Source organism: Aethalodelphis obliquidens, unplaced genomic scaffold (genome assembly GCF_003676395.1).
Source record: "Aethalodelphis obliquidens isolate GAN/ISIS:26980383/991018 unplaced genomic scaffold, ASM367639v1 scaffold110, whole genome shotgun sequence".
In the NCBI taxonomy this organism is placed as follows: domain Eukaryota; kingdom Metazoa; phylum Chordata; class Mammalia; order Artiodactyla; family Delphinidae; genus Aethalodelphis; species Aethalodelphis obliquidens.
The window spans coordinates 85006-157094 of NW_020838054.1; the positions used below are offsets into that span (position 1 = coordinate 85006).

The following is a 72089-nucleotide window of genomic DNA, read 5'->3' on the forward strand; positions in this document are numbered from 1 at the left end:
TTGGCTCCCCTGATGCTATCTACCCCTCCCTCCTCCCCCGCTCCACCTTTGGCTTATAGTCTAGCCACAAGGAGCTACTTGTTATTTGCTGATACTCTGCTATGTCACCTTGCTTTTATAAAAGCTGGGATTCTAGACATGGGTTTAGAGTCAAGCCTCAGCTCTTATCCTGAGCTCATGTCCAGACCCCCTGACCCCCAGACATGCCCTTTGCTCTCATCACACCTGACTACACACTGTTCACTGACCAGACCAAGGGTTTCCAAGAGTTCACAACCAAGCAGAGGAAGTCAAGACTTAAACATATAGGTAGATAATCATGAGGACAATGTTTCGTAGAGGTAAGATCCAGTGACTGAGGAATACAGTCGAGGGAGCTGTCAGTTACGTCTGGTGGGTCAGTGGGTCACAGGAAATAGGTGGCACTTGAACTCAGCCTTGAGGATGACAGTGGTTTGTTGAACATTTCTAATGTGCTTAGTGTTACTTGAAACCTGCTTTATTTTTTTTAAGTATTGTAGACATACTGCCTCTAGTTGTGTACTGCTCCTTTGCCCAATCTTTGAAGAAAGAGTTTGCTGAATAATAGGTAACTCCAGATAAACACCTATTAAATTATCATGATGCCGCAATTAGTAGAGATTGACTGAATGAGGCTTTTATACAGTGCAAATGGAATCGAGGAGGCCGAAGGTGATCCAGGGAATGAATAGATGCTCAGAAGGAAACATTGTGACCTGGCCTTCTTTGCTTCTATTTGCCTTGTTTTAGGTCACAGTGACTATAACAGTGCTTTTTTCATTTTCTGTCTAATGGTTTTTAATGTAGTTACTTCTGGTGGATTCATTTTCACTCCTGGCTCTGCCATCCCCTTACTCTGAGGCACTCTCCCTTCTTGGAGGTCAATCCCTTCATCTGCATAGTGAAGAAGACAAACTGGATCTGTAATGTTCCCCCCATGTACTGTGGATGCTGCTATAGGAGGCCCAGACCAGGCCAACCTGCACCTCAGTTTCAGGCAGAGCCTGTCAGCGTTCTCTGCTGTGCCTGCTCATGCTTCCTCGGGAGGTGACTATGGCTTCTCGAGTTTTAAACTTTTATTGTGGTGTAAGCTGTATAAAGTCAAGTCCCCAAATCTTAAGTGCACAGCTCAGCGACTTCTTACAAAATGAACTCACCCCTTGGACTACTACCCAAATCAAGATACAGAACATTTTGATCACCTCTGAGGTCCCCTTGTGCCTCTTCCCAGGCAAGCTCTGATGCCGCTGCCCCCAAGGTCGTCGCTATTCCCACTTAGATTACCATGGCTTTCTTAGGCCTACTTTTAAACTGAATATAAATGGAATCAACAGCATACACTCATTTGTGTCTGATTTATTTTGCTCAACATAACATCTGTGAGATTCATCCAAGTCAATTCCTACCTGGAAGTAGAAGGAGTTCATTCATTTACATTGCTGAGTAGTATTTCAGTATGTTGTTGTATGAATATATTATGGTTTATTTAGTCACTCCACTATTGATGGACATCTGGGTTGTTTAGAGCTTGTGGCTAATTATGCATAAAGCTTCTATGAACATTCTTGTACGTATTTTGGTCCACATATTAACTCATTACTTTTGAGTATCCAGGAGTGATAGAAAAGTTTTGTTTTTATTTTTTATTATTGAACAGTTTCTGGATTTAAAAAATAGTTTGAAAACCTCTGGAATAGATCAGTGATTCCCAAACACAGGACTGTAAAATGGCATCATGATCATCTGAGAAATTTTGTAAAATATGAACTCTTGGGTTCAGTCCTCAGATATTTTGATTCAGTATCTGGGGTGGAGTCTAGGGACTGTGTCTGATTTTATAATTCCTGAGTGATGAGTGATTCTGATAGGGTGCTAGCATTGAGAACTACCAGACTAGAGGACCTCTAAGGGCATTTGCAGATCAAACATGCTATACCTATACACACTACTATATATAAAATAGATAACTAATAAGAACCAACTGTATAGCACAGGGAGCTCTACTCAATACTCTGTAATGACCTTTACGGGAAAAGAATCTAAAAAAAAGAGTGGATATATGTATATGTATAACTGACTCACTTTGCTGTATACCTGAAACTAACACAACATTGTAAGTCAACTACACTCCAACAAAAATTTTTAAAAAAACAAAATAAAACATGCTATACCTCTATGACAAGCTTTTTCTGATCATTAAGTCCTTGGAGCCAATCCCTGTCTGGGGCTGCTCACACTATGTTGAATTCTTCTGTTTGCTTGTCTCTCTCCCTCACTGTCTGTTCACTTTTCCGGAGTAGGGGGCTTGTCTGCCTTGTGTATTTATGTATTGCCTGCATCTAGGACAGGGTAAGCCATGCAGCAGGGGCTCCGTACATGTGAATGAAAGTATAACACAGAGAATTTATTTTTTGGAGATATTTTGAAAGAGGTCTGTCTCTAGATTTCATTGCCTTATTGTTGCTAGACTTTCGGGGTAGGGCTAATACCTGCTAGAACTGAGAAGCCAGTGCTCGCTCGAAATTTCACTTTGCCTTGAGTCCTCAGCAAGACAAGAGGCTTTCAAGCCAAGATTTGGCCAGAGAGATAGACAGATACCCAGGAAGACAAAAACCGAGACCAAAGAACTTTTGTCCGTGAAGGTTGCTACTCTAGATTCATAAGAGGATATGATGTTGAGGAAGTGGAAAACCTGGTGGCATGCTTATCCTGAGCATCCTGGAAGAAAGATGCTGTCAGTCTCTGGGAGGAGCCTCTCTGTATAACATCTGGATGCCATCTTTGAAAAGAGGCTGAACTCTGAAAGACTGGCCATTAACCTGAGCCATCAAGAGAGAGACATAATTACCTAAAGAGACAGTTCAAATTATGAATGGGTATGAGTTTATTGGATTGGATTCAATCTAGTCTCTAATTTCCTCCTCCCCTTTGACCTCATCAAAGGGTTGTGGAAGGGATAGGGACAGAGGAGATCAGAACAGTTTCAGGGAAATGACGAAGCTATATTTTCCTGGCAGACCTGAATTCAGTATGGCTATTTTGGGACCCCACTACAAATGAATGAACTAGATTGCCTCTGGAGGTTTCTGTGTGCATTGTGAGGACACCAGAAAAGTGTTAGCAAAGAGCTTCTACCCTCAGTTTCCACGTGGTCTCATGAAATTATCAGAACTTTCTGCTGTGGTTATAGAGATGCAGGTGTGTGTGTTTGCGTCATTGTGGAGGGGCAAAATGTGCGAAGGAGGGTGGGGACGCTCAGAGCGTTTTGCAATTAGCAGTATGCATCCTGTGTCTGGTTGAGCTTTCCTTACCTCCTAACTCACAGGCTATTCACAGTTAAACTTTTCTGGCTATACTTTAAAGGTTTCTTCATCTTCTTAGACAAGGGGGTAAGTGAGTAGGCAATCCCATGGTAAAGGCAGAGACCTGCCTGTACTCATTTGAAACTTCCAAGTAAAGTGCTTTCACTCAGTTCAGTGCTGGGATGATTGTGAGATTCCAGCCCTTGAAGGTCAGTCTGCTTCCCTCACATGCATTCCCAGAGCTTTACGTGAAGCCCATGATTACCAGGGCAAGGACAGAGATTAGTGTCAGCTGGAAACTCCCTCTAGCCAAGCACGCAAACTTCTGGTATTCTAGTTAACTCAAACTGGCCACAGTTAATCAAACACCCTTCCTTCTCTAGTTATATCCAAATTTTCTTTAAAGGAAAGTTCTTGGAAATTGTTAGAACTGGGATTTGACCCTTACCTAAGGTCAAATTAAAAGCCATTTACTAAGAACCTACTCTAGGCCCTGCACAGTGCAGGATCCAGGGGGTTCTAAGGTGAACCATTTCCTTAAAAAATCACAACCCAGTGGGAAAGACAGACATATGTGCAAATGATTACGATGTAATGTGTCCAGGGCTGTAATGGAGGTCTGCACAACTGCTCGTGTGACACAGAGGGAACATGATAGACTCTGTGTGGGATGGCCAGGGAAAACCACAGAATGGAAGTCAAATTTAAGCTGGACAAGTGGGAGCTCACCAGTTATGCAGAGAGAAGGATATATTTCCCAGGAATTCCTGATGTGTGTGTGTTGGGTGGGGGCCACTATTGTATTGTTTTATGCCTGATTTGTTGAAGTGCTCTCTCTCCACATTTTGGTGTGATATTTGTCACTGGGATTTTAGTTAATCCGGTCGGTTTTGCCCTGAAGCTTTTGTCCCCCCAGTATAAGACTTTAGTTTCAAATGCTTGCTTGTTTTATTCCCCACATGTGGCAGGCTGGCTACCCTGGAAAGCATACTTGAAATCCCCTTTCATTCTCTTTTATGAGTCTCAGCCTGCAGCGTGCTTTAAACAGTCAGCAGCTTACTTTCTTCCTCTTGCCAAGGCCTCTTACCTTTCTCTATACCTGCCTCCCCTCTGAGTCCTTAGAAGCCACAAGGGTCCCTCCTGGAAGAGGTTTAGGTGAGGGAGAGAGGACATTCCCTAGTCCACGTGCACTGGCAGAGAAGAAACCTATATCTTAAGTTTGGACTTGCTTTCCAAAGTTCATGCGTTCTGTGTCCTTATCTCCAAACAAGTAATGAAGTTTATTTATTTTTAACATTTATAGATGGAGAAGCTTATGTCCATACAGATGAAGTAACATATCCAGGACCACACAGGCAGCTGATAGTAGGGCCAGGACCTAAACCCAGGTTGCTTGACTACCAGTTAAGAGTTCTTTCTGTTATACCACTTGCTGGGCTTCTAATACCTGGATCGCTATGCCTCATTAAAAAAAAAAAGTAATACTTCCAAGACTGCCTGTACTAAATTACTGAAATTTAAAAAAACAGAAAATGTGGAGACAGCTTGAGGGTTTCTGGGCTTCTCCCATTTGGCAATCTATTGTGTTTCCTATGGTGTCTTCTGTTGTGTTCTTTGTCACATCAAAAAGATAAGATTATAGGTTTCAGCTATGATACAGATTTTTTTGAAAATGAGTTTGCATTTTATTACTTGTAAGAACAGTCCTTACACTTTGAAGATAATAATACAGTTATTTATGTATGTAAGACACATCATTTATCCACAGAAAATGCTTGGTGTGCATATGGTTTCCCAGACTCCTTGTAATAACTCTGTGGATCCTAAGGGGTGTTCTGTCCACAGGTTATGAATGAGTTTGTGGTACACTAAGCATAGGTCCTATATCAGGAAAGGCTGCATTTGAGCCTCAGGGTTTACTACTCACTAACTTCAGTTCTTAGAGCCAGTGGTAGTTCTGCTTTTCCTCCCCTGGAATCTAGGCAGGCTTGTGAATTCTTCAGCAAATAGAATACTGTGGAAATGATGCTAGTGGTTTCTGAGGCTAGGTCTAAATGGCCATAGAGCAGCTACCTGTCAAGAGTAATGAAATGTTGAGAGGGAGGCAGGGCTTCAGGTATAGCTTGATCAAGTAACACAGTCATGTCACCAAGGTCCTGTTTTGTTTCTGTTTTTCCACTCCACCTTCTGTGATGTCAGTTTCATAGATTTCATTCTAAGTATGACTTCCTTCCTGGTCAAAAAATAGCTGCCAGCAACTTCTGGGGTGACGTGGCTCCTTGGAGAGGAGCGAGACAGAGGGAGACAGAGATGGAGAAAGAGGGAGAGAGAGGTATCTGAGAGAGTAAGAAAGAGAGGAGCTCCAAGGTAGAAAAAGTAGCATATGATACAGATTTTTTAACCTTTATATCCTCATAGCACATGATAGGCCCTCATTAAAATGTTTCAGGAAGGAAGGATAGATAGATGAATATATCCTCTATATTATTGCCAGAATTCACAACTGACTTCTAAAGCTCCCATATATTCCACACTGTTGACTGACCGCGGGCTGCCTTCCCTTTCATTCCTGGAGTGAGACCAGAACAAAATCAGTGCTGGCTTGGTATCTTTACTTCAGAAGAAGCTTATAGGTGAACAGGAGCAGATAGAGGAGGGTGATCATGATGGCAAAGGAGATTTGAAAGACCAGATGAAGAAATGGGGGTTATTTAATCAGGAGAAGAAAAGTTTCATAGGGAATATAGTAGTTGCTTTCAGAGTTGTTATGTAGGAAAAGGGCTAGACTAATAATATGTCCCCAAAGAGCAAAATGAGAACCAATGGGTGGAAGTCAGAAGGGAGTGAGTTTCATCTAGATAAAAGTGATAATCTGCCAACAGTTAGAGGAGGTTCAAAAACAGCTGCCTTGGGGCTTCCCTGGTGGTGCAGTGGTTGAGGGTCCGCCTGCCGGTGCGGGGGATATGGGTTCGTGCCCCGGTCCGGGAAGATCCCACATGCCGCGGAGCGGCTGGGCCCGTGAGCCATGGCCGCTGAGCCTGCGCGTCCAGAGCCTGTGCTCCGCAACGGGAGAGGCCACAACAGTGAGAGGCCCAAGTACAGCAAAAAAAAAAAAAAAAAAAAAAAACAACAGCTGCCTTAAGAAGTAAAGGGCTTATAAAAAGAAACGAAGTTGAGTTATTTGTAGTGAGGTGGATGGACCTAGAGTCTGTCGTACAGAGTGAAGTAAGTCAGAAAGAGAAAAACAAATACCGTATGCTAACACATATATATGGAATCTTAAAAAAAAAAAAAGGTCATGAAGAACCTAGGGGCAAGATGGGAATAAAGACACAGACCTACTAGAGAATGGACTTGAGGATATGGGGAGGGGGAAGGGTGAGCTGTGACAAAGTGAGAGAGTGGCATGGACATATATACACTACCAAATGTAAAATAGCTAGTGGGAAGCAGCCGCATAGCACAGGGAGATCAGCTCGGTGCTTTGTGACCACCTAGAGGGGTGGGATAGGGAGGGTGGGAGGGAGGGAGATGCAGGAGGGAAGAGAGATGGGGATATATGTGTGTGTATAACTGATTCACTTTGTTATAAAGCAGAAACTAACACACCATTGCAAAGCAATTATACTCCAATAAAGATATTTAAAAAAGAAGGTTATTACATAAAGATAAAAGGGTCAATTCCCCAAGAAGACATAACAATCTTTAATGTGTATGTGCCTAGCAACAGAGTATCAAAATATGTTAGGCAACCACTTTTTTTGCTGCAAGGAAAATAGTTTAATCCACTATTATATTTGGAGACTGCTGTTCAGTAATTGACAGATCCACTCTCCTGACAGCCTCAAAGGCCCTTAACTAGGAATTCACTAGATTTGTGAGTGGGGGCGGGCCCACCTGCCCATTAATTGGTTACAAGTGTTGGATTTCTCTCAGCTGATATGGAAAATGCATTTGCAGGGAAGAAATCGAAAGTATTTCCTTACCTGCCTGGACTTCTCATTTGAACCTCTGGTTGGGGTTGAATGGCTTGTTTGGACACGAGTGTTGACTGTCATCATTCTCCCAAACATGGTCAGGGAAATGCTAGGCCTTTTTCATCTTCTTTCCCTTTCTAGGAGTGTAACTGGAAGCGGAGGAGATACTGTTTTTCCTTAGACAACACTTCTTGAGTTCAGAGGTAGTCCGCTGTGGGCTGGCTCCACTGATACGTCAGAAGATGCCAGAAAGGGTATGTAGAGTGGTGTTTCTCTCTGGTCTTTTACTCTCTGTGGATTGCTCAATCATCTGAATCCCCTACCAAGGTTCAAAGGGAAGTGAGAGAGAGAAGGACCAAGTGGCTCCATCTTAGGGGTTAGGTCCGAAGCAAACAGGAGGAGGGACACCCACCCAAGGGCCTGCGCTTGAACAACATTGACCTGGAGAATCCCTATCTCTGAGATCTCAGTGCCTCGGGCATTAACCTCCTGCTTCTGTTTAAGTAAGCATTGTAAGTTAGCTGCTTTTCAAATTACTTTGGAAACAAACTGAAGTCAAAAACCTCATCATAGCTCGGGTCTGGCATCCAGTGCATTCGCTTTGCCATTGCCCTGCTGATTTAATTGGCGCAGTGAGCATGCTTGAGGTGTTTGAGATTGTAATTAAAGTTGTGGTGGCTGGAAAATCCTCCGTCTGTTATTGTAATTTTTTTCTAAAATGAACTAACTTGTGGGGCTAATTAGAGCCTAATTAAAGTTACTTGTTTCTATTTTCAAATCTGCCCACTGAGAGAACCACAGTACAGGAGGGAACATATTTTTAAAGTGACAGTTCTAAAAATGTTTCCCATCCTGCCCACCCCATCGCCCCCGAGCTGCAGTGCTCTGATTCATGCATTGATTTATTTCCAATGAAAATGACGGCCAGTCTCCCAGGGCCCCCTCCCTTTTAGCTGTGGGAAGGGATTTGTTTGAACAAAGCTCCCTTCTTTGTCATTAATCTTCCAGCTGGAGAAGCCAACTGTGCATTCAGAGGGGAAGTCATCTAGAAAAGGGCTCATGACAAAATCTGGAGCAGAGACACCACAAATCAGTACAATACTGAATCACAGAGGAAAGGAGAATGGGATTTGTTGAGGACACTTGTTACCTGCTTTCTAATTTACTGCCCACTACAACCCAAAAGCCTGGATATTGTAGCATAGATTTTATGGATAAGGAAACAGGAAGCAAAGAAGGGCGAAATCAGTTGCCCGAGGCTGCAGAGCTAATAGTGGTGGATCTGGGATCAAAAGCACTGTCTGATTCAAAAGTCAGCTTCTCCAGGACAAACTCTTGCCCCTCTGCCATGATCCCTCCCGAAAAGTAGCATCACTAAGGCAGTAACCCCCTCTCTGCCTCATGCTGCTTCTTCTATAATGTGGAAAAACTAGTACCTAGGTTGCCACCATCTGAGTTGTAATGAACAGATAAGATGATGAATTCAGAAGCTCTTTGTGGAATGTAAAGCAACACTCATAGATGAGTCTTAGGAGAACTGTGAACCCTATACCTTTATATTATTAATCTCTTTAGGGGAAATGCTTTTATACTCTTTATGCCAGAGGCAACTAATAAAATATAGGTATTAAACCATTTCCCTTGGCTCAGACGCCTCTGCTAAAAAGCAGATCTTCCTTCTAAATAGCTGACCTTTTTCACAGGGGAACACTCTGTTATGTATTACTAAAAGATGCTTAAAACAGCAGTGGCCCAACTCAATTTGTAGTCTTTCTCTTCCATAATTATTCCCTAGCCAATCTTCTTTCCTGTGACCTCTGGGTACTAACAACCCAGGCCAGGGTGTTCTCTTGGTGGCTGCTCTGGCTCGTCCCAGGCCAGTGCACGTGGTACACCCACTCCTTCCTACACCCTCCAAAAGGAGGCGGAAGTCAGACAGGGCCGGCTCAGGCTGAGGCAAGTGAAGCATCCAGGGCAGAACATTTAAGGAAGCACCCACTCTCAAGGTCATGCGAGCAGGGGTCTCCAACACCCTCCGCCCTCCCCCGCCGCACAGCAGGAGGTGAGAGCTTCATCTGCCCCATCGCTCGCATTACCTACCGCTTGAACCATCCACCGCCCCACCCCGTCCATGGAAAAACTGTCTTCCACGAAAGGCAGAAATCGGTCCCTGGTGCCAAAAAGGTTGGGGACTGCTGATGCGAGTACAGAGTGGGCACTGGAAAGCGAGCGCCTCCTTAAATTTTGCACCCTAGGTGCCTCACTTGCCTTACCCTAGTCCAGGGCCCAAAGAAGTCATCCATCCTCCAGTCACTGGTGCCACATTCATTTTCGAACCCATTTGTGAACATTTTCTGAAGGTCCAGTCCTCATCCGAGACTCCGGTTGTGGCTTTAATCAAGTTTGGATATTTGTTCCTTGTCTAGACTATGCCAGTTTTCCACAGTGTGCACCACCCCAGTAGAAATTCTAGCTTATAAGCAAAATAAAAATAGTTGCAATTTATTGATTGCCTACTGAAAGCCAGGTCTGTAATTAGCTACTTTGCATACATTATTTCTAATCATCACAACAACCCTTTCCTACTTAAGGGAACTGGTGCTTGGAGAAGTTCAGTTCAGTTCAGCAAACTCCATATTCCTTGCAGATCTAGAAAAGAGAGTTTGGCTGTAGTAGGAGGGAGGTTGGCTAAATTCCCAGCATCCTCTGTGGCCTAGTGCCTTTGGCCATTTGAGTCGTCACTTAGGGATGCTCTAATTAAGGAGGAGGATGAAGGACAGGAAAGTTTCTCTGATCACTTGATGAGAAATGATGCTGAAGTTCTTGGGTAAGTTTACACGTAAGCAGAAGTATGTTACACAGCTATGTTAGGAGTGTGCTGTGAAATGTATGGGTAGAACTGACCGACCCATCTCTCCTAACTAGACTAAATAGTCGCTGTTGAAAGTTGTTTTAAAGAAAAAAAGTTGTTTTGCTTGAGTTACAACACTGTGTAGGCAGCACAAGGGATCAACCTCTGTAATTAATCCATTACTACCTATTATCCCCTTGTAATGACCGGAACCCTAAGAAAATGTGACAAGGTTTTTGATGAGCAAGGGAGATGTTGAGATGTATAATTTTGAGGTGCTACCAAGAAAATGTGTAAGAAGTGTAAGGGGAGGGGCCCTTGACTGAGGTGAGACTCTGACCTTTAACAGCAACTTGCTTGTGTGTGTGTGTTTTTTTGAGTGCTGCAGTGGTCATGCCTAGAGATTTTAGAGGTCCTTAGTGGGCTGTGACCTGCTGGGTTACAGTGTTAACAAGGTGACTGGATGTGGCATTCCAAATAGCATTCCTCAGGAGAGATGGACATATGGATATTTTCTCTGCCATCGTAGGGGCAAACCTAGAAATCATGTAGTACTTGATTGTTTTATTAGGGAAATATTCTCATGACATCATGAAAGATATTTTGGAAAAAAAAGGATTTAAAAATCAGCTATCATCCTACAACCGAATACGATCCTTCTTTTCAGTATTTTGGAGGCTTTGGTCAGAGGCATACTTCTGTTGCTTTCTTGAGGCAAAGATTTTATCCCAGTGAGAGAAATAAAGGGCGATGTTGGGAGCGGAACGCGATCACCAGTGTCCGAGAGGCTTCAGGTTGAGCACAGTGGGTGGAGGACTGACCTTTCTGATTGTTCCAGCGCTGACTTTGGCAGTGATGAAGAGGCTGTTGTTTTCCGAGGGGGCAGCAGTCTGCAGGCAACTTGAGTGGACATTACCCAGCTCAACAAAGCGAGCAAGAGCCATTCATATGTATGTATGACTGTGAAAGTGGGCAGCTCTGGATTGGGGACCCTCTGTGTTTGGTTTCATCCAGTCTCTCAAATCTTGCTGTCACAGCAACCGAGAGCGTCGCTGGCAGGTATGGCTTCTTTTCTCCTCATCTTCTGTGCCAGTCACTTCACAGATTGTACTTAATTACCTATTCCAGTAGACCTCCAGAGCCTGACTGCAAGCCTTGTCATAATGGCGGCATCAGAAAAAAATCTGGATTCACTAAAAATCTCCAAGAACCACTTTGTGATTTGTTGTTGTCCAGCAGGTAACCACCTCACCTCAGTGTAATTGTTAGAAAACATGCTTTTGCTTTTTATTTCAAGTTGCCCATTTAATACTAATAAAATTATGATAGCTACAGAGCCTTTACAGAGATATCAGGGTCACAAAATATAAAAGATACAAGTACTTTTATTTTCCCCATTTTATAGATATGTGTATTCAGGTTTTAGCAGTGTGTATACATTATCTGAGGGGGAGTTAGCTACAGTTGTTATCCTGGGATCAGAAAGGAGAGATTCTCTTTTTCTTCTTATTCTCATTTTCTACAGTATAAATAGAAAAGGAGTATATGTATAACTGAATCACTTAGCTGTACACTGGAAACTAACACAACATTGTAAATCAACTCTACTCCAATAAAAAATAAAAATTAAAACAAAAGAAAAAATAGAAAAGGAGTATGTGAAGTTGGGATAAATATATGTATGTATACATATTATATAAAATGAAATATATGAATATATATTTATACACGCACACAAACGTATACATACACACATTCCCTTGGATGAAGGGGCTAAGTAAGTATAAACTGGACCAGAATTTCTCTAACATTAAGGTACTTATTAGCTCCTTCCTACTCCTTCCTGTTTCTTGACATGGGCCAACAGCCTTAGGCACAGACAAATCATATATTGTTACAACTCAGGGTGCATATTTTTGCCTATTATTAACGTACGCTAAGTGTATTATGGGAAATGGATGATGGTAGAAACACGTGTCAAGATTTAGATTACCAGAAGGAAGAGAGTTGCGCATATCGTGGCATCTGTGGGCACCCTACAGAGCTGCCCGAGACTACACATAGGTACCATCTTTAATGAGGACAAGACCTATTCTAATTAAGTAACAGTGACTAACAACCCATCTAGGGTTTAGGGACTGGAAAGGTAGGAAATCTTCCAGAACATTTGTTAGGATTATTATAACTACTCAAAGGATCTAGCCCTTTGCTTTTCTGGACATCTCCCACAGTGCTTCATTTAACACACATTTACTGAGCACCTGCTGTGTACCAGGCACTGTAAGACGCCAGAGATATGCTGACAAGCGAGACAGAGGCAGTCCCAGCCTTCCCTGAGCTTATGCCTAGTATACTGGACATAGATATTAGTCAAATATTCTCATAGCTAAATGTGTAAACCATGAAAAGGTACTTCTGAGAAAATATACTTGGAACCACCAAAAGTGATATCAGGCAGATAGGATCCAGTTTGGGAGCTCAATGAAGACCTTTCTGAAGCAGTGAGATCTAAAGCATGATTAGGAGAGAAACAGGTTACAAGTGGTATGGAATATGGTTTCTCACAGGGGGTATAACTCAGAAATGGGAGCTTGAAATATTCCAGGAAGCAAAGAAATTCCAGTGTGCCTGCAGTGTTGGGGTGAGTTAGGGTGATAGCTAGGGGCTGCCGCATACAGGGTCTTAGAGGTTTGAAATTTTCCCCTGGGTGTGATAGGAAGCCTTCTAAGAGTTTTGAGCAGGGGAGTGACATCAGATTTCGAAATGAGAAGAATCACTCTGGCTGCTACATGGAAAACCAAGAGAGTGAAAATAGAAGGATAACGGTGGTATAATTGGACAGACTTGAGATGTGCGTTGTGGGATAATCTACAGTATCTGGTGAGCGATTAAAGGTGGTACCCGGAACAGACAGATAAGTCAAGGATGATTCCAAGGCTTCTGGCTTCAGCAGTTGTGTGAGTTAAGGTGATTTTGCCTGAAATCAAAGTAACTTTGAATAAGATTACAAGTTCCATGTCGGAAGTTCATTTTAGGATGTTTATGAGACATCCAGATGGAGCTATCAAGAAGAAAGATGGAGTATGAGATTCAGTGGCAAGGTTTGGTCTTAAAGTTATGAAAATGAAATAAACACTTAGAAAGAGAGTTTAGTTGGAGAAAAGGGCCCAGGACAAAATCACAGAGCATTGAAGTGGTAATGGAGTAATTTAAAAAAAAACAAAACAGTGGTCTGTGAGGCAGAGGAGTAACCAGAAGAGTGCCATGTCACAGAAGCAGAAAAGGAGAATGTCTCACAAAGAAGAAAGTGTGTTAACTTTATTGAATGCTACTGAGAGGCCAAATAAAATGATTAGCCCACAACACAAAGGTCACTGATATCCACAGTGAAAGGAGTTTTGACGGAGTGAAAGGGGCAGAAAACAGTGGAGTATGTTGAGGGAGAAATATGAAGTGAGAAAACAGACATAGCATGAACAGAAATTTTGAGACTAGTTGACTGTGAAGGGAGGCAAAAATATTAGATAGGAGCTGGGGGGAGATATGGGGTCAAGGAAGGGTATTTTGTTTGAATGGAAGGGATAATTAGAGCATGTTTGTATGTTGATGAGGATCTTCCTTTAAAAAAAAGGATGTAGGTTAGGAAAGGTGCATTTGTCTAATAGTTCTTCCCTCGATTTGTGCTCTTTCTCTTGCAGTTTATTCTTAGCAGCAAGTAGAAACTGGGCTGCACCTTCGACATTTTGCTTGGAAATCTTCTTAGCTAACTATGCAAGTCTATCATTTACAAATTCTGCTTTCCACACAACTATTGGACACAATTCAGCTCAGCTTTCTCCCACTATATAACAAGGATCCCCTTTCCTCCGGTTTCCAATAACATCTTCCGCACTTCCTTCTGAGCCCTTACCAGCAGCATCCTTATAGTCCAGATTTCTAACAGTCTGTTCAAGGTGGTTTGGGCTTCCTCCATCATGCTTTCCAATGTTCTTCCAGACTCTTCCCACTGTCCAAAGCTGGATCCAAAGCTGATCCCACATTTTAAGTATTTGTTACAGCAGCACACCACTTCCAGTTACCAAAATCTGTATTAGTTTTCTGTTGATACCCAATAAAATTATCACAAACTTAGCAGTTTCAAAAAACACACATTTATCACCTTACTATTTCTGTAGGTCAGGAAGGAGTCCAGGCATGGGGTTTGCTGGGTCCTCTGCTTCTGGTCTCAACAGGCTAAAATCAAGGTGTTGGCTTGGGGCTATAATCTTATCTTCTTCCAAGCTCCCTCAGGTTCTTGGCAGAATTCAGTTCCTAGTTGTTGTAGGACTGAGGTTCCTTTTTTCTTACTGGCTGTTAATCAAGGTTAACTCTCAGTTCCTAGAGGCCACTCTCCAACCTTAGCCATGTGAACCTTACACAACATGGCAGCTAACTTCTGCAAAGCCAACAGTAGAATTTCTCTCCAGTCTACTAGGAGGGAGTCCTGAATACTGTAAGATAATCATGGGAGTGACTATCCTATCACCATTTGCCATAGTAACAGCTCCCACTCACATTCCAGGGATGGAGATTATATAGGGCATGTAGTCCAGAGAAGCAGGAGTCTTTTTTTTTTTTTTAACATCTTTATTGGAGTATAATTGCTTTACAATGGTGTGTTAGTTTCTGCTTTATAACAAACTGAATCAGTTATACATATACATATATCCCCATATCCCCTCCCTCTTCCGTCTCCCTCCCACCCTCCCTATCCCACCCCTCTAGGTGGTCACAAAGCACCGAGCTGATCTCCCTGTGCTATGCGACTGCTTCCCACTAGCTATCGGTTTTACATTTGGTAGTGTATACATGTCCATGCCACTGTCTCACTTTGTCCCAGCTTACCCTTCCCCCTCCCCACATCCTCAAGTCCATTCTCTAGTAGGTAGAAGCAGGAGTCTTGGGAGCCTTCTTAGAATTCTGCCTATCACAGAAAGAATAAAGTGAAAGTGAAAGTCCTTGAAAAGGAGAAACCAGATGTGAAGAAAGATTGATTTATGATAAAAGTACACATGCTTCTTCCTTTGCAATAGGAGGGAAGGGAGAATATATGGTTATGCCCGCAATGAGGATATTAGGTTAGGGAATGATATTGGGAAGACGTGGGAGTTTTCATCTACGGTTTGTATTTTCTCTATTAAATAAGAGAACTCGTCACCTCTTGGGGAGCAGACCTTGTCTATCTGGGCTGAGTAGATAGGAGCTTCATATTTAGCCAGAGGACCCACAGCCTCTCACGTGGAAACAGGAGTCTTATGATACTTGCTTGGTTGTGACCTTCCCACTTACATGGATACTGAAAATTTGATTTCGGTCTCCCAGTGTGTCAGTTCTCTACCCATTATGGCATTCCCCCAAATGACACCCAGATACCAAATTCTGCCTGCATTTCGTGTTCTGCTTCTAAGGGTCTCCTGTCTATTCTGGCTTTCTTTAAAACAACCCTGGCCCACCAGTGTGGACTTGGGACCTTGCCAATTACTTCTGCTCTGACAACTGGATTCAAAGTACCTGAACCATCTGGCTTAATTCACTCAGCACCTGGGACCTCATGCCATTCACGTCACTGTTTCATTTTCTAAATTCTTTCTTATATCTCCTCCTCAGCCCTCTGGTTTGTCAAGCTATAGTTTTTCTTTCAGCCTGTGACCTCTGTTTTAATTTCAGGCTCTTGATTTGATTCCTGTTGATTCTATGAAGAAATTTCCAGGTAATAGGCCTCCAAGCTTGGCCCAGTCCCTGAGACATCTCAAATACTTCTGCCCTGGTGTTGTGACCATGCCTTAGTACATTTTTATTTTTCCTCTTAATCCAGGGCCTGTAGTTCAGTCTCATTATGTTTCTTCACTGTTAGTCCCAGGAGTTGAATCAGGTCTTTAAACAGTATCTATTCATTCACTTATGAATTCATTAATTCAGCAAATATTTGGTGAGTACCTCCTAAGTTCTAGGTTTTTGAGATACAACAGTGGAAAAAAATCTCTGTCCTCATGGAGCTGATATTCTACTAGGAGGAAATATAATAAATGAACAAGTAAATAAGATATCAGATAGTGATAAGTGCTTTGGAAAAAATGATCCAAAGTGGAGAGAGAGTGTTAGAGCAGTGTTGCTATTTTATATAGGCTAGTCAAGGAAAGCCTCACAGATAAGGGCCGGTTGACCAGAGATCTAAAGTAATGAGGGGTTTGACCCTATAGATATGTGGGGGACTGTTCCAAGAACAAGGAAGAGCAAGTGCAAAGACCATGAGCATGACTATGTTTGGCATGTTTGAGGGGCAGCAGGCGATGAGTATGCGGGGTTCTAGGGCAGATCATGCAGAGCCATGTAGATTGATGTAGGGAACTTGGGTTTTACTCTGAGGGAGAACAGACTATAGGAGGGTGAGGGTTGAAGCAGGGAGACCAGTTACAATAATCTGAGTGAGAGTGATGTTGACTCTAAACACAGTAGTTGTAGAGGAAGTGGTGCTTCTGATGCATTGCCCACCTCAAACTGTCCTAAGCTGGCTTCTCTGAGATCCTTGCTATATTATGCATTATGTGTATATATAAGATGTGTGTATATGCATCAGTGTATATGTATTATTATTGTATGGAGAAAGAATGAGTCAGAACATAAAGGCTTCTACTTAATTGACTCTCAAGATAGCCATCAGCTGCTGACAAAAACATGTGCATCTCCACCCTGAAACCAGGCAATGGATGAAAGCTTTGGGGTGTTCGTCACATGACAGTTGAACATGACATACAAGAGAACAGAGCAAGCTCTCTCCACAGAGCAATTTGGCATGAAAGCTCAGTGGATGAGTAGATATGACTTCAGCCATTGTTGGGCTTTTGGGGAAATTAAAAAATCTAAATGTGGGCTTCTTGTTGGTTAACTCTGTAGATGAATTGGGTTATTGTTTCTCTAGAGAAATACGTTGACCTAAGTAGAATCTTATTTTGAGCCTGGACTCAGGAACCTGGACTTTATGGATAAACTCCATAGACAGTTTATCTAGGTTATTTTGATTCAGTGCTTTTATCTGTTGCCAGCAAAGCTATGGGAAACTTTTTTTTTCCTTCAAAAGTATGAAACCCGTTACTAAAATCCCTCTTTGATGTTTAAATTACTGTATGTCAAAGGTGGAGATCAGACTGTAGCTCTTTCATTTTTTAGGGGGAGAGTAAGAAATGGAGACGCTTTGAGACCTTTCTATTGATCATGAAGTCTATTTAAATACCCTCCACCAAGCTCTGACTTGCCCTCAACTCAAAAAGGCTGTGGGAAGAATTTATGAATCCATAGCAGCTTTTCAGTCTATTTCTTCTTTTCTCCTTTGAGCCAATCTATGTTACGAGGAATCAAAACAATAAAATAAATATCTCTGCAAGAAGTAACTCTGGATAAGAGTAATATAGAAATGCACACGTTTTAGGAAATTAAAAAAAAATCTCTCTCTATATAGATATAGTTCTACAAACAAAAGATATGAGAGTTCAGGATTGCCATGTGTTTACTCGTTTTTTTTGTTTGTTTGTTTTTTGTGGTACGCGGGCCTACTCACTGTTGTGGCCTCTCCCGCTGCGGAGCACAGGCTCCAGACGCGCAGGCTCAGCGGCCATGGCTCACGGGCCCAGCTGCTCCGCGGCACGTGGGATCTTCCCGGACCGGGGCACGAACCCGCGTCCCCTGCGTCGGTAGGCAGACTCCCAACCACTGCGCCACCAGGGAAGCCCTCGTTTTTTAAGAGATGAAAAAGAATGTAATTGGGTTAGTGGTTGTAAATGGGGGTTTAATCCTGGAACATAGCATGTGTCAAACATTTGTGAGTGAATTAATATCTCAACGGGCTAATTCGTTGTTATGGGACCATGCTTATGTCAAAGATAGATTGTCTCTAAGTAGGTCAGCCTCACGTGTCATATGTAGACTGAGCTTTTATTACTGTGGTAGCAAAGTTCATCACAAGCAGAGGATTAAAAACACCTACTTTAACGGGAACTTAATCAGTTCTTACTGTGTACATAGCATTGTGCTAGGCATAATAATAATAATAGGATGCACAAAAGTGGTGAAAATACTTTATAGACCTGACATAATTAACAGCATGAAATTATGCCCAGTAAGTTCTAAATTATGCATAATTACATACAAGTAAGTGCAAATATTAAGTGCTGTGAGCATTCAGGAAAAATAAAAAATCGGCTTTGACTGGAGAGCTTAGGCGTTTTTACCACCATTTAGCAATTTAGTGGTGAGAAATGAGCACATGCTATTGTGGATTCTGCTATCACTAAGACCCTATCCCAGCTCTACAGGGCAACATTGTCTAATAGAAATATAATGCGATGTAAAAGAATGAAATTGGACCCCTATCTTATACAGCTCATAAAAATGAACTCAAAAAGGATTGAGAACTTACACATTAGACCTGAGACCATAAAACTCCTAGAAAAAAACAGCAAAAAAGGTGCTTGACAACAATCTTGACGATGATCTTTTGGATATGACAACAAAAGCACAAGAAACAAAAGCAAAAATCAACAAATGGGACTATAGAGAGCTTCTACACAGCAAGAAACAATCGACAAAAGAAAAGGCAACCTACGAAAGGGAAGAAAATATTTGTAAATCATATGTCTGATAAGGGCTTAATACCCTAAATATATAAGAAACTCATACAAATCAATAGCAAAACACAAATGGTCTAACTGAAAAATGGGCAAAGGACCTGAATTGACTTTTTCTAAAGAAGACATCCAAATCACCAACAGGTACATGAAATAGTGCTCAACATTACCCATAATCAGGTAAAGGCAAATCAAAACCATGGAGAGATATCACCTCACGCCTGTTAGAATGGCTATTGTCAAAAAGACAAGTGATAACAAGCATTGAGGAGGATGTTGAGAAAAGAGAATCCTTGTGCCCTGCTGGTGGGAATGTGAATTGGTGCAGCCACTATGGAAAACAGTATGGAGGTTCCTCAAAAAAATTAAAAATAGAACTACCGGGCTTCCCTGGTGGTGCAGTGGTTGAGAGTCCGCCTGCCAGTGCAGGGGACACGGGTTCGTGCCCCGGTCCGGGAAGATCCCACGTGCCGCGGAGCGGCTGGGCCCGTGAGCCATGGTCGCTGAGCCTGCGCGTCCGGAGCCTGTGCTCCGCAACAGGAGAGGCCACAACAGTGAGAGGCCCGCAAACCGCAAAAAAAAAAAAAAAAAAAAAAAAAAAAAATAGAACTACCATATGATCCAGCAGTCTTACTTTAGGCATATAGCCAAAGAAAACGAAATTGATATCTTAAAGAGATATCTGCACTCGCATGTTTGTTGCCGCGTTATCCACAATAGCCAAGACATGGACAAAATTGAAGTGTCCATAGATGGATGAATGGATAAAGAAAATGTGATGTGTGTGTGTGTGTGTGTAATTCAGCCATAAAAAAGAAGGAAATCCTGCCGTTTGTGACAACATGGATGGACCTTGAGGGCATTATGCTAAATGAATTAAGGCAGAGAAATACAAGTAGTGTATAATCTCATTCATATGTGGAATATGAAACCATTGAACTCATACAAGCAGAGTAGAACGGTGGTTGCCAGGGGCTGAGGGGTATGGAAAATGGAAAGATGTTGGTCAAAGGGTACAAACTTTCAGTTATAAGATAAATAAGTTCTGGGGATGTAATGTATAGCATGGCGACCACAGTTAACAATACTGTACTGTATATTTTAAAGTTACTGTTAGAGTAGAGCTTTAATGTTCTCACCATAACAACAGCAGCAGCAGCAGCAAAATAGTAAATATGTGAGGTGAGGGATGCTACCATCTTACTGAGGAAAACATTTTGCAATATACATATGTATCAAATCATCACATTCTATACCTTAAACTCACACAATGTTCTGTGTCAATTTTATCTCAATAAAGCTGGAAAAAAAGAAATATAGTATGAGTCACGTATGCAATTTAAAATTTTCTAGTAGCTGCATTACAAAAGATAAAAAGTAACAAGGTGGGATTGATTGTAAAAACATTTAACCCAATATATTCAACATATTAACATTTGACTTGTCACAAATAAAAAAATACTTATGTGACATATTGGATAATTTTTTCTTTTATATCTTTGAAATCCATTCTGGATTTTTTTTTTTTTTTTGGGGGGTACGCGGGCCTCTCACTGTTGTGGCCTCTCCCGTTGCGGAGCACATGCTCCGGACGCGCAGGCTCAGCAGCTATGGCTCACGGGCCCAGCCGCTCCGCGGCATGTGGGATCTTCCTGGACCAGGGCACGAACCCGTGTCCCCTGCATCGGCAGGCGGACTCTCAACCACTGCGCCACCAGGGAAGCCCTCCATTCTGGATTTTATACTTACAGCACATCTCCATTTGGACTAGCCACATTTCAAGTGCACAATAGACACTTGGGGCTAGTGCCCACTGTATTGCACTTCATGACTCTAGAGTTTCATAGTCCACTGGAAAATAAAGATACTTCCAGAAACAACACTTGTGTAAGAGCCACTGTGATGTGATTTGTTTTAAAGTCATAAACAATAGGAGAGGGAGAGGTCATTTCTTAGATGGGCCCCTTTTAGTTTATGGATAAATTCTTCAAACCAGTGATGCCTATTTATTGCCTCTGTTTTCTTAGCTCCCATTTATGTCTTTCTTCCTATAAATTTTCTTCTCTTCCTCCATCAATCCACTGAAACTTACCCAAAGATGGCCTACCTCTGTAATTGCTATATAGTGAGTCTTGTCAAATTTGAATCCACATACCAATCACCTGGAGGTCACGTTAAAATGCAGATTCTAATTCAGTAGGTCTGGGGTGGGGCTTGAGATTCTGAGTTTCTAACAAGCTCCCAGGTGATGCTGCTGGCCCAGCATGCACACTCTGAGTGCAAGGGTTTCCATCAATCAGGATTTGGTCAGAAATATAGAAACCACTCCAGGTTTTTTAGCAGGAGGATGTAATCTGAGGAACATCCTGCTTACATAACTCTTGGAATGGGGCAGAGATCGGGAGGGTTGGGGAAATCAGGAAGTATAGGAATAGTAAGTAGCCATTGGCAGCAGCCGGCAGCACCAAAGGGAGTTTGCTCAGAAGCCACAGAAAATTTAACATCTTCCATCTGCTCGTGCTTCTCCTTGTATTTTGCCTTCCAAATCTCATAAAACCCAAATGGCAAGGCAATCTGGGAAATATAGTTTCCAATCCTCCAGCCCCTGAGATTCAGTCCTCAACTTATTCCCTCTCTCTCTCTGGTCTCCTAGGTATCTCAGTGATAACAGTTGGAATCCTTTGTGACTTCCATCTTTTCAACAACTTCCAGGTAGTCACTAAATCCTCTCAAGTCTTCAACCTTCCCTCCCACATTGTCCCTCCTTCCCATTCATGTCGTCATTCTTCCGGCTTTTATTGCCTTCCATTTGGATAATCAGAGAAGGCTTTTGAACTGCTAGCCTTTATTAGCTGGCCTTTGGGCTGCCACCACCCACCCCTCTTCCCCCCTTTTTTCCCCTTGTACTGCTACCAGGACTAAAAAGAGATAGCAATATCTGAATCAATTGATTCTACCAATGAGATTAGCAAATTTACATATTTTTATTATAAAGAATATTGTTTAAAATGAGTGCTCAGAATGAGAGCCCTTAAAGATCCTCTGATGGACTTTTACCCTGAAATGCAGGAATATGCTATAGGATCAATAAGAGCGTGGAGGACAGAAAACTTGAGTTCTTATTCTGCCTTTACTCTAACTCACTGTGTGACTTTGGACAAATCATTTCCCCTCCCTGAGCCTCATTTACTCCTGATGTAAAATGAGGGGGTGGGGCGTGGGATTTCCCTGGTGGTCCAGTGGGTAAGACTCCACACTCCCAATGCAGGGGACCCGGGTTCGATCCCTGGTCGGGGAACTAGATCCCGTATGCATGCCGCAACTAAGAGTCCTCATGCTGCAACTAAAAGAGATTTCTTAAATTATTTTAACTTGTCTGAATTACTGATTGATAAATAGATATTTGAAAATCTTGTACTCTGTATTTAACAATTTGTTTTTTAAAAAAGACTTTTAGAGCAATTTTAGGTTTACAACAAAGATTTGTCATATGCCCCCTGTCCCCTCACATTTATAGCCTCCCCCACTATCAATATCACTCACCACAGTGGTCCTTTTTTTTTAACCAAGGATGAACCTACATTGACACATCACAATCACCCCAAATCTATAGTTTACCTTAGGGTTCATTCTTGGTGTTGTACATTCTGTGAGTTAGAACCAAAGTATGATGGCATATATCCATCATTGTAATATACAGGGTATTTTCACTGCCCTAAAAATACTCTGTCCTCTGATTCATCTCTCTCCTCCCACCTACCCCCGGAAACCACTGATTTTTAATTTTCTCCATAGTTTTGCCTTTTACAGAATAGTATGCAACTGGAATCATATAGTATGTAGGCTTTTCAAGATTGGCTTCTTTCACTTAGTACTATGCATTTAAGGCTCCTTTATGTCTTTTCATGGCTTGATAGCTCATTTCTTTTTAGTGTTGAATAATATCCCATTCCTGCATGTACCACAGTTTATTTATCTATTTACCTACTGGAGGACATCTTGGTTACTTCCAAGTTTTGGCAATTATGAATAAAGCTGCTGTATATATCCATGTGCGGGTTTTTCTGTGGACATAATTTTCAACTCTTTTGGATAAATACCAAGGAGTATGTTGGCTGAATCATATAGTAAAAGTATGTTTAGTTTTGTAAGAAATCACCAAACTGTCTTCCAAAGTGGCTGTACCATTTTGCATTCCCACCAGCAGTGAAGGTGAGAGTTCCCACTGTTCCACATCCTCACAGCATTTGGGGTTGTCAGTGTTTTGGATGTTGTCCATTCTAATAAGTGTGTAGTGGTATCTCATTGATGTTTTAATTTGCATTTCCCTGATGACATATATGATATGGATTATTTTTTCATATGCTTATTTGCCACCTGTATATCTTTTGTTGGTGAGGTGTCTGTCAAGGTCTTTGGCCAATTTGTAAATTAGGTTGTTTGTTTCCTTATTATTGAGTTTTAAGAGTTCTTTGTATATTTTTGATATATTCAAATATATCAGATGTGTCTTTTGCAAATATTTTCTCACAGGCTATGATTTGCTTTCTCATTTTCTTGACAGTATTTTTTTTACAGAGCAGAAGTTTTTAATTTAATTAAGCCCAACTTACCAATCATTTCTTTCATGGATTGTGTCTTTGTTGTTATATCTAAAAAGCCATCACCATACCCAAAATCATCTAGGTTTTCTCCTATGTTATCTTCTAGGAGTTTTATAGTTTCTTATTTATATTTAGTTCTATGATCCATTTTGAGTTAGTTTTTGTGAAGGTTGTAAAGTCTGAGTGTAGATTCTTTTTTTTCTTTTTGCATGTGGGTGCCCAGTTGTTCCAGCACCACTTGTTGAAGAGACTATCTTGATTTCATTGTACTGCCTTTGTTCCCTTGTCAAAGATCAGTTGACTATATTTATGTGGGTCTATTTCTGAACTCTCTATTCTATTCCATTGATCTATTTGTCTATTCTTTCTCCAACACCACATTTTCTTGATCACTGTAGCTTTTTAAGTAAGTCTTGAAGTCAGGTAGCATGAGTCCTCCAACTTTGTTCTTCTCCTTCAATAGTGTGTTAGGTATTCCGGTATTTATTTTTGCAATATGTATCAGTTGCTAAATATTGACATGAGAGGGAAAGCTTCATGCTGCTATTTGAAAGCATTTTTCTGCAAATGATACTTTCTGGATGGGGGTAGTTTTTATTCCTAATAAATGAACACACAAATTATATATTCATTACTTTAGTGTCTCTTTTAAGGCTGATTTTTGAAGTCCTAGAGATAGTGTTATGTTTTATATGAGAACGTCGATGAATCAGAAGTCATAGATCAGCAGAAGGCAAATTAGCAGAATTATTATCATTTCTAGACCCCTCAGTCACATGCTATATATCAGCATCAGTGTTCCCTATGTTTTCTGCTTTTAACCTGGCCTATTAAGGGTGAAAATTAAACATATGTGTTAAGAATAAAAACAGTTTCTACTATATACCAATCAAAGCCCTGAGGTCAGCTGGTGGTGATAGATAGTGATTCATCATGAGCAACCTCATCTAGCAATCAGCCACCACGTGACCACTTGATATATGTCTGAAATGGAAACCAAACCTTAAAATAATTATCTTATAGCTGACTGATTTTTAAAAATAGAAATTGAACATACACAATGACCCCCTGAACCCTGAGGACATGTTTGCAGATTTCTGAGTGTTTCTACAAGAAACACTTGTGTGAATGATCTCTTAGGGCTCTTTCAGCTTTAATGTTTTATGTGTTTATGGGTTAAATTGCTAAAAGGCTCCATGAACTGGAGAGATGCAAATTACTTTACCATGTAGGAATTCTGGCAGTTATGGTTGTTATGAGTATAAATACTAAATATTTTAGAATTCTTAATCTCAGTTATCCTGAGAAATAGTATGCATTTTCCATAATGCAGTGGTTTGCTTCCCCTCTCAGTCTCTCTCATTTTAGTAAACTATCACATTGTGTTGAGATATTCTAGGAGGGAGAGAGAGGAGTCCTTTCAAAAGAAAGCAGGGAGAACATGCTGAATAAATGAAAAAAAGATCATTTGACGTTTCTAAAGGTAAATTAAGTGTTATAAAATGTCAACAGGAAGTAATATTTTATCTCATGGTTATTTGACTTCTGTCTTCCATTCAATGTTGTCTTTTTTCTCATCTTGGTATTATAAAAAGACAGCATTATATTGAACAGTTCACAAGAAATGTCAATTCAGTGGTTATTCTCATTTGTATGTTTTAACACATATAGTCTGTAGAAAGTGTAAGAAAATGTTGGCTATTTAATTTGAAAACAAGCCTGGTCAGACTGAAACAGATAGCAAATAAATAAGCAAAGATAAAAGCATTTTTGCCTTCTGTACTTCTCACCAACCCTTCTGTCTTTGTTCTGAGTTTTCTTACATTCTGTATTTGTCTATTTGGCATCCATTAATCACAGGGCCAAACTAATAGCCAAAGTTGTTTATATCTCCCTTGTGATCTAGTTTGTGCTAGCAAACAAAAATCATATTACAAGCTCTCAAATCAATTCTGACTCTATACCCCAAATCACCTCCTGTATTAACTCTTACACACTAAGTCAATATTTCTCCTGCCCTAAATCATCAAGGGCCAGGTACCAGACAACTGTAGACCATCCCTATAGCCTAGAGCCCACTGCAGTCATTCAAATTATCCAATCCTAAGCTGTTTCCTTTGTCCTGCCTTGCCTTTCCTGAGGAAAATATGATAAAAGCTCTGGGTCATGCTTTCCCCTCACCCCTACTTCTGCCTCCTGACCAAGTCTGGTGCTTTCCCATGGCCCTGCATCATGTGGCATGCTCCCTCCTCTCAGAAATATAAGTGATAAAAATCTTCTTTCAATGGCATTGTCACAGTTACCTCCGTAAAGTAAAATCCTACAAGTACATTTTAACAGTCTTGAATCTACTCCAATCAGGATTTCACCCCCAAAACTTCACTGAAGCTGGTCTTGTCAAGGTCACCAATGGCTCCCATGTTGCTAAAGCCAGTGGCCAATGAACCATCTCCAGCTTCCTTGACCATCCAAACAACATCTGGCCCAGTGACTTTCTCTCTTTTCCTTGTAATGCTTTCTTCACCTGCAGAGCTGGGACTAGGGGGAGAAAAGTGAGTGCTTCACTCACCTCAGGCACAAAATTTAAGGGATGCCTCAAAAACTCAGTAATCAATATGTATACTATCTCAATGCAATACTTCAAAGGGTCAAAAGCAATTCTAAAATTATATGATGAAAAACATCAACATTTTAAATGAAGATGGGGCCTACCAGTGCCATGCCAAGACATAAAGGAGGCTGAGGCCCATTATATGTGCCCCTGTCTATGTGCATATATATGCATACACGTGTACTTATGCATGTATTTTAATATATTTTTCCAAAATATTGAAAAATTAAAAAGTAAGTGTAATAAAACACATAATGTTATTTTACTTTTAAATATTTTATTTATACACCCAATTTTAAAACATAATTTCACTTACCTGGCTCTAATGGAACCAAATTCATAAATACTATTTTCAAATTCTCTTTTTTCTTTTACTTTAATATTAGGAAAACCCCCCAACAATTTAAAAAGTACATCCAAAACATGTATATGAGGATGCACATGTTTGCTTTGGCCCAGCACTGTTTGCTTGTCTTCTAGAAGCCCACACTCTCTTGGTCTTTCTTTTATGCCCGTGGCAACTGCTTCTCAGTTCCACTTTATTGCCTTTTCCACCTCTCCTTCATCTCTGAGGGTTCTAGTGCCCTAGGACTCAGTATGGTACTATCTACCCTCACTCTTAGTCATGCCTATGAGTTGAAATACAATCTGCATTTATATCCTCAGCCCTAACCTCTCTTACATGACAGATTTAGTCCTGAGAGAGAATATTCCTTTTCTCTTTTCCTGTTACTCTGAAATTTAGAGTTTCTGCCTACAGAGAACACCAGTACTAGTTTTATGAACACGGGAACCAGTTTCTGGAAGTACCTGTGGAGAAGGTTAAAAAGAAGATTTGTGTGAACACATAACGATAATGATTCTTGCCATGGAGGTTTTAGAGTGAATGAAGAGAATACATTCTAGGTGTCCTCTAATCTCCAAACCTTCCAGAGTCTGTTCCCTTTAAGAGCCATCCCCAATATATCCCCATCTCTCATACATACAGGGAGCCCCACACATTTTAGAATATATAAAATATATATGTATAGGTAATATAGATAGATAGATACATAGATATAGGTTTCCAGGGAGGCTTATGGCTATCTTTAGCCCCAACTCCTGCTCCCAATCCAAATTCCTAAGGAACACTAGCCACTTCACCTCTGTTTTTTTCCTTCAGCAGTCCCAAATGTGCCAATGTCCTTTTTGAAACCTTCCTAAGGAAATATTATCAGATTTAATAAAACAATAAAAATGGACACAGTCACATCCAGATATTGCAGGCTCAATAGAGTTCAGTTGTAATAGTGCTGAACAGTATTCTCTTATTCTCAACTTGATTCTTCCTTACACCACCATGTGGGCATTGGCTTGGACATCCTCTGGTCATAGATGAAGGTCTCTGTAGCAGAAGAACCAGCCACAGCAGTCATGTACTTCATTTAAGAAAGTTTTTCTCTCCTAGTCATTCTCATCAGTCTATCAATCTGTACACCCTATCCCATGGTGCTTGATGTTTCACTGGATGGTGGTCAGGGATGCATTGTCAGTCCATCAAAAGTATTCAAAATATCTTAAGCCCTTTACTGGATTTTCTTGAAATCAATTAAAAGGAATAAAGCTATATTCTGCTGCAATATTTACATATAACACCTTCTTTTCCTATATATTTTTCTCATATCACAAATTTTTCCCTAAGTTCTCAAGACGAAAGGAAAGGACAAAAAGTTAAAAACATATGAGTGTATAAAACTCACCAGTAAGGGTAAATATGTACTCATGTTAGATTCTCTAATGTTGTAATGGTGGAACATAAATCACTTCAAGTCTAGTTTAAAAGACAAAAAACAAGCTCCCTCGCCCCTGTATCCATGCATTGAGCTGATAAAGGTGAAAAAAAAACAGATAAAAAACAAATGTATTAAGAATAACTATTAATACTGTAATTTGTTATTGGATACATAGTATTAAAAAGATGTAAATTCTAACAACAGTAAACTAAAATGTGAGAGGAGAGAGAAGTATACAGTCTTTGTATGCTATCAAGTTAAGTTGTTATCAGGTTAAAATAGGTTGTTATAACTATAACGTATTTTATGTTAGGCTTATGGTAACCACAAAGGAAGAACCTGTAGTTGATACACAAAAGATTACACTAAAGGAATCAAAACATACCACCATAAAAAGTCATTAAATCACAAAGGAAGATAGCAAGAGAGAAAAAATGAACAAAAGCACCACAACAGCCAGAAATCAATTGACAAAATGGCAATAGTAAGACCTTACTTATGAATAATTACTTTAAAAGTAAATGGAAGAGATATGGGAACATATGTATATGTATAACTGATTTACTTCGTTATAAAGCAGAAACTAACACACCATTGTAAAGCAGTTATACCCCAATAAAGATGTTAAAAAAAATGTGTTATGAAACATCAGGGGATGACATCAGAAAAATAAATTAGGGCTGGACTTATGTGAGTCTTGAATGCCAAATTAAGAATATGAGACAATAAAAACACAAACCATTATAATCATAAAAAAGTAAATGGATTAAATTATTCAATCAAAAGATGTATAATGGATGATTGGATCATATGTATGTATGTGTGTGTGTGTGTATATATATATATATATATATATATCCCAACGACTCCACCAAAAAACTGTTAGAACTAATAAAGTGGCATCATATAAAATCAACCTGCAAAAAAATAAATTGTTTCTATACACTAAAAATGAACTACCTAAAAAGAAATAAAGAAAACAATCCCATTATGATAGCATCAAAACAATGACATAATTAGGTTTAAATTTAATCAAGGAGGTGAAATACCTGCACAGTGTTAACTATAACACACTGATGAAAGAAATCGATGAAGACACAAACAAATGGAAAGGTATTCATGTTTATGGATTGGAAGAATTAATATTGCTAAAATGTCCATACTACCTAAAGCCGTTTATAGATTCAGTGTAATCCCTATTAAAATTCCAGTGGCATTTTTTACAGAAATAGAAAGAACAATCCTAATTACAAAATGGAATTACAGAAGACCTGGATAGTTGAAGGAATCCTGAGAAAGAAGAACAAATTTGGAGGCATCACACTTCCTGGTTTCAAACTATATCACAAAGCTATAGTAATCAAAGCAGTATGGTACTGGCATAAAAACGGACACATAGACCAATAGAACACAATGGAGAGCCCAGAAATTAAGCCATGCTTATTTGGTCAACTATCAATAATTTTGATAATGAAGCCAAGGATGTTTAATGGGGAAAGTATGGTATGTTCAATAAATGGTGTTGGCCAAATTGGATATTCACTTGCACAATAATGAAATAGGACCACCATCTAACACCATTCACAAAAATTAACTTGAAATGCATTAAAGACATAAGACCTAAAACTATAATACTCCTAGAAGACAGGATAGGAAAAATATCCTTGATATTGGTCTTGGCATTGACTTTTTAGATATAACACCAAAAGCACAAACAAGAAAAGCAAAAACAAACCAAAAGCAAAACAACCCCACCCCCCCAAAAAAAAACCCCACATGAAACTACATCAAGCTAAAAACCTTTGGTGTAGCAAAAGAAAAGATCAACAAAATAAAAAAGGAAACTTATGGAATGGGAGAATATATTTATAAACATATATCTGATAAGTGGTTATATATACAGAACTGATATATATACGGAACTGATATAATTCAATAACAAAAACACAACCCAAATAAAAATGGGTAAAGGACCTGAATACATAGTTTTCAAAGAAGCTATTCAAATGACCCACAGTTACATGAAAAGGTACTCAACATCACTAATCATCAGGCAAATGCAAATCAAAACCACAATGAGATATCACCTCGTACTTGTTAGATTGGCTATTATCAAAAAGACAGAGATAACTAGTGCTGGAGAAGATGCAGAGAAAAGGAAGCCCTGATGCACTGTTGGTGGGAATGTAAATTTGTGCAGCCATTATGGAAAATAGTATGGAGGTTCCTCAAAAAATTAAAAATACAAATAGCATATGATTCAGCATTCCTACTATTGAGCATATATGAAGGAAACAACATCACTATCTCAAAGAGACACCTGTACTCCCTTCATTGCAGCATTATTCACAATAGTTATGGAAACAATGTAAGTGCACTCAACAGATGAATGGATAAAGAAAATGTAAAATATACACACACACACACACACACACACACACACATATATATATACACACACACACAGTAGAATATTATTCAGCCATAAAAATTAAGAAAATACTGCCAATGAGGCAACATAGATGAACTTTGAGGAAATGTGTTAAGTGAATTAAGTCAGGCAAAGAAAGACAAATACTGTATGATCTCACTTATATGTGGAATCTAAAAACATTGAACTCATAGAAACAGAGAATAGATTGGTGATTTTGCTAGGGGCTGGGAGGTGAGAGAAGAGGAGGACTTACTTTATTGTATACTTAAAATTTTCTAAGAGGGTAAATCTTAGATGTTTTCACCACACACAAAAAGAAAATGGTGACTATGTGAAGTGACAGGTATGTTAATTAGCTTGATTTTGGTGATTATTTCACAATGTGTGTGTATATCAAAACATCAACTTGGACACCTCAAATATATTCAATATTTGTCAGTTATACTTCAATAAATTTGTGGGGGGGGGGACACCAAACCAAGACAAACAAAACCAAACAAAAAACTACAAAATTTTTCCATAGATTGTCAATTCAGTCACCCCAGTGGAAACCAAATAGCCAACAATACAATAACTGGGTGATGTTGGCCGCAGCACACTGTAGGAACACTGGAGGTACAAGTGCCACAGGAGGTGGGTGCTGGGGAACCTGCCCACGCTGCAGGAGATGGGCACTAGGGCATCTGGATGCACTGTGGGTGCTGGGCTCCGGGGAAGGTGCCCACACAATGGGAGTTGGGCAGTGGGGAAGCTGCGGGTGCAGAAGCTACCAGAGCTGCAGAAACCTAGCAAGAGTGCACACAGGAACCACGTGACAAAATTCCTTTCTCCACAATGTCTCCACAGCGCCCTCTGCTGTTCAGAGAGGGGGAAAACTATTTAAAGCACTCAGACCCATTTCACAGAGCAGGCAATAATGGTCAATTTTGAAAAAGCATATTTTGTAATATGTATATAATATTGTACGTACATATTGTAATATGTATATATAGCATGTATATAATAGGTCAGATGGTAATAAGTGGTATGGATAAAAATTTTAAAAAGATAAGAGAACAATAAATGACTGAGTGGGATCTACTTTAGATTGTCTGAAGAGATGATATTTGAGCTGAAGTAATGATGACACAAAGAAGTGAGCACATGATCATGCAGAGGAAGAGTGTCCCAAGGCAGAAAAACCAGCAGGTGCAAAAGCAGGAAGGAGCCTAAACCTATTGAAGAACATGAAAGACACCTTTAGAATTGGCAACATGTTGTATCCTCAGAACTGGACAAAAAAGAAGCGACCAGATCAGATCTAGGAGATCTCAATAATTTCTACCAGCTACATGATGTGGACTTGTCCCTGTCCTAGTGCAGAGAATAAGGTACTTATCCTTTCTGAAACTGTCATTTCCAGATACCTCATAGATTTTGTCTGTTGCTGCTCTTTAAAAGGTTAAACATGGATTTATGTGATTCAGCAATGCCACTCACAGGTATATATCCAAGAGACATTAAAACACATTCACACAAAAACTTATATATGACTGTTCATAGCCACATTATCCATAATAGCAAAAAAGTGGAAGCAACCCAAATATCCATCAACTGATGAATGATGTATTGGCATACCAGTACAATCGAATATCATTTGGCCATAAAAAATGACTAAAATACTACAACAACATGAAGGACTTGCTACAACATGGATGAACCTTGAAAACATTCTGCTAAGTGAAAGAAGCCAGACACAGAAGACTGGGGCTGGGGGATTGGGCGTGACTGCTGGTGGATATAAGGTTTCTTTTGGAGGATGATTAAAACAATTGTGATGAAAATTGATTGCGGTGATGGTTGTACAACTCTGTGAATACACCAAAAGCCATTAAAATGTACATTTTAGATGGGAGAGTTGTCTGGTATGTGAGTTTTATCTCAATAAAGCTGTAACAGGGACTTCCCTGATGCTCAGTGTTTAAGACTCCACGCTTCTAACGCAGGGGTAGAGGTCTGATCCCTGGTCAGGGAACTAAGATCCCACATGCCACAGAGCCAAAAAAGAAAAAAAAAGAATAAATAAAAAGCTGTTACAGTAAAATTATTTTGCTGACTTGGATTCAGGGTCCAAGAATCCTTTGGAGTCTTTAGTACAGATTGAAAGAGCACATCTGTTGATATGTACCTTTTCAGTGAACCAAGTAGTGTGTAATTGGACTTCAAAGTAGGCTCAGCCTATATCGCTATTGACATACACACCTGAAAATGTCTGAAAAGTTCCCCTACAAGTCCCAGGTCAGTTGTTATATAGATTTTTGCCTCATTCTGCCACTAGCTCTATTTTTCTTAAGAGACACAGTAAAATCATAGGAAAAACACTGAATTTAGACTCAGAAGGTCTTAATTTGAAACATAGTTCTACCACTTACTTAAAGATATACTGAACTGTTGTTTGATTAAACATGCATACACACACACGCACACACATATCCCGAACAAAGTCCAAAACGATGTCATCCTTTCATTTGGCAGAGTGTTCTCTAAATTGTGCTTCTCCTGGAAGCCTGCTCTGTTCACAAAACCCCTACTTTGACAATGCAGAACCAATCAATCAGTAATCCAGATTGATTTATTTGATCAATATGATTGGTAACTCTTATTTCCTTCATTTTGCAGAGGAGGAAATAGAAGCGTGGTAAGATTCGATGACTTCCATTGTGTGGCAGCCGTGGAGGGCTGCCGCTCAGATTTATCAAGAGAGAAATTCCCATAAGGAGTACAGTCATTTGACAACTTCCAGTGTTCAGCCCAGGACAGGCTTTCCTTAAGCAGCACTAGACAATGGCTGAGCACAATGGGGTACTAGGGTCTGGCTATTTCTACCCAGCATTCTGGAGTCCCGTCTTGGGCTAGACGAGCCATTCTGAAACCTACACTACAGTCTGAGGCTCTTCCTAACCAATCCTCCTTTCTTCCTCCCTCCTTTCACATGTGTCATACCTGCGTTGCTCTCTGAAAGCTTTCCCTGCCTACTCCTGCCTCCTCTTCCACCTTATCTATCACAGTGGTTAATCCCAATAATTCTTTTGCACTTCTAGCTCTGTCTTTGTTATCCTTTCTGGAGGGCCTAAACTGACACTCTTTGGTGGAGCCAAGACTTACACACAAGACTTGTGACTCCAAGGTCATTCCATAGAGCTGCCTATAGCTATTATGCCTAGCTCACTGGGACTAACTAGAAGAAACTAACTAGATTAACTAAGTATTGCCTGGGTTTACCATGCCCCAGTCCCTGTATAGTCCTGTATGGATAAAGCCACTTTTATAGAAAGAACAGGCTCTTGTGGCTGAATCCAATATATTCAAGAGCATTCATTCATTCAGCAAGAGGAGGGAAATGAACGAATAGTTAATAGCTATTGCTTCCCATGAAATGTTTCCTGTGAGCTTTCAGTAGGTATATGCAAAGGTCTGTCCCACCACCCATACCCCTGTAGGTACTACCTGAAACTAACTCTTTTCTTCCTTAATGCCCAACTGTGATCAGCTACACTGAGAGAATGGAGGTTTGGAATGGAATTTGAGGTGGCAGCAGAGAAGAGGTTATTTTTGGAGTGCACAGGGCACATCAGGAGAAGCCAACCCACTAGCATGAGGGTATTGGATCTAAGATGTGGGGAAATATGCAAAACAGAAAGGCAAGATATACTTGTGTTGGCTGTTTTGCATCTTTGCCTAGATCCTTTGTGCCCTCCCCTCACCTGTATCCTCAATTCAAATGCAAACAAATAGCCTTTATTGAGCACGTACTGTATGCCAAGCTCCATACTAGGAATCTTGGGACTTCCCAAACCTAAGGTCAAGGGGAGAGACAAATGTGAAGATGACCTCTAAATGCAAGGGGGGATGTGACCAGGACTCTAATGGTAATGCTAAGAGTGAGAGCGAAAGAAGAGATTGGTTCTGAAAGGGACTCTCTACGGAGGTTTATAGAAGGTGGGGATTAAAGGGCTGGATACACAAAGAGGAATAAAAGTTGAGCAGAACCGGCATTCCAGGCAGCAATGCCAGCAGGAAGAATGGCACTGCCATGAGTAATGATATGGCATTTATGGGAACAAACAAGAAATGTTAGCTGTTGCAGAGTCAAGTCCAGGGTAGGAGAAGCAGGGCTCAGTGCTGGTAGAGGTAGAAGGGGCCAAGTCCTACAGGGTCTTGTGTGCCAAGTTAAAGAGCACCTATTTTATCCTACAGACAACCATGAGTTGTTTGTGTGCAGGGAGGGGTGTTTATATGATTTTTTACATTAATAAGTCTAACTCTGAAATCTGCAATGTCCGGAAAATATCTGCAGAAATGCACACCGCTGGCCATAATGCATTTACATACTAAAAAGAACACTAGACATTGGTGAAGCAGCTAAGCCTCTTTAGATTTCAGTTTTCTCATCTGTAAAATGAATATGACCTCTGAGGTTCCTCCTACTCTACACTTCTATGATTCTGTTCTTAATAGCTTGTCTTGACATAACTTAGATAATGATAGCTCGGCTTGAAAATCTACTTGAATTTGGTCTCTACCATTAATGTGAAGTAGTTAAGCAATTAGCAATTTAATTTGACAGTATAGTTGAGTTTCCAGTGTAGATTTATTTAAATTGGGTTAACTATCTGGATAAGACACTTCTACTGTCGGAAAGGCACGCTGCTCGGCTTACGTTCTTTAAAAACATAAGCTTTGGTTCCACGTTTGAAACCTGATGCCTATTTTGCATTGGTCCCCATGCCTCAAGAAGCAGTGGCCTGTCAGGCTTGCTGATATTTAAACATGTGGGAAATGCCCCCAGCTCACCCCAGTCATTAAATCTGATGGCTTGTTGGGTCCAGAGAGGCAGCCCAGGCAGGCAGCTGCATAATCAAGTGCTGCAGTGGGTTTTGGGGTCTTTTTTTAAAGCTTACTTTCAACCCAGCCCTTTCCAGTTAACCATTTCCTTGGTGATGACGAGGAGTTGGTTTATTCAGCAGATCATAAATGCAAAATGATGAACCTGGGGCTGTAGAGATAAGGATCGGTGAATCATACAAAGAGTCTGGACTTTGGAAGGCCCTTAGAAGTCATCTTGCCTAAACCTTTCACTTTACAAATAAGGAAGCCATTAGGTCAGTTTGCTATTTTTGCATTCACAGATATTTGCAACCTGTTCTTTTTGAGCCCCATTCCTCCTAAACATTGGCCAGAATCATGGAATTTTCTCTCTGTAAAAATGTGACTTCCTACCAGTTGAATACTCTTGATGATAACGACGTGGTTTAGCTACAGAAGGGAATCGTGCATGAGTATTCCGGCAAGTTATTCATTTATCTATTCCCAAAGGGGCCTCATTTCTCTTTAATACTGATCTTCTTCAACATTTATGTAAATTTGTCCAACGTTCCTTCAGCAGCTTTTATTGAGCTGGTTTTGTTCTCCTCTCAGAGATGAGTAAGAAATGTTCTCTGCTTTGAAAAGATCATTCTTTCTTGGGGGTGGACACTCTGAAAAGCAACTGCAATTGAATGTGACAAGTGCTATTGAAGGGAAATAGACATAGAGACAAAAATGAGGGAGCAATTAGTTCCAGCTAAGGTAGGAGAGACTGAGACAGAGTGACGCTTGAGCTGGCCCTGGGAGGGGGAGAGGAGGTGTGGCAGGTAGTTGAGGAGCAAGATGCAGGGGAGGACATTCTAGACAGGGTGATGACTCAAAGACACTGAAACATACAAGGCTATGGCATAATCAGGAAATGCAAGTGTACAGCTGGAGTTGAGGGTGTCTGGGTACAAAGGGGCCTGGGTGATGGCCTGCAATTTCAAGTTGGAGAGGGATTGTGCAGAATTTTGTAAGGCAGCTTAAGGCGTAGGGGGTATGCCCTGTAGCTCTTGTGCAATAGATGGTGGCCCACAACAATTTGTGAGTGTGACACGGTTTAGAAAAACACCCTTGAAACTTCCGTGTGCAGGATGGACCGAATGCCAGGAGCTCAGTGAGAAGATGGCCCTAAATGCATAGCTATCCCTGACCACACGAGTATGGCTTCATTTCTCTGTGTGTGTTGGGCTTTACTCGGCATTAATCCTTATCTAGATGACAGTGTGCAGTTGTATTAGACTGTTCAGGCTGCCATAAAAAAAAAATACCACAGACTGGGTGGCGTAAACAGCAGAAGTTTATTTTCTCACGGTTCTGGAGGCTAGAAGTCCCTGACCAAGGTTCTAGAAGATTCTCTTTCTGGTGAGAGCTCTCCTGCTGGCTTACAGATGACCACTTTCCTGCTGCGCCCTCACATGGCCCCTTCTCCGTGCACATGCAGAGAGATCTCTCCTGTCCCTTCCTCTTCTTCTGAAGACACCAGTTCTGTTGGATCAGAACCCCACTCTTACATCCTCATTTAACCTTAATTACCTTCATAAAGGCCCTGTGTCCAAATACAGCTACAATGGGGTTTGGAGCTTCAACACAGGAAGTTGGGAGGGGGACATAATTCAGTCCCTAATGGCAGCTGACCTTTCTTCTTGTCCCTCATAGCAAGCAACCCAGGCAAAATTATGGAAAGAACTTCAATGAACAGAAGCAACACCTATCATTTCTGCAGATAACAAATGAAAGCCAAATGTGCCATGTGAATTTCCCAGTTCGGTCCAGCATCTCCAACATGTATTTTCTGACTTTTCTTCTGGAGGAGGGGCCAGAGACAACTCCTTTTCTAGCACTAGCATCACTTTCCATGCTAATATTTGATCCTGCACTTGGGAAATTTATCACTCAGCCCCAGCTAACCATGACCTGGTCTTCTGAACAGGTTGCCCTGCCCCAATTCCAGCATTGCCGTCCATGGTTTTCTCTCTCACCTCTCCCGAAAATAATCCCTGATTTCTCCATTTCCCCAGCCCATAATCCTTTTTCCTCTCTCATCTCCAGACCCTCCTTGAAGTGGCAAGCCATCTCCTTTTATGCAAATTGTAGGCACAAAGCTTGGTCCTTTAGTCTCAGCTCCCTTTTCTGCAACCTGAAAGGGCATATGAACTATGAATGCCACACTGTTTCCTAAAGTTCGCATCTGAACGACTAATTGATTAAATGCCTGCTGAATGGGTGCTACGAAACAAGGTCGATGTCAACAATGACCAGCGCTAGGAAGAGGAGTTGTTTATAAACTTAACAGGCAAGGTGCCACATAAAATAAAATTCCTATAAACATTTCAGCAGGATTTTAGAATCCTGTTTTCACTTTTCCAGATACTGGCTTCCATATTTTATTTAATACAAAATTATTCATTGGTCATTATTTCTATAATAGATAGGAAGGTAATATATAGTGGAAGAATAGTGTTACTTTCTCTTGGAAAATCGGATAAAATACATAGTTGTGAGAATATATTGAGTAATAATGATACCATCATTATATGCTGTATCCAGAGCCCCTGTAACAGTGGCAGTGCTTGGATATTTGTACAATAAATTAATTAATACAAAATTGGGATAATATTTAACACAGATTAATTCCACAAAAATGTATTGTGTATCAACTAAATGTTAAGCAATTTGCTAGGGCCTGAGGGATCCAGCAGGGGGTCATACCTGCTCCTATGTCCACTATCAAAGAATGCCCCTTGTCTATGCCAGGTGATCATGCTCTTTGAAACCACAGTTTTGGGACAGATCCACAGGGAAGACCATCTAGATGAGCCTAATCCAGAGACAAACTTTGTCTGTAAAGGACCAGGAAGTAAATATTCTAGGCTTTGCAGGCCATACATTCCCTATTGTTACTACTCAACCCTGCCTTTGAAGCATGATAAAGGCCATAGACGATATGTAAACAGATGGTCTTGGCTGTGTTGCAGTAAAGCTTTATTTACAAAAACAGGCCAAATTTGGCCCATGGGGTGTTTTTTGTTTTTTTTTTTTTGGCTGCTTTGGGCCTTTGTTGCTGCACGCAGGCTTCTTTTAGTTGCAGCAAGTGGGGGGCTACTCTTTGTTGTGGTGCTTGGGATTTTCATTGCGGTGGCTTCTCTTGTTGCAGAACATGGGCTCTAGGTACGTGGGCTTCAGTAGTTGCGGCCTGTGGACCCTAGAGCACATGGGCTTCAGTAGTTGTAGCATGTGGGCTCAGTCCTTGTGGCTCGTGGGCTCTAGAGCACAGGCTCAGCAGTTGTGGTGCATGGGCTTAGTTGCTCCACGGCATGTAGGATCTTCCTGGACCAGGGCTCGAACCTGTGTCCCTTGCATTGACAGGTGGATTCTTTTTTTTTTTTTAACATCTTTATTGGAGTATAATTGCTTTACATTGTTGTGTTAGTTGCTGCTGTATAACAAAGTGAATCAGCTATACATATACATATATCCCCATATCTCCTCCCTCTTGTGTCTCCCTCCCACCCTCCCTATCTCACCCCTCTAGGTGGTCACAAAGCACTGAGCTGATCCCTCTGTTCTATGGCAGGTGGATTCTTAACCACTGCACCACCAGGGAAGTCCCCCCATGGGCAGTATTTTGCCGGAATCTATGTGGGAGACACTGGGGTGAAAGATCATCTTAATGCACCTAAAATCGTAGAATCTGGGAACAGAAATGGACTGTACAGACATTGCCCTCTGTTTTACTCAAATGACAAAATGCCAACCCTGGTAAATCCTATTCTCCATTACCTACTGTAATAGGTGAGTGTAAATTGAGAAGAGCACAGGATCATGCTATCCAGAAATCCTATTGCACTTACCTAATGCACTCGTTATTCCTCAGCCCGAGAAGACTTTCTAATTCTTTTTCTTTCTCACCTGACCTCCAGTACCAGGGTGGCCGCCATGGATGTGTGTGCCCGGATTGCCATGCAAGAAAGAACTTGCTGTTCAGGTGTTCACTTCTTCAGGAACCATCTTAGCTTTCCTGGCAAGGCCACATTCTTCCCAGGTAAGCCCTAGGCCATGACTGAAAATGGCAGAGGTATAAGGGCCTGGCCATTTTGGCTAAGGTAGAACTCTCTAACTCTTCCTCTTTGCCCCAGAGCTCTGCTTTAGGTTGGTCAATACTTTTACAAATCCCATCACTGTCTGAGTTTCTCCTCTCTTGATTCTGTTTCCTCTATCCTTCCTGTGCACAGGTGTCAAAACAGCCTAATTTATTTTAAACAGAAGTAGAATGTGCAACATACAGAAACATTTAAAGCTAATTTTATTTTTTCTTGTCTTAGTGTTTAAAACATTTGTTATAGCAAAAGATATTTTAAAAAATGTTTTCCTAAAGGAAAGCACTGAATCATCATGCTGCTAATGGCGGTTATGGTTTTGCTCTGTTCTCTGCAAGACTCTCTCTGCACCCTAAGCATTGAGCCTTTCTCCCAGGAGACTAAAGCAGCAGTTCCAACACCAAAGAGCACCACTGACCAAAATATAACAAGGTGTGACAAGGACTGACAGTTATTTTTCCACACCATTCAGAATAGTAAGGGAGTCTGTACTCCCCTGTAAAGCTTTGTCTCCCCGATGACTGTACCTTGGAAACGCATTTATTATATTTCAAACTGTGACTTGACTCTATGATACAAGAAAAAACAATTTTTGAAAGAGAAGCACAAGGTTTAGATAGTTATTTTGGCTGTTGATTGAATCAGTACAGTGTTAACTGGCTGATTCTTATCTAATATTCATACTTCCAGTGTGCAGAGTGCTTTGCCATTGAGAGATTTCGCCCTCCAATGTTTCATGTGAATCTTCTTACAATTTTGTGAGAGGACAAGAACAAGTAACGTCATCTGTTCCTACATATAAGGAAACTGAGGTTCATAGAGGTTTTGTGCTTTTTTTCAATGTCACATAGCAGGATTAGTCCCAGCTTTTATCAAATATGGCTTAGTGTATAATAACAAGTGAGGAACATTTGTTTCTTTATTCCATTTGCATGAGATGTAAAATAAAATAAAATATTCATTAATGAAAATTCCTTTGAAGTAGAATACTTGCACACTCTGCTTAAGTATTAAAAGCTGCCAGTTCATATTCACTAAGACTATTGTTGTGCAAAAACTAATTTGGTTGTGACTCATAATGAAGGTTTAGTGGATACAACAACTCAGGACTGCCACTGGCATCTGGTTACCAACCAACACATTGGACTACTGGATTAGACTCATCAGTAAGCCATTGAGCATAATATGACTGTTGAAAACATGTCTAATGATTTTTGGCCCAAGGAAACTAATGAAATTGAGCAATTATGCAAGTTTTTTTTTTCTTTTTTTCTTTTGTAGCTCTCAAACTAAGCAGAATAACTTTACTAGCATTAAAAAGTTGAACTTGGAATGATTTAATGAAACCAATGAAACTTTTCAATAGGTAATTACACTTGTCATACTAAAGGGAAATAAGAAAAGATATAACAAAGCTTATAGAAATGTGATTTATTCAGGAGAAGGAATTAGGAAAGAAAATAGACATATTTTCATTTGTTTTTATGCAAGCAAAGTGTGGACACCATCTTGTAGTGAAAAATGATTTCAAACATGCAGAATATAGGATAAAAATGGGCAGTGTGCCTTTAATTCCACCTCTCTTTCCCAGAGGCAACAACTGTGAACAGTGTAGTGTCTATTTCTAGCTGTGTGCATGTACAAATAAACATTTTTATATTAATTGGACTCTGTATTGTTCTACTACTCTTATTTTCACTAAATGATATGTATTACAGTTCATTCTATGTAAGTGCATGCATCATTATGTTTAAATATATATTAATCTATAGTATAGATGATACTGTAACTTATTTAGCCACTTCTCAATTAATATCCATTTAAATTGTTGACCATCAACAGTGTAGTGAGTGACATTGTACATGCCTATTGGTTCACATAAGGATCAGTACCCAGAAATCAAATCATGGGTTGGAAGCGTCTGTACATTTAATATGTATGTATACCCTGCTGAATTGCCTTCCAAAAAGACTACCCATTTATGTTATCCCCAATAACATGAGATAAATGTTCACAAACATGTATGTTATTATAATTTGAAAAAAATTATCTTTTCAAAGAAACAGCTCTTGGTTTTCTCAATCTTTTCTATTGTCTCTATTCTTTTTTTTTTTAACATCTTTATTGGAGTATAATTGCTTTACAATGGTGTGTTAGTTTCAGCTTTATAACAAAGTGAATCAGCTATACATATACATATATCCCCATATCCCCTCCCTCTTGCGTCTCCCTCCCTCCCACCCTCCCTATCCCACCGCTCTAGGTGGTCACAAAGCCCCGAGCTGATCTCCCTGTGCTATGCGGCTGCTTCCCACTAGCTATCTGTTTTCGGCTTGGACCAGGGGGAGCTGTGAGGACAATGCGGTCGCAGCCCGCTGAGCTGCTGGGAATGGCTGTGACAGAGGCAGGAAGGCAGAGCTGCAAAGCAGACTGTGGAGCAAAAGCAGCAGGCTCTGGCAGCAGGTGGCAAGGGGAGTGCAAGAGAGGCACGACTTTCCAGCAGTGTCCATCTGTTGTCTTGTCGCTTGTCTGCCAGTCGAATTTAGCCACGTGACTTCTGAAAGCAAACTGCCCTTCACCTTAGAGCGGCCTGTTGACAAACAATAATAGTACTTCCAAGCGAAGAAGTGAAGCACTGGCTTGGTCAGTGAGTGGTTCTTGAAGGAAATAGGGCTGAGAATTTCCTGTTCAGAAACTCTTAAAACACAGACCAGCCACCATCATCTGCATTGAAGGACCCCATGGGGCCCAAAGGCTCTTGTACTAGTGATGAATCCTGCCCTGCTGTGGCTTCTCAATGTAAACATGAGAGGAGACAGGAGAGGGCAGGACCGGGGCCCAGCAGGCCTCCCCTTAGAGCAACTCCAGGGATGCCCCGGGCCCCCTGACAGCTCTGCAAATGAGTTGGGTGCTGAAATGAACTGTAACTGTTTGAATATTAGTTGCTTGTATCAATTCAACCCACTGGACTCTGTTTTCAACGGTAGTGGGTTTTGTTTGTTTGTGTGTGTGCTTTTCTTTCTTTTGGCTTTCTTTCATCAGACTGCCTTCTCTTCCAAGAGAAGCATCTTTGTGGATTGAGTTTTGGCCTGGTGGTTAGGACAAAGAGGAAAAGTTCCTTCTTCCCTATAGCCTTTTCAAAGCCAGGTTGCTAGCCTTGAGCAAGTCGTGAAACTATCTCGGCCTCTCTGCTCTCCTGTTGCCCCAAAGTGTGCTGTGTTTCCTCAGCGCAAGAGCCCCTCAAGTACAAAGAGTTAAGATGTGAAGTCCTCTGAGCCTACCAGGCCCGGGGCCTTCCGCACACCCTCAACGCTGCCCTTAAGTGATTAGTTCAGAAGGGTGTGCAGACTGACAGACAGCAGCTCTTTTAGCCTTCAGGTGAGTGACAAGCCGTTCTGTCCCAGATCTGCACGCTCTCCCGTTCACAGGGCTTGACACGGAGCTGTGGAACTGTGCCTTAGCTGTTGCTGGAGCTATGCATTTCTGGGAATGTGTTCCTTCCCTTTGTGTCATACCCAGGACACAGCTTTGTCAAATTACTCTTCTGATCTATCCCAGTGGCTTGCTATTTTATTTTAATTAAATTTATTATTTTTTCTTAAGGACTATAAGTTGCTTGACAGGAACTGCATTTGTGATTCAGATGGGAACTGGCTTTCTCAGCTCAGTTATTTTACCCCATCCTTAAAAAAAATTGAGATATAATTGACATATAACATTGTGTAAGTTTAATGTGTTGATTTGATGCATTTATATATTGCGATATGATGACCGCCATAGAATTAGCTGCCACCTCCATCACATAACATAATTATCATTTTGTCTTACACCATCTTAAACCAATGAAGAACTTGTTTTCAGATAGGAATTCATAGGAGTGTTAAAGGTGGCTATGGCATAAGCACAAGTCATGAAGTGTTGACAGGTACGTGGGGTAACTGATTTCGGTCAGTTTTAAAGGTCAACACATCTTCCTTCCTGCTTCCGGCCCCTGGGTTGAAGCGTCTGTAAACTAATGGGCAATTTTTGTTTTACCAGGTTTCCTTAATCCCCAGGCCAGATGTGTTAAATCTCCCCCAGGTGTCTCTTAAGGAAGTGACAGCAGGTTTTAATCTTCCTGTACACACTGCAGCAGCTGTGCAAACATTTCATTAACAAAAGAAAAGTGGGAAGCATTAAACCTGTGGGTAACTTGTGCCTAGCATTTGACATCAGTAGACTTTAAGATGCCCCAAGTAAGGATAAATCTGTGCGCCTTAAATTCTACTTTATTTCAACAAGCTTGAGTAGTCATAACAAAGAAATTAAACCCCATTTAAGGAATTAAAAAATGTAAGAAGAAACTCTGAATTAGCATTCAGCAGCACAGTTCTCTAAAAGCATATGTGGCAGAAATAATAAAACAAAGCAACTTCCAGACAAAAATTCACATTCTGAATGGGAAAGCTATAAAATGTGAGTCAGGCAAGTCTTTTAAATGAAAAACTGTTTAATATAATATTTACATGCTGTCCTTCATACGTTTTTGGAATTATGTCAACATTTGTTCTCAAGATACAAAATTGTACAAAGATAGCTGGAAAGTCAACACTGGGACTTTGATTTGTCCTGGTTTTATTACCATTAAAGTGATTTATTATGTTTAATTCACTGTTCTCTTCCCTGAGAATTTTTAATATATTCCTGATGTTTTATTAGTTGGAGAATTTTTTTTTATATCAAAGAAACTGCCTATGGATTCTGTACTTACTGGTATAAAAAGTAAGGATAAATCTCTACTGCCTTCCTAGCTCATTTTTATTTGAACATAACTCATACTATGTACAAACAGAAATATTTATCACCTACTTTCTATCTTAAAGGGTTCAGGCTACCATACTTTTAGGTGTACGCCCCTTCCTCCATGTAGTCCCTCCTAATCCAATAGTAGAAAACGATTTCCCGCAATCTTCCCGTAGGGCTTTTTTATACTTCTCTCATAGTATTCATCATATAGTTCACTGCATTATAGTTCTTTGTGTACGTGTTAATCTTCCTACTCCATAGTGAGCTCCTTGAGGTCATGTACTAGGGCTAATCCAAAGTTGTTTTTACCCACAACCAACACTTGGCCACAAATGTCTGCTGAATGAAGCCCTTGGGTAGAATGCAATGCTTATGGTGGGGATCTTACTTTCCTCCTCTTCAGCTATTTGTTTCAGTGAGCATACACTTTTATGCCCAGTGGTATGCTGGGTCTGGAGAGGGTTACAGGGCTAGGGTGAAAGAAAGGTAAAAGACATTTCAGGGAAGAAATTTGCCAGTCAACAATAAACATTATCTGGAAGTTTAATAAAAATAATCTTGTAGTTATTTTGGGTTAAATGAATTTATATTACATTTAAAATTTCCATCACAAGAGAAGTCCTTGAAATCTAAACAAAAAGGCTCAGTCTTGGCAATTCTTCATTCCTTTTCCTGTAGGTGATATTGGTTTTTATTTAGAGGTGGTTGACTAGGCCTGTGTCTGGGGAACCTGTCACCAGGGAAACTGTGTAGTTCTAATGCTTACAAAGTCTTTCAAACCTTCATCTTTAGGAATGACCTGGGGTGCTTGCAAATGCCAGGGACCTAGGACCAGAGACTTTGTTTCTCGATGTCTGGCATGGGGCCCAGGAAAGGGCCTTTTAACAACTCCCTTCCCTGTCCCCCTCAATACGCACACACTCAACACCAGCAATGCAAGTGGCTCTGATGCGAGTGATACAAAGACTACACAGAGACACCTTGTCTTAGGCCTTCCTAGCCTACTGCCCACTTACTAGTTCATTTTCAAAGTCCATATAAGTACTGAGTACTAATACAAGTACTGACTACGAATATACTGAGTACTGAGCACTAATATAAAACACGAATTAGTACTAACTAGTCCTAATATAAAGTGCTATTAGTACTAAAGTACTGTTAGTATTGAGTACCAATATAAGTCAGTATTAGTGCTGAGGACTAACTGCCGGTTCTTGGGGAGAGAAAATGTCAGAGAAAGTGACATTTGAGCTAGGCCCTGAAGAGTGAGAACAGAAATTCAGAAAGACTTTCCAAACAGAAGGAACAGAGAGCAAAAAGTTTTGGGGATCAAAAGGAGTACTAGAGAATGGACTTGAGTATATGGGGAGGGGGAAGGGTAAGCTGTGACAAAGCGAGAGAGTGGCGTGGACATATATACACTACCAAACGTAAAATAGATAGCTAGTGGGAAGCAGCTGCATAGCACAGGGAGATCAGCTCTGGGCTTTGTGACCACCCAGAGGGGTGGGATAGGGAGGGTGGGAGGGAGGTAGATGCAAGAGGGAAGAGATATGGGGATATATGTATATGAATAGCTGATTCACTTTGTTATAAAGCAGAAACTAACACACCATTGTAAAGCAATTATACTCCAATCAAGATGTAAAAAAAACCAAAAAAAGGAGCACGTGTAGCCAGGGAATAGCAAGCAGGCTGGTGTGGTCCAAGTCAAGGTCAGAGGGAGAGTAGTAAGAGTTCCAGCTCAACTAGTTGCTAGCTGAATGACCTTGGAAAGATACATAACCTCTCTGAACCTCAATTTCCTCACCTGGAAGATGATGATAATAACACCTAACAAGCTGTAAGAATTAAAGAAGATATATGTGAAGAACATCGCATTCTTCTGGCTCAAAGTAGGTCTTTAAGAAATAGTAGTTATTATTAATACTATCCATATGGTTGGAATTTTCCATCAGTAAAATGAATACATGAACATAAGGTTAAAAAAAAGAGAGATAAACTATAAAATTCAAAACACCCTCATCCATTTATTCATGAATTATCAAGGGAATTGAGGCACAACTGAGCTAAGATTTAATCCTCCTATTCATTGAACTGCATCTATGGACAATTTAAAATGTGTCCAACACTGGGCAATTCTCTCAGTTCTCTTTTCCCTTTTCAATGTGTAGACACAGCCAGGTGGCAACTTTGTTCTATTTCATCAAAGAATAAAACATCTTAATCCTGAAATCCGGGCCCAGTCATAACCCATACTCCCCCTGCACAAACAGGATCTGTTTCTCCAATAATGGAAATTCCCCATCGCCTGAGGAATGCAGTCAGAGTTCCTTAGTACAACTGCATACTTTCCAATCTCTGGTTGCTGCCTGCTCTCTCACCACCAGCTTGAAGTAGCATCTGATAATTCAGGAGAATTCATCTTACTAGAACATAGCTATAACTTAAATACATTCTTTCCCACCAAAACATAAAACTGTTAGCAAAAGCAGAAGTCTTGAATATTCAATGTTTATTCTAGCAAATGAGTTCATTTTTTATAAGTACTTTGAACAGTGCCTGGCTCTTGGTAAGTGCTGCCTACATGTTAAATAAAATAGATAAAATATTTTCAACCTTATCAGGAAAGGGAACATGCTAAATGCTCACTCTCTCCTCCCTTTCTTAAGATTGCCCCCGAGTGCAATCTGGTTTTTGTGGGTTTCTTTTCCTCAATTGATCATTCCAAAATAGATCTCTTAGAGAAGACTTTCTCAGCCCAATGGCTGGAACTGTGTGCTGTTGGGTGAATTATTGGAACTGAGAAGGGAAAAAAGAAGAGAACAAACAGATACTAAAGAATAAACATTTGATTGCTAGTTTGTGGACAAGTGCTTGAGAGTCAGAGTTCTAGGATTCTTAGAAATATGTTTTACATGGAGGCTGCATAATGCAAATCTTAATATATTATCTTCCTTACCTGTTATCACAGTCTGTGAAGAGGTATAATTATACTCTTGTTCTAGACAGTACTCTTCATCCCTGCTTTGATTATTGCAAAGTATCTCAGATGCATATTTGAGCATCACAACAGCACCCATTACATAAGTAAAAGCCCAGCACGTTGGCAGTTTACACATCTTCTTCATTGAAGCAGGAAGAGGGTGTTAAACTTTATTCATATAAGTCTGTAGTTTCAGTAAATTCAAGAGCCCCTTTGGGGCTGTCCTAATTCCCCTGTACAAGATGCATGGGGCTTTTCCATTGGAAGGTTATTTTCCTCTGTTCTTCAGAAACTTCTCCAAGAAATTTCTACTCCACTTTTTTGTGACCATAAATTTGCGTTTTCACTTGTGCCTGTGAGTGTTGTGGCCTCTCCCGTTGCGGAGCACAGGCTCCGGACGCGCAGGCTCAGTGGCCATGGCTCACGGGCCCAGCCGCTCCGCGGCATGTGGGATCTTCCCGGACCGGGGCACGAACCTGTGTCCCCTGCATCGGCAGGCGGACTCTCAACAACTGCCTCACCAGGGAAGACCCCTGGTGAGTGTTTTAATTTATGCTTTCAATAGGTTATAAATAGCCACCTGTCCTGAGCACTTATCTCATCACTAAGGCTTGTTGAGTAGACAGAACTCAGCACCCATGAAACCCCTGATCCCTGAACTTGACACACTCATGGCCTAGTGAGAGAGACAAGACACTGAAGAGTAACTAGACACTCATTTCAAATGCAGTACAGGCACACCTCGGAGCTATTGGGGTTTGGTTCCAGACCACCACAATAAAGCAAATGTTGCAATAAAGTGAGTCACGTGAATGTTTTGGATTTCTGGTACCTATAAAAATTATATTTATACTATACTGTAGTCTATTAAGTGTGCAGTCGCATTATGTCTAAAAAAACAATGTACATACCTTAATTTAAAAATACTTTATTGCTAAAAAGTGCGAACCATCGTCTGAGCCTTCAGCAAATCATGATCTTTTTGCTGATGAAGGGTTTTGCCTCGATGTTGATGGCTCTTGACTGATCAGGGTGGTGGTTGCTAAAGGTTGGGGTGGAAGCAGCACTTTCTTAAAATTAGACAACAATGAAATTTGCCACATTGATTGACTCTTCCTTTCACAAATGATTTCTCTGTAGCATGCAAAGCTGTTTGATAGCATTTTACCCACAGTAGAACTTCTTTTAAATTTGGAGTCGATCCTATCAAACCCTGCTGCTGCTTTATCAACTAAGTTGATGTCATATTCTAAATCCTTTGTTGCCATTTCAGCAGTCTTCTCAGCATCTTCACCAGGAGTAGATTCCATCTCAAGAAACCGCTTTCTTTTCTCATCCATAAGAAGCAACTCCTCATCCCTTAAAGTTTTATCATGAGATTGCAGCAATTCTGATTACATCTTCAGGCTCCACTTCTGATTCTAGTTCTCTTGCTGTTTCTATCACATCTGCAGTTACTTCCTCCACTGAAGTCTTGAACCCCTCAAAGTCATCCATGAGGGTTGGAATAAACTTCTTCCAAGCTCCTGTGATTGTTGATATTTTGACCTCTTCCCATGAATCACAGATGTTCTTAATGGCATCAAGAATGGTGAATCCTTTCCAGAAGGTTTTCAATTTATAGTTAACCCTTGAACAACACAGGGGTTAGGGGCGCCAACCCTCTGTGCAGTCAAAAATCCACATATAATTTATAGTCTGTCTTCCCCTTATATGCGGTTCCTCTGTATTCACAGTTCCATATTGGTGGGTTCAACCAACCACAGATTGTGCATGTAGTACTGCAGTATTTACTATTGAAAAAAAAAGATCTGTGTGTAAGTGGCCCAGCACAGTTCAAACCTGTGTTGCTCAAGGGTCAACTGTACTTTGCCCAGATCTATCAGAGGAATCACTATTTATGGCAGCTATAGCCTTATGAAATGTATTCCTTAAATAATAAGACTTGAAATTTGAGATGACTTGACTTCTTGATCCATGGGCTGCAAAATGGATATTGTGTTAGCAGGCAGGAAAACAACATGAATCTCCTTGTACATCTCCATCAGATCTCTTGGGTGACCAAGTGCATTGTCAATGAGCAGTAATACTTTGAATGGAATCTTTGTTTCTGAGCAGAAGATCTCAACAGTGGGGCTTAGAATTTTCAGTAAGCCATATTGTAAACAGATGTGTTGTCATCCAGGCTTTGTTGTTCCATTTATAGAGCACAAGAAGGGTAGGTTTAGCATAATTCTTAAGGGCCCTAGGATTTTCAGAATGGTAAGTGAGCCCTGGCTTCAACTGAAAGTCACCAGCTACATTAGCCTTGAACAAGAGAGTCAGCCACTCCTTTGAAGCTTTAAAATCAGGTATTGACTTCTCCTCTCTAGCTATGAAAGAGGCCTCTTCTTCCAATAGAAGGTTGTTTCAACTCCATTGAAAATCTGTTGTGTAGTATAGCTGCCTTCATGAATGATCTTAGCTAGATCTTCTGGATAACTTGCTGCAGCTTCTATATCAGCACTTGCTGCTTCACCTTGCACTTTTATGTTATGGGGATGGATTCTTTATACCTCATGAACCAACCTCCGTCAGCTTCAAACTTTTCTTCTGCAGCTTCCTCACCTGTCTCAGTCTTCATAGAATTGAAGAGAATTAGGGCCTTGCTCTAGATTAGGCTTTGGCCTAAGGGAATGTTGTGGCTGGTTTGATCTTCTCTCCAGACCCCTAAAATTTTCTCCACATCAGCAATAAGGCTGTTTTGCTTTCTGATCGCTCATATATTCACTGGAATAGCACTTTTAATTTCCTCCAAGAAGTTTTCTTCTGTATTCACAACTTGGCTGTTTGGTGCAAGAGACCTAGCTTTCAGCCTCTCTCAGCTTTCGACATGCCTTCCTCACTAAGCTTAATTATTTCTAGCTTTTGATGTAATGTGAGAGACGTGCAACTCTTCCTTTTACCTGACCACTTAGATGACATTGTAGCGTTATTAATTGACCTGATTTCAATATAGTTGTGTCTCAGGGAATAGGGAGGCCTGTGGAGAGGGAGAGAGATGGGGGAACAGCCGGTTGGGGGAGCAGTCAGAACACACATAATATTTATTGATTAACCTCATGGTCATATATGGGAACAGTTCATGGCCCCCAAACAATGACAGTAGTAACATCAGAGATCACTGATCACAGATCACCATAACACATATAATAATAAAGAAAAAGTTTGAAATACTGTGAGAATTACCAAAGTGTGACACAGAGACATGAAGTGAGCAAATGCTGTTGGAAAGATGGTGCTGATAGACTTGCTCAACACAGGTTTGCCACAAACCTTCAATTTGTAAAAAAAACACAGTGTCTGAGAAGTGCAGTAAAGTGAAGTACAATAAAACTAGGTGTGCCTGTACTCATAAGTGCTCATTTTGTGCCAGGTACTGTACTTAATACTTTTCATGCAGTAATCCCCACAATAACCCTGTGAGGTTGAGATCAATATTATCCTCATTTTATAGGTGACAAAAGTGAGAGATGGGAGAGATGGGAGCACATCAGAATACAGGTTAATATTTGGTCCATTGGAGTCACCCTGGTTTTGCCTCAGTGGGGATAAGAAGTAGACATACTCTTGGTATCAAGACAACTCTCTGTGAATGAACCAGATTCAGTCATGGGAATGCTGCTCGGAATTCTTTTTCTTGACTAGATGCGAATAGGCTCTTCTAGGACCTGAGAGTCCCTCCACCCCTCCAGATTCAGAGGGACAATGCCCTCGGGCTGGAAGGCTTGGTTTGCCATCATGGGAAGCTTGGGGAGAGTTATCTTTTCTAATGTCATACTCAAGGTTCTGGATGCTCCATGTTTTTTTCCAACTCACATGGGACAGTGGTTGACTTCCCAGATCTGGAGACAGAGGGCCTGAAGTCACATCCCAGTTCTTCCTTTTTCTTGCTGTATGTCCTTAGCAAAGTGACCTACCTTCTCTGCACCTCAGCTTCTTCACTTGTACAATAGGATTGATAGTGATACCTATCTTATATGTTTGTTGGAGAGTTAGAACAGGCCTAGCTAGGAGGAGGCACTCAATACGTGGTGCCTGTTGTAATACATATCTTACTAAGGGATCGTTCTTAGTTGCCTTGAACTTCTTTCACTCTTCGGCCCCTACTGTTTTGTAGTGATAACTAAGGTCCACGTGTAACCCTAACATTTGTCCTCTCTACAGGCCACTGAAGCAGCCCTGCTTGGTTGATGCAGTTTGGCAACTTCCTTTACATTTTGCCACCTTCATAATTGCTTTGGATTCATTTGGATTTCTGCCATTGAGTAGTCTGTTTGCCTCGAGTGTGCAAGTCAACACTCAGTTGGAAAGAATGCTGAACTCACTTAGAAAGAACACCCACTTAGGGGACTTCCCTGGTGGTCCAGTGGTTAAGACACCACGCTTCCACTGCAGGGGGCATGGGCTTGGTCCCTGGTCTGTTGGGGAACTAAGATCCTGTGTGCCTCACAGCGTGGTCAAAAAACAGAAAACAAAAAAAAAAAAACAAAGGCACCCATTTGAATTCTATACATCAGTATTGTTCCATAATTGAGAATCATTGAAGAATCTTCCATAGAAGGTGCTGCAGACTGTGGGAGGAAAAAGTGTCCATTAATGAGTCACAAGGATCATGCAAAGATTCTGTTTATTCAACAAGCATTTTGGGGAACGTACTATGCACCAGACTCTCTAATTGACACTGGGGATAAAATAATGAAAAAAATGTTTTTGCCATTTAGAAGCTTGTAGTCTAGTGGGAAAAGCAGATGATTAGGACAGAACGTGGCAAGTCCTATGGTGAAAATAAGTAAAAGTACCGTGGGGAGGACCTAGCTCAGCCTTCTGTTAGAAGCTGTTCAGCTTAGAGAATGAGAAAAGCCCTTGCATAGCACAGATCCAGCCCACCTCCCCTCACATGTAATGTTGTAGCAGCCTCCCAACTATTCTTCATGGCTCCTCCGACTCCAATCCATTTTTGGCAGAACTGCAGGTGAATTTGTTGAAAAGATATTGGCAAAGAAAAGAAATGGATAAAAGTCAAACCAGACAAAGCAGCATATGTGTCAAAATTGTATCATCTCCTGTGACTGTACAACTGTACACACACACACACACACACACACACACACACACACACACACGAATTAAGTTTTGTATACCTTGAGGCAGTTTTGAAATGTGTTTATGTGCTTTTATGCATTTCTGGCCATTTATCTTTCTTAGAAAATATTTTTGAAAATTTCTATAAATGCTGGGAAAGTTTTTCAGTTGTTAAGCGAGTTTCTTTGTTAATAACTTTCATTCATTTTTTTGAATTAAAAAAGTTCAATTCAATTTTGAAATTATATTAACTCTGCATGTTTTTCAATATTGCTTGAATTTAAAAAATTTTGCCTCTGGCTCTAAATGAATTGTCAGGAAGTAAAGTGCTCAAAAGCAATATTACCAGCCACTAGCTCACTTATTAATGACTTTCGTTCATCTCAAGGTGACTCTAGAACATGTTAGATATTCACAAAATATTTTTTTCCATTGTCTAGATAATTTTTCTTTTCAACTTTAAATTCATTTTTTGGTCGGGAGGCTTATTTTTACCTATTTAGTATTTTTAAAGCACTGTACATTGATTTTTATTTTGTATTTCAGCAGGGTTAACAGTCTTCATAGCAAAGAAAAACACAAAGAAATCTTCTAAGAGGAATAAGAGGATGAGTGCTTTGCTTTTTGAATAGTTTTGAAATAGGCATTACATTTTAAAATATTGATTTAGCATTCATATCAAAATGTGAAATGAAGAGATGAGAAATCGGTTCTGTAGCTCACTTCTTATTTGTTAACCTTTCCAATACCAGGAGGCATTTTGTATTTCTCAACGTACTTAATTAGATATTCTACTCCTTTAGATTGACCGATCACAGTGAATAAAGATAATGTAGACAAGACCTGCTAAATACTGACCCCACTACTACCTGGAAATGTTCATTTTTCTGTCAATTCACTGTGTCAGCTTATCTGCCAATTCAACCGTTTTCAAACAAAATCTTCAATTTCCTTTCTACCGTCCCCAGAGTTTACCACTTAAAACCTGCCTGTCGCCAAGGCTATTTTTTGCTTCAAAAACATCCTCTACCTCATTAGCAGGATAAATTGCACATTTCTTAGCTTAGCATTCAGCATTGAGAGCATAAGAGATACTCAATTACTTTTGTTGGTCATAAGAATAACAACACTTTGTAGTGTGCTTCATATGTGCTACACATTATACTGAGTGTTTTCATGGATTATGTCATACAGTTCCACAAAATGACTTTATGTGTCAGGTGCTAATGTTATCTTCCTTTTCCAGATAAGAAAATGGGAACTCAGAGAGGTTAATAGCCACCCCAAGGATACACTGAATTTGAACTCACCTCTGTTCGACTCTCATTTTCTTTACACTGCTTTCTATTATATATCATTAGTCATATTTCTACAGCTCTAAAGCCTAGCTCTGCAAGTTAATTTTAACTTTTTAAACTTTTTATCATGCTAAAAATACATAAAATATACCCTTTATCCATTTCTAAGTGTACAATTCAGTGTCATTAAGTAATTTACAATGTTGTGCAACTGTCACTATCATCTATCACTAAAATTTTTTGTTATCCCCAAAAGAAATGTTTTACCTATCGAACAATAACCCCCATCCTCCCTTACCCACAATCCCTGGTAACCTCTATTCTACTTTCTCTCTCTGTAAATTTGCCTATTCTAGGTACCTCATATTAGTGGAATCATATTTGTCCTTGTATATCTGACTTCTTTCACTTAGTATAATGTTTCCAAGGTTCATCCATGTTGTAGCGTGTACCAAAATTTCCTTCCCTTTAAGGCTGAATAATATTCTGTTATGTGTATATACCACATTTCACTTATTCATTCATCTATTGATGGGCATTTGGGTTGTTTCTACCTTTTGGCTATTATGAACATTGAGGTACAAATATCTGTTATACAGTAATTCCATTTTTAATTTTTTGAGGAACCACCATACTGTTTTCTTTTCTTTCTTTTTTTCTATTGAAGTATAAATGACTTACAATATTATATTAGTTTCAGGTGTACCTCATAGTGATTCAATATTTTTATACATTATGAAATGATCACCATGATAAGTCAGGTTACCATCTGTCACCATATAATGTTATTACAATATTTTTGGCATATTCCCTACACTGTACAATACATCCCTGTGACTTATTTTATAGCTGGAAGTTTGTACCTCTTAATCCCCTTCACCTATCCCTCCACCCCCTCCCCTCTGGCAGCCATCAGTTTGTTCTTTGTATCTATGAGTCTGTTTCTGTTTTGTTGTTTGTTCATTTGTTTTGTTTTTGAGATTTTACATGTAAATGAAATTGTATGGTATTTGTCTTTCTCTGTCTGATTTATTTCACTTGGCGTAATATCCTCTAGGTCCATCCATGTTGTCACAAATGGCAAGATTTCATTCTTTTTATGGCTGAGTAATATTCCATTGCATATATATATACCACATCTTCTTTATCCATTTATCTATCAATGGACACTTAGGTTGCTTCCATATCTTGGCTATTGTAAATAATGCTGCAATGAACATTGGGGTACAAATATCTTTTTGAATTCGTCTTTTCATTTTCTTCAGATAAATACCCAGGAGTGGAATTGCTAGATCGTATGGTGGTTCTATTTTTAAGTTTTCAAGAAACTGCCATACAGTTTTCCATAGTGGCTACACCAATTTCCATTCCCACCAACAGTGCACGAGGGTTCTCTTTTCTCCACATCCTTGTCAACACTTTTTATTTCTTGTCTTTTTGATAACAGACATTCTGACAGGTGTGAGGTGGTATCTCACTGTGGTTTTGATTTGCATTTCCCTGATGAGCGAGGTTGAGCATCATTTCATGTGCCTGTTCCACTGTACTCTTTTCTACTGCAGCCGCACCATTTTACCTTCCCACCAGCAAAGCACAAGTGTTCCAATATCTCTGCATCCTCTCCAACATTTGTCAGTTTTTTATAATAACCATCCTAATGGGTGTGAAGTGGCATTTCATGTTGGTTCTGATTTGTATTTCCGTAATTACTAGTGGTACTGAGCCTCTTTTCATGTGCTTATTGGCCATTTGTATTTCTTCTTTGGAGAAATGTGTCTTCATGTCCTTTGCCCATTTTTAAAAGTGGTTTGTATGTTTTTTTGTTGTTGGGTTTTTAATTTTTTAATAAAAATGTTCAAGGAGCCTGAACTACATATAGGGTACTGTGAGAGATAAAAAGAAAGACAGTTTTGACCCTTCAGGTGTAGTAGCAGTAAGGCAACTAAGACAAATTTCTGAAGGATGAATAGATGTGGATGAGAAGTGCCCAGAGGCACTGACACAGGGGAGAAGGAGACAGGACATCTCCTTTCAGTGTTTTCAGAAGTAATCAGCTAAGCCTGTGTGAAATCAGTGGACTGGAAATGAGCTTTAAAGGCTGAATTGGATTTCAGTAGGCACAGATGGGGAGGGAGGACATTCAGGTATGAGATTCAGCATAGTCAAAACATGGATGTAGGAAAGCTCAGGTCAGGTTTGTGCACCAGCAACTATAGTTCAGTTTGTTCACAAAGGTTTAATAAGGTTTTACTGCAGAGGGCCTTGAAGGGCAAAATACCAGATTTCTAACTACTCTCATAAGCCATAGGGAGCTTTTGGACATTTTGAGAAGAAAAGAGATCTGAAGAGGGCTGGGTCTTGATTAATATGCCCTCTATTCTTATGCTTTTGTTTAGCAGAACGTCACATAGCTTCTAGGAGATACTTTGCCCATATCCGGCATCCAAGAAATGATTGATTGCTAGCCCAGAGCCCTTGGCACCAGTCCGTTTTCTGATATGTCATTTATCTGAATATGTAGAAAATCAATGGAATTTTTAACAGTCTGACTCTCCATATAATTACTTTGTCAAAGCTACCAATGCTTTTCCAGAATAATGAATGGGTTACTTGAGTGTGTCTTTTATTCCAATGAATTTTGTAGGAACTGCAACTGTTGTATCAGTGTGTCTTTGCTGGGCCAATTAAGAAGAAAATGGAGCTATTACAAACAGAACACACAACTCCAAAACAGCCCTCAATCATTTTCTGGCTGCAGATATGAAACCCTAGTTGGTTCCAGCCTACATTCTGTGATTCAGTCCTGTGATGATAAATGTGAATAGTGGTTTGTTTTTTTTTTTTCAAAATAGACACAACCCACATTGAAGTCAACACAGAGGAGAAGAAGGTTTTCTTACAGTTACCAGATGGAATGGCATATTTTTCTTCCCCCATGGAAGAACAGTGTTTGTGGTTTCTGAGATCAGCAGAAGCTGAGGCATTGGTGAGCTCGTTCAGTGTTTACAATGGCTTCAGCTTCACATTATTCAAGAATAAACCAAAAGGCCATCTTCACGTGTCTGTAACAATTTAAAACAACTCAGACTCGCTCTAAAGGGTCAATATTTCTACCACATAAAGATGTTATTGTCAAAAAGCAAAACGGAAAAAATTCTCAGTAGTTGCAATGAATTGATGTGAATAGTTAAGGCTGAAGATCACTACATTTATGGGCCAGGCACGGTGCTAGACATTTGTCACGTTTACTTCTCCCAACATCCATCCCTGTGGGTAGATGTTATTCTCCTCAAATTATAGATGAGGCAACAGTTACGTAGAGTTATGCAGTAGTCAGACTTGGCTAATGGATGACTCCAGAATCTATGGCTTAACACAACACAGGTTAATTTTTTATTCCTGTCATAATCGAATTGGGTCAACAGGGAACTCTGCTTCAGGGACTTGGGGTTCTTCCGTCAAGGACTCACACCCTCTTAGAGAGCCTTGGAATTCTCCACTGGATTTTTTTTTTTTTGCATCCAACTGGCAGGTGATAGAAGGGAGAACCAAGGAGGACGGCTTGAGAGGTGCTAGAAACCCATCTACTGCAGTACACATTCCATTGGCCAAAACTCAGCCACATGAACCCACCTAATTGCAAGTGGGCCAGGAAATGTGGTCTAATGGTGTGACAAGGGAGAGAGGGAGAAAGCAGATGTTAGCGAGTACAAGAATGCTTTGCTACAGCGCACCATTCTGATTACCAAATTTCCTTGCACTCTTCTTCTTGCATATACAACACATTAACTCTCTACTCCTCCCATCGGTAGATTGTAGCCAAGATCCCCATCTGTTTATTGCATCCACCTCTGGTGAGGTAAGACATATTCCTTTCCATCAGGTTCAGATATGGCTCCATTTGGCTCTGTGCTTTATGAAGTAAAAAGGTAGGTCACTCGTCCCTCACACCAATACCACTCAGGATACAATGGCACCATCTAGCAGTCCAATCCCTTTTTATTTATAAACAATTAAACAGATATTTGAAGAAGGCACATGACTTCTTTGAGGTAGAGCTTGATCAAGAATCCAGGTCACCTGACTCTCAGTATAATGTTAAAAGTTATCTTACCTTTGTTAAATTGTTAAAATGTGGGCCATTAATATGAGTCATTGAATGGGAGGAGAGTTTTAGGATATAATTCAATCCCCCATCCCATATGCAATCTCTTGCTACTTGCCCAATGTATCTTTGTCTGCTAGGAGTCCACGCTTAAAGCATCACAGGACCTCCTTGTGAAAGGCAGACAGGTATTTGAGGCCCATTAAAGTTAGAGTGTTGGCCATAAAAGGCTTTTCTGATTCTGTCAGGAGCTCACTGTGCTTGTGGTAATGAGCACACCATAAGGAATGATGGTGACAACAATAGCAGTAACTAGTAGAATTTACTGAGACTGACTGTGTAGAAGCACATTATGTGCATTATTTTAATAAAGCTTCACAAATCCCTATGAAAATGGTATTATTATTATTCCCATTTTACAGGTATAGAAAATGAGGTTCAGTGTAAAGCCGCTTGCATAAGTTACTCAGCTAGGAACTACTAGAGCCAGATTTCAACACAAGGCTATCTTTCACTGAAGCCTGTGCTCCTAAGTACCAATGACAGATGAGTTTTATTGGAGCTTTGTTGCTTGCCATCAAGCCATCAACCACTGCAGCCACCCCCAGGTGGTGCACCCTGAGGAGAATTCAAGATGGAGAAAAACAGGAAGCACTCTGTGCTCTCAATATGGGCCCTAGATAGTTAAGATGAATATTTAAGGAATAATTTCAATTAGTCCAGACTCTTGCATTTTCCCATACATAGAAACTGGCTAAAAGCATTAACTTGAGATGTCTGGTTTTTGTGATTAGCAGTAATGCTTTGATATTTGACTATATGTTTGTTTTGTTTTGTTTTCAGCAAAAACCCCTATATACCCTGGCTCTTCCCTTACCTCTTCGGAGCAGTTCCTCAGAGCTGAGAGGCTGCCCCCTGGGCTATAGTCCTCAGTAAGGTCCCCAAATAAAACTTAACTCATAATTTTAGGTTATGTGTTTTTCTTCAGTTGACACTGTCTTAGAAAAAAATGGAGCAGTGCTGGCTAGGAGTGGAACATGACACGTGCCTGACTTTTTCATAGGACAAGAGGGAAGAAATGAGGGGCAAAGCACTGCTGCTGAGCACTGACTCCTTAAAAGTACAGAACCACTTGTGTTCCTCTTGGTGTAACAATTCCTAATGATTGATGCAAGGTCAGGCCTTTTGAAATTTTCAGTGCATGGCACTAGAGTTGAAATTAGAATTTGCCCAACATATCTTGGAGAGGAAGTCCATTCCTTCTTGAGGGGTAGCATGCTTGGGCCTTTTTCATGTTTTATGCTGTCATGGTTAAAGATGGGGTAGAGTGGAAGTGAGATGACTCAAAACAGCATCTTTCTGGTAAAGAAGTTTCAACTGTGTTTCCAAAAGTTGGACAAGAGCAGGTGATGTCAATTCATGCACATGTATTCCTTTCAAATCATTTGCTACAGGAAAATCTAATTCCTAGGTTGTATGAAGGCTGCACATGCCCATGGAAGGGAGAGAAGGTTGAAGGCCAAACTCCAGGTGCACCAAGGCAGACAACTGCAGGCAAAGTAAATAGTTTCCAAATGATTTTTCATCTTACGAATTCTTTTTATTCAGCATTTATGTGACATGTTTTTGGAAAGGTGAATAAATAGAGACAAAAGAGTTGATGTGATTATGAGACAAATCAAAGTATGTAATTAGTCACTTGTGGATTCTTACATGTCACTTGTGCACATACCCACACATCCACACATGCGTACTGGTTTGTTTCCCTCAATTGCAATCATGCTATCTGGTCAGTTTTATGACTATACAATTCACTTAACAATATTACATGGAGACCTTTTCATGTCAGTGTGTATATGAATAGATCTGCTTTAGTCGTTTTAATGGCTGAATAGTATGCCCTGGTATACAGGTTTTCTAATTTACTTCAACAATTCCTTCTGGTAAACATTGTTTTCTGTTTTTCATTGTTACAGAAAGTTGTTTTTGCTGACTCTTGGTCTCCAGCCTTCTAGAAAACTTATTTTTAGTACATTCCATGCATTTCCTCAGTCGAATAATTTCTTGATCAGTGCAGGATTTATTCTGCAGCCTCTCTTGGGTAAATAACTAAAGATTCTCCTCCTTCATTTCCTTCCTCCTCTGCATTTCCTCTGGAGGTGATATGCATGACGGGGGGGGGGGTCACCTATCATCCTGGCATTGGAGAAGACCACGTATCATCTGCTTGCTGTTATTTTTTTTTTTTTTTTGCGGTACGCGGGCCTCTCACTGTTGTGGCCTCTCCCATTGCAGAGCACAGGCTCCGGACGCGCAGGCTCAGCGGCCATGGCTCATGGGCCCAGCCGCTCCGCGGCATGTGGGATCTTCCAGGACCGGGCCACGAACCCGTGTCCCCTGCATTGGCAGGAGGACTCCCAACCACTGCGCCACCAGGGAAGCCCGCTTGCTGTTATTTTTGATACTACACATTCATCCCTATTCTATAATGTATAGTCAATTCTCATTATTGTTGTAGATATTTTCTATAAAGTCACCATAAGCACTGAATTAATGAGTACTGAACCCCAGCCCCTAGGGGAAATATGCACACACACACACACACACACACACACACACACAGTGGTAAGTAGACAGATATGTATGTATATACATATCTCACATAGATTATCATCTTAAATTGTAAAATCAATTCTTCTTGGTAGTTTCCATTTTCTTTACAGTATTTTTTTGTGTGTGTGTGTGGTACGCGGGCCTCTCACTGTTGTGGCCTCTCCCGCTGCGGAGCACAGGCCCCGGACGCGCAGGCTCAGCGGCCATGGCTCACGGGCCCAGCGCTCTGCGGCATGTGGGATCTTCCCGGACCGGGGCACGAACCCGTGTCCCCTGCATCGGCAGGCGGACTCTCAACCACTGCACCACCAGGGGAGCCCTACAGTATTTTTAAAAAGAGTAAGTGAGGTTCAAAAGTACTAAGTGACCTGCTGGAAGCTGCCCCACTAAGAAGTGCAGGAGTTGGGATTCAAACCTTGTCCGACTGGCCCCAGAGCTGGAGCTTCTTGTACTACAATGCACTGCCCCCTACTGCCTCCAGTCTCTGTTCATCTCTGTATGAGAGCTGAACTAAGGAAGCAGAGTGACTCCTTCTTCAACCTCAGTTGGGCACACGCAGGTAAGGCATCTCAGAATTTTGCCTGCTCTGCACATGTTTGGTAATGGCCAGGAAAAGCGCTGCAAGTATTGATTTTGAGGTTAAAATAAATACTAGCGAGTATACAAATTCGCAAATATAGAAGTCACAAACAATACGGATCAATTGTATCTTCATTGCTATGGCTTCCCTGCTTATTTTGAAACCCAAAGCTGAGAATTGAATTCATTATTCTTTTTACATTATTTTGGAACCTTCCCCTAGGGCTAGAAGCTTCAGACTCTGGATCTAGTTGGTGAAAATTAACTAATATGACTTTGGCAAAGTTATCACTCAAAAGCCTTTCCTTGGGCTTCCTTGGTTGCACAGTGCTTGAGAGTCACCCTGCCGATGCAGGGGACACGGGTTCGTGGCCCGGTTCGGGAAGATCCCACATGCCGCGGAGCGGCTGGGCCCGTGAGCCATGGCCGCTGAGCCTGCGCGTCTGGAGCCTGTGCTCCGCAACGGGAGAGGCCAAAACAGTGAGAGGCCCGCGTACCGCAAAAAAAAAAAAAAAACAGGAATAACTCTTTCCTTAGTTTTCTCTATATTAAGTGTAAGGGTTGAATGAGGTGACATATAAGATCATTTCTAGATATAATTGTATTAGTTTCCTGTGGTTGTTGTGACAACTTATCACAAAATTGAAGGCTTAAAGTAAGAGAAATTTATTCTCATAGTAGAAGCTAGAAGTCCAAAATCGGTATCACTGGGCCAAAATCAAGGTGTCGGCAGGGCCATGCTACCTCCACAGGCTCTAGGGAAGAATTCATTCCTGGTTTCTTCCAGCTTCTGGTGGCTGCCAACAGTCCTTGGTTTGTGGCCACATCACTCCAATCTTTAAAGCTAGCACCTTCAAATCTCTGCTCCATCTTCACATCTTGCTTTCTCCTACATGTGTCTATCAAGCCTCTCTCTTCTTCCTTTTTATGATATATGTGGTACCATTTAGGGCCCACCTGGATAATCCAGGATAATTTGCCCATGTCAAGATTTTAACTTAATCACATCTACAAAGAACCCTTTTCCTTATGAGGAATATTTACAGGTTCCAGGAATTGGGACCTGACGTTTTGGGGTGGACATTATTCAGTCAACAACATCCATGAATGAATCTCAAGTCTCTCCACAAGGTCAAAGATGAGGACCTAGAAGTCAACAGAAAGCATGTGGTCCGTGGTGCTTCTATACATATTTCTATTCACATGAGCTCCCAGGCATGGTCTTTACCTAAAGTTATAGAGCTTTACCTGAGCAGGTTATGGTTATTCTAAATGAGATCAGAGGATGTTGTAGATAAGATCTAGTGTGAAGATGGGCCATTGACAAGTCAATGAGCGTCCAAGGTGTCCTTACAGGAGGACCTGTTAACAGTATCTCCTCTAGGGCCATCTGGCAATGAGTTTGCACCTGCTAAGAACTTCGCAGGGCAGATATCACAGGGAAGTGGTATAACTTCTCTGGTGTGCACAGCTGCTGAAGTGAAGTTTGTTGTGGCATATTAGCATGTGAATTGAGCAGAAACCTGATGCTACACGGGTCTAACATTAATCATACAGAGATGTAGTATTCAAACAAAATTAAAATAAACTTAAATGGACAGAGCACTTTTGGATTCCCACCCCTTAAGCCATTCTATTTCCCTCTAAAAGTTTGGAATTACCACTTCAAGGCAGAGTAGCCTTAAATAGCCAGATATTTACAAAAAGGCTTTCATGGCTTCCCTAGAATTTTCTACACCCACATAGGAGATAGGCTTCCTCTTTGCTGATTAACAACCTGTTATTTCTGTGGAGGTGGTATTTGCCACATGAGGGGGTGTGGCTTTGGTAATGCTAGAGACTTGTCGGCTGGTTTTGATCTCTTTGAATTCTTATGTTGAATGATTTGTGGCCCAGTTAAGAGACATGGAATTATAGGGCTAAATAAGAGTAATTTTTCCCACTGTAGAGGCTTGATTTCATGGTTGCTTTTTTTCTGCAGATCTGGTTCAGCCACAAAACTGGGAATTACGCGACTGAGTAAATAAGATGAATTCTTTGTCTTCCTAGCTCTTATGCACATACACCCATTTCACTTGCATACCTGAACCTAGAGGAGTTCTTGTTTCTATTTCTGAAGATAGAATTATCTTTACTTGAATTTTCCCATCAGGGACACAAAGTAGCATTGATTATAGACTCTGAAAGTTACCAACAGCGTGGCCTCTGGTTTTCACATATTTAGGCCACTTAAAAATACCCCACAGCTTAGTAGGTTCTCGTTCCTTCCATCAGCTTTCTGATGACTATCCTAGTACCCCCTCTCAACTGCCCCCAACAGTTATTCCTCTAAATGGATGCAACTAGATCATAGTTCAGGCCAAAGCTTTGCAGTGAGGATTTTGGTGAAGCCTCTTCAAAATGCTGTTTTATCTCCGTTAACAATAGTGATTAGATGCTATGTTACACTTAGTGTGCTTGCTTACAAAGATGATTTGAGGTGGCTTACAATAAAAATATGTTTATGATAAGACTGTTAAAAAAAAACAACAACCTCCGTGGAGATTGAGGAGGAAACAGTTACGTGGAGGAGTACCTCATTACTATCATAACAATGACCGAATGTTTAGGTTGACCATGAGCTTCCCGGCCACAGGGATATAAAAGAAAACACAATGTGTTACAAAATTCCTATTATCTGCTACAAAGCAAATGGCCACTTTCTTTTTGGGAGAGGAACAATCGATACATCCTGTTTAGTAAATTCTTCCCGGAAGTTGGTGATTGGGAGGGGAGTGGTTGAGGTAGATATTGGATTCTAAAAAAATTTATCGTATGGATCCAAATGCGTGAGACATTGGACAACAAAATTGAAAGCATCTTCAGAAGTTGTTTATCATAAAATGCAGAGAAGCATCATTCATTGTCATTTTCTGATTTGAGCATTAATAAAAGCCAAGGGCATCATGTTAAGGTTGTCATCAGGAAAGGCACTCAGTGGGGAACTAAGGAGTTAGACCCCAGATTTGTTGATGTTGTTAGTATTTATTATTTTGGTTTTTAGGTGTTATTTTTTAAAATAATCGGTTTCGGTTAAAGTCACTCATTTTGAAATTCATGGGTAGATTAGACAAAAGTGATATATGAGCTGACTTGTGAATTTGGCTTGACGTAGGCTGTGTTTTTTTGGGATCTGTAAAAGTGGAAGGGTAATTCTCCTAGAAACATTCAACAATATAGTCCTGCTTCTTAATAGTGTTACCCATTGAACTGTAATTCAGCAATATTGCTTCTGAGGGCTGAGAGGCCATAGTCAGGCTTTTTTCATCCAATAGACTTTGACTGTTGGAGCAAAATGAACCAACAAATTCTTCAGATATAAGGAATTGCCTGCTACCTAATAGTTTGAGAGAATAGTGTCATCTAACTGACAGCAGACAAGCATGCTTTCAAAAGGCAATACTGCAGAATAATAAGAGTTTATCTTGTCCTATGTCTGAGGAAAATAAATGTACAAAAAGGCTAAAATGTCCGATGACTCCAGATAAAAGCTCTGTGGGGTTTGGATTGGAAGCCAGTAGGCCCTGTTTCTACTCTACTCCTCACTTGCCCAAGCTTCTTGTTCTTTGGGTCGCTGTCTGCCCTTACAAAAAATGATAGCATTGGATGAGATGATATCTAAATGTCTTTTAATTTAAAAAGCTGTTTTCATGAAATCCAAAAAAGATTGCAGCGAGCTATCTCAAAAGACTCATAATCAAAATGAAATGTAAAAATGGATAAATGCCTGGTCCTGCCCTTCGGTCCAAAAAGTAAACTACATACCTATAGAATGTGGGAGATGTAGCTTAATCTTGATTAATGGGGTTGGTGGGCAGACATTTTAGGACTGTAAAAATCATAACGCGTCACTATATTGTGTAGCCCTGAGAGAGTTCTTCAAATCTTTCTTGAGATATATCACTTCACAAGCATGTTACCTAGACTGAGCGAGAGGGTAGTACCAGCCCCCTTGCACTGGGACGGCCATGTTGGGTCGAGAATCGGTATCTGGGTTGGAGAATGGATATGTGTATGTATCTTGTGAAGGAGGAGCAGAGGATGGTTGGCTGGAGGAGAGAAGACTCAGAGATGACACAAGTTCTGCGTTTAAAAATGTTAAGTGTGATTTTCCCTTCAGGATCCCTTTCCCACCCTTCTCCACTCTCTAGCTCTCTGGCTTCTGATTGGATTTAGCCAATGAGAGGTACCAGCAAGAGATGGTTAGGGGCGGAGGAAAAGAGAGTCAGGATATTTATTTTCCCATGTCTTCCTTGCTGAACTTTGTCTTGACCGTGTCTGTGCTCCTTTCATGAAGGTCATAGCTCCTGTTGGGCTTATTTCTCTTAGGTACAATTTCCTCTGTAATCCTTCTTGTCCCCTCAGCAACTTTCTAGCCCCAGGGTTCTTCAGCTCCTTTTTTTGTCTATCCCCTTATAAATAGTGTCTTTACGAAACTCTTTAATCATATCTTTGAACGTGCCATCTGTTTCCTGCCAGTATCCTGATGGATATGTGTTTTCATGTGGAAGACCGACTAAGCTGTGGTACTAGAGGCAAGTGCTCACGTTAAAAGATGCAAGTTGTGAGAAGAAATATTTTGATTCAACGTTTCTACCACTAGAGCTCTGTTAAAATGCAGTGCGTTGCCTCAGAAAGTAGAGAGCCCCTATCGATGGAGGTGTTCATGCAAAATATCAGGATTTTGTGGGGGAGGAGAAGAGTGAGCACAGATGTGAGTTTGGAATAGATAACTCTTGAAATGTCATTTAACCAGATGTTGTAAGAAACAGTAAATTGTGTTGAAATATTTTCTTTCTTTTTGTTCCTACCTCCATGCTTTTATTTCCAGCTCTATTAAGGGATAACTGACAAAAAAAATTTTAATGTATTTAAAGGGTACAACGTGATAATTATATCTATATCTAAATATAGATAATAAATACAGATAATCTATGTAAATCTATATATAGATGTAGATATCTGATAGATATCTAGTGAGAGAATCCCCACAAGTGAGTTAATTAACACATCTATCAATTCACATATTTACCTTTTTTTTCTTTTTGGTGAGAATGCTTAAAATCTACTCTCTTAGCAAATTTCAGTTATACAATACGGTGTTATCAACTGTGGTCACGTTGCTATACATTCGATGGAAATATTTTCTTTCTTCTGATTTGTATCTGAGTTTGACACTGCAAGGGAAGCAAAACTAATAAATTGAGACACACAACTGGACTCTCCTCTCCATTCCAAGCCTGGGGGAAGGGTTAACTATAGGCAAGCTGCTGTCCTTTCCATTTTAAACAGAATCAAAGCATCAAATGTTTGCCTGTACTAGGTGACCTTTATGGTTTCTTCCAGCTCTCCCCTTCCTTCCTTCCTCCCTCCTTCCTTCCCTCCCTCCCTCCTTCCTTCCTTCCTTCCTTCCTTCCTTCCTTCCATGTTTCCTTCTATTCATTCACTCATTTCCTTGTTCCACCTTTCCTCAACAATATACGTGACAAGAAGCATGCAAGCTGCTGCCTTGGAGGGTTAGGGAAGGGCACCGGCACACGATAAAAGGAAAGAATACACAGCCCATGCAGCTCATGTCTCCAAAGAGTTCACAATCTAGCAGGACAGACAGACAGGTGCTGACAAGATATTTTGTCCTTGTTTTCTTAAACTCTCTGTTCCGTATTCTGGAAATTCTCCCCTTACATGCCCACACATTAAACTTTCCTCAAGCCCTTCCTTATCCTTTGTTAACCCATTCTTCATCTTTCCCTATGATTTTTTTTATATACTTGAAATGCTGCTCCTATAGCCACCTCTTTGCAGCTGACTCACCCCCCACCATTCACCTCTTGACTCTCTTTATCATCGTTACCAGGATAGCACTTACTGCTTGGGCAAAGGGAAGTGCTCATGTATTGCTAACTGCTTCCACCTAGTATAATGAAAGGTTTGAGTGCTCCAATTTCCTTTGAGAAAAAAAAAAACAGCCATGAAAACAACCTAGAGTTATGATAAAACCGGAGAAAGGACATATGAATGCAACAGAGCAAACCCAGCTCATTACAAATTGAGGAGGAAAAGAAAACATATTGATAGTGCTGAGAAGCCTGGTAAATAAGCATGCATTAGGAATCACTGTAGCATCACTAGCTGTTATCAGAATTCCTTTTCTTTTAAGGATTCTAAAAAAATGAGTTTCAAGTTTCTATACTTTTCAGCCTAACTACCAAAAATGGCTTCATCAAATTAGCTGCAGTGAGATGTTGCCATTGATGTTTTCCCCAAGGCCACAGAAGACCATCACACCCAACTTACTGGACTGCTTTTTGAAGCTTCAAATACTCCACTATCCCTTTAGAGGTCATTACCTTTAGAGATATTGGATTATGGATTTACAGTATAATAGTCTTTGTCAGTCATGTTAGGTAAATGCATTGCGCAGGAAGACAGAAGGAAATAAAATGGTACCCATTGCTCAGAGATTGTGATGAGCCAGGCTAAAGAGAAAGTTTTCTGCAAAGGAAGTGGTCTTTTCTTGACCTAGGCTGGTGCTTTGAGGATAAGCATGTTCCACAATCCTCACCACCACTAGGATGAGGCTTAGAATGCATGGCACTGCCAGTACCAGCACTTCACTTGTATCATAGTCTTTTTTAAAATTTTTATTATTTTTTAAAATTTTTTTGGCTGTGCAGCATGTGGGATCTTAGTTCCCTGACCAGGGATCAAACCTACACCCCCCCCCACCCCGCATTGGAAGCGTGGAGTCCTAATCATTGCACTGCCAGGGAAGTCCCTCTGTATCATAGTCTCTTATTTGAATAATTAGCACTGATCAAGTGCACTCTTTAGTTATAGCAGCTGTGTGATGTATTGATGAATATACAATAAAGGTGGCCTGGGGTGGGGGCGGGGCATATAGTCTCATTTCCAAAGGCATGGCTTGAATTGAGTTAACTTTTGCCACTTTACAAAGTATGAGGAACACACGTCTCCCAAATCCCAGAGCACTGAAGAGGAAATTTTTTCCCAGCTTTGTGTGCCAGGCCTTGTCTTGTTAGAAGGAGATAATTTAAGTAGATATTCCATCTTACATAGTTTTTCTGGTGCTCACCTTTCACCAGGATTTGACTGGTCTTAAAGTAGATAGTGGTCTTAAACCACTGGTACAGACCTGTAGTGTTCAATACGATAGCCACTAGCCATATGTGGCTGTTTAAATTTAAATTAATTTAAATGAAATACAGTTAAAAATTCAGACCCCCATTCATGCTAATGTACTTTCAATTGCTCGACAGCCACATGTGGCCAGTACCTACCTAATGGATGGTGTAGACACAGAACATTTCCATCATAACAGAAAGTTATGGTGGAGGGACTTCTCTGGTGGTCCAGTGGTTAAGACTGTGCGCTCCCAGTGCAGGGGGCCCAGGTTAGATCCCTGGTCAGGGAACTTGGTCCCGCATGCTGCAACTAAAGATCCCTCATGCTGCAACGAAGATTCCCCACGCAGCATTGAAGATGCCACATGCCGCAACTAAGACCTGGCGTGGACAAATAAATAAATAATTTTTAAAAATTATAGTGGTTAGCACTAGTATAGACAGCTCCCTTATTTAGCTTTATTTATTGTAGGATTTCCTTGGAAATCCTCATGTCCCCAAGCTGTGGAGAGTAACAGAGATCTAGCGTATGTAAAAGCTATAAAGTAATGGATGTTCAGATGACTAAAGGGAAGTGGGGCAGTGGGTTAGCAAAGGTGTGCTATTCTAAACTTGGATAATTTGAAAGAATGTTTTAATTTGTGTATGCTATTTACTTTGAAGAATTAATAATACATTAAAACAATATTTTGAAATATTTTGATATTTGCTACATAGCTTTCTATGGTTGAAAAAAGCATATATAATAATATAGAAATAGCTTTTAGCAGTCTCTAAATTTAAGTGCTATGGCCTTTTGCCTTTAGGACTTACCAACTGGTTTCCTGCAATGGTTCTTAAATATTGACCTAGCTAGAGGGAAAGCCTGGGGGAACTGGGCTTGCCCAAGTGTAACATTACATGTCATACTCCATTAACGTCATGTAGCACTACAATATGGCAGTTTCAATTACAGATGTGAGAGCACATGAATGTCTTCTGCAACAAATGAAGTGATATGTATCTTACTTATCTTGCTTCATACGAAGGTCCATTGCAACAATTGCTCATTATAGCCTAAGCAGCTTTCCAAAACCATAGATAGAGAAGGAATAGAGAAGAAATGCTACCCAGGAAAACTGAAGTATATCCAGGTTCCATATGCATTTTCATAGCTCTTCCTAGAGGAAATGGAGTTTTGAAAGCCTGGAGGATTTTGTGCCCAAGTGTGTGCGTGAGCCCACGTGCATGCGCATGTACAGGCACCCACCACCTCTGAGGGTGTATTAAATGAGATCATTAGAATATAAGATACCTATACCAATGACTGCTACATGTTGAATGGCCAGTAAATATTGTGCTTAACACCCTCCCCTCCTTTGTGATAAATAGCGTGGGAAAAGGCTGGGATATTTAATTTTCCTTATTGTCCATAGCTTTGAATAATGAAGAAGACTTGGGGTGGGAGGAGTCCGATTAGGTTCCCCAGCTGTCTTTCCTGCCCTCATAAAAAGGCTCTTCAGGGTTTTCACTCTAGGACACTGTTGATTGACAATGTTTGGATCGCCCAGGGCCAGGCCCTCTGCTAATTGGTAGCCTGAGTGTTAGCATTTAACACTCCCTCTGAATTCCATAGGAAAACCTATCCATGGATAGGTTCTCCACACACCACACCATGGATGACTGGCTCTTGGTAACCCAGAATCAAAGTCTCATTTTGCATTAGAGTTGTTATAAATTATTAAATGAGATGATATATGTAAAGTACCTGGTACAGTGCTTGGCATTTAAGTGCTCAGAAATTGTCAGCTGTCTATTAGAGTCCTATTTCCAGGTGCTATTATCCCCCATCCCTGGCTCTTCCTCTGACTGCTATGTCATCCAAACAAACTTCGGACTTCCATGCCTTTATATAGCTTCAACATACCTTCTTTAAAACTAGCTAATCAAAGGTTGAAAAGATTGCCTAAATAGAGTCCATCTCTTGTGAGTGCTCTTAGTGAGGAAGATGAAAGCCATGATGCTGGAGCCTCATCAAGTGTAATTTTTTCTGTTGTTTGCTGTTCACATTGAATGCTGAAGCCACTGTAAATGACTTATTTCAAGACACCAAATGCTCTAGTATCGAGCAAAGTACCTTATTTCTATGAGATGTTTTTCTCAAGTTGGGAGATCATGGGCACAGAGATTTTGAAAATAGCACTTATATATCAAATAAAGGAAGGAATTATGGTTTATAAAAAAGGGGGTTTTTTCCTCAAAAACGTACAGTAGAAATGCAACCTGTTTTTTTGCTATTGGGTCATAGATGCCATCTCACTGTCATCTGACATCAGGGAGCATTACCTAGTAGCTATGCAGAATTAGTTTCTTTTGGCCTGAGAAAAAATAGGCCAAGTATGAGGCTGGTATGTAGATTATAACTAGAGAGTACATTTTTGAGTGGAACCCACTGTACAAAAGTCCTCTAATTATTTCTGAAACTTCCCTGGTTTTATGAATCATTTTGGGCATTTGCTAAGAAAAATTTCCAGGTCCACACCAGACAATCTGAAGCACATTCTCCAAGAGATAGGTTTGGCAAGCTAGATGGTTAACAAGCTCCCCAGCTGATTATTATTATCAGAAAAATTGGGAAATACTATGTAGCTTGCCTTCCAAACCAAAGGTAGATGTGAGGATCATTTTATGGATGCTTGATTGTGTTTGACCTAACCATTAAGGAACTACGTAGAATTCTAGAAAATGGTCAAAAAGTTTGATGGTTCTAAAATTCTTTTCTATATGTGATTATTTGGGGGAGGAGCCATGGAACTGAGAAATAATCTTGCCTATTGGAATCACTCTTATGGAAAAAGAATTCATATACAACAGGGGAAAGCCCATAGTGATGAATTCTTATCATATGGATAATTTGCTTCCTTGGATTCTGCTTCTGTGGCTCGTGTGTGGCACCACCAGGATCATAGATATGGTCTGGGAAAAAAGATTATGATTTTCTTTAGCTCAGGAGTCATAATATTGACTGTGTTTCTTTTCCTGTCATTTGTCTCAAGCCTAGTGTTCTGTATGCAGTTGGAAGTTAATTCATGGTGATTATTGAAATAATTATGCCACCTTAGTGATTCCATGAAGGAGACATTAGCGTATGATAATTTATACTTTACAGAATACCCTATGAAAAAATATATGCAAGACTTCTGCTTCCAGGCAAGATGGAATAACAGCATCCAGATTCACCTTCTCCCTGAAACACCACCTGGCCAAAACACACACACACACACACACACACACACACACACACACACACAATTTATGAAACAATGGCTTTTAAGACAGTATACATCAAGTGACAATAAACAGGAGTTGCCTGAGAAGTGGAAAACAGGCAATGTGTTATAATTGTTACAGCTTATTTCTTTAAAAGAGTTTCCAGCTGCACCACAGGGAGAGAGAACCAAGGTGAAGCCAGGTGAATTATATGACTTGAGGAAATAAAGGTGAGTGTCTGGGAGCTGGAGTCCATAGGACAGAGTACTGGAGAGGAAAGAAATGAACAGAAATGGAAACATTGACACCTGCAGAGGGTCTCATTCATGTATTCAGCAGAATACATGCATATGAGGAAACTATCCAAGGGCAGGGAAAGAACCATCTGAGAGATTTAGAGGAAACGTCACTCAGTGTTGATACAGGGCTGGAAATAGTGCCAGTTTCCACCAGCCAAGTAGGAAAAACGCATAATCCATGTGGCATTAAATAGAGTACCCAGAAGGGACTTGCCTCAGCATTGGGGAATAATTAGCCCTAAACACTTCTGGTCCCACTTAACAAATCACAAAAGCAAAGCCAAAAAAGGATCAAACTGTTTCCAAATAAGTTAACTGCATCCCAGAACAAAGCTTGAGGATATTTATAGAAAGACAACCAATAAGATAAAATTTACAAGGTCTGGCATATATGACAAATTCTCAGACATGCAAAAAAGCTGGAGAATAAGTTCCATAATGAGGATAAAAATCAATCAATTAAAACCAACCCAGAAATAGCATAGATGTTAGAATTAGTAGACAAAGACATTAAAAGAGTTATAACTGCATTACCATATGTTCAAAAAGTTAAATAGGGACATGGATGATATAAAAATGATCCAAATCACATGTCTATAGATGAAAACTACAATGTCTGAAATAGAAAATGTACAGGATGGGACTAAA

The 72089-nt window shown here is 40.4% G+C and overlaps 1 long non-coding RNA gene across 1 annotated transcript; it reads right to left on the minus strand.

The window, feature by feature from the left end:
• Positions 1 to 32995: 32995 nt before the first annotated feature.
• Positions 32996 to 50365, minus strand: LOC113614987 (uncharacterized). Its single transcript, XR_003430806.1, has 3 exons — positions 50291 to 50365; positions 47504 to 47506; positions 32996 to 33007 (listed from the first exon to the last, which is right to left on the minus strand). It is a non-coding gene; the product is annotated as an uncharacterized LOC113614987 (long non-coding RNA).
• Between the last annotated feature and the right edge of the window lie 21724 nt (positions 50366 to 72089).